We start from the raw sequence: 72,089 nt of genomic DNA, 5'->3' as shown, positions 1-72,089 counted from the left end.
CTGGGACATACAGCAAGGAAACTGGCATTATGGGGGAGATTTCGGCCGGCGCGGCTGCGACCGCGGCACCGGCACCAGGCGCTGCTGCGTCCAGCGCGACGGGGGCTGGCATCGCTTGGGCTGCGTCGCCCTGACCAGGGGCATTACCTCCTGCAGCGTCCATTTTTCTTCAAAAATCTGCGCGCTCCCTCTCCACTTCCGGGGTCAGTACGCTCTCCGAATTGTGGGGATTCTGGGGCGGCCACACCTCTTCGTGGGCGGTGCTCTTCTCCCTCGCGCGGGCTGCAGCGCGCGCTTTTGAAGATGGCAATATGGCGGCGGTTCAATTTTTGCGGTCGGACCTCTGAGGCGCACGGTCACCTGTCTGAACAGGTCTAGTCCAAATCCTGTTCGTGACGCCAGAAGTTGTGAAGCCCCGCTAGTATGTGTCGGTGCAGTACCTTCAGGGACTCCACGTGGATGGAACAGTCTGGTCACAGGTAGGGAACCTTCTTTTAGGATTGTCGTGACGCCACTCTCAGTATTGCGGTCAGCGGGGACCGCCACTGCAGATTAAGGGATGCCTGGGGCTGATGGTGGGTGCAGTCAGTATATTAGCCCCCTGAGAGTGAGGCAAGCCCCAGGCCCCGGTGTATGTGTGTGGGACCACAGGTCGCAGAATGACTCAAACACAGTCCAAGAAGTCTTTTAACGTGTTTACTCACTGTTTGGAGGTCACGGTGAGATGCCCGGGCGACACTGTGATAACCAGGTTGAACCAGGAATTCCAGGAGGCCGTTCTGAGGGTAGCTGTCCACTCGCCTTCCTTGCACTCTTTCTGTTTTAGGAGGATCCTTTGCTTGAAGCGTGGTAGGACCCCTCCAGGGAAGCTGTTACCACCCTGCTCCCCTCTCTCTGGCTCGTCTGCCGGCAGCGTGGCCTTGGTGGGATGGCTTCTGGCCCTGTCCCCTTATGGGCCTGGTGATTGCTGCTTGGCTCAAGCTCTGTGTAGTCGTGGTGAGGGCATGAAGTACCCCCCCCCCACCTGTAGGTTAAGCAGCTCTGGATGATCTGCTGCCTGTACTGGGGACCTAGTTCCCCTTGTGTGCTCGGATACCGGGATCTCCGTACTCAGCCACCCTTCTCTCTGGATGATTTTCAGGCCGACCCACGGTACTCCTTTCTCCCCCGCTTTCAGCTACTGCACTCCTCAGGACCTGTCTGACACGAGAGCTCCTCTGCTCCCTTCCACACACTTCAACTTCTTCCTCCAGACTTCCCTCCTTCCTCCCTCTCTCTGCCCTGCTTCCTAGCAACTAGCCCCAGAACACACCCCCAGCCGGGAATTGAAAGTTAACCCCTTCTGGCTACCCAAGGGTCCCCTCTGGTGATGTGGGAGGCCTGGTCACTATGTGTTTGTGTGTGCACCTCATCCTGGCCTTTGGAGATTACCTGGAAGCATTGTTCCCGCATGGGTGCAATACTCTGTGGTGCCTGACCAGGTCAGGGGCGCCACACCACACTTCAGGGTACCGTCTGCCAAGCCAGAACTACTGTTTATAAAAGCTGTCCACATCTCCGGCTCTACTACAATCAGGTGCCTGACTGCTGTCTGACCTCAGCTGTTCTCAGGTGTTGTTAACACACTTGGCTCTGCTAATCCGTTGTGTATATTTGTAAAATAGCTCTGCTGTCCCTATGTTCTGTATCCACACAATCAGATCAGCTACTCCAAGATGCCTTTCTATCAATTTAGATCTACTCTTGCTGAATGCTGTCCACATACTCGGCTATGCTACTCCAATGTGCTTTTCTACCAACTTAGCTTTGCTGATGCTAAATGCTGTCCACATACTCGGCTATACTACTCCAAGATGCTTTCCTACCAATTTAGCTCTGCTCTTGCTCAATGCTGTCCACATACTCGGCTATGCTACTCCAAGGTGCTTTCCTACCAATTTAGCTCTGCTCTTGCTCAATGCTGTCCACATACTCGGCCATGCTACTCCAAGATGCTTTCCTACCAATTTAGCTCTGCTAATGCTATATGGTATATGCTGTCCACATACTCGGCTATACTACTCCAAGGTGCTTTCCTACCAATTTAGCTCTTCTCTTGCTCAATGCTGTCCACATACTCGGCTATGCTACTCCAAAATGCTTTCCTACCAATTTAGCTCTGCTAATGCTATATGGTATATGCTGTCCACATACTCGGCTATACTACTCCAAGGTGCTTTCCTACCAATTTAGCTTTTCTCTTGCTAAATGCTGTCCACATACTCGGCTATGCTACTCCAAAATGCTTTTCTACCGATTTTGCTCTGCTCTTGCTAAATGCTGTCCACATACTCTGCTATGCTACTCCAAAATGCTTTTCTACCGATTTTGCTCTGCTCTTGCTAAATGCTGTCCACATACTCTGCTATGCTACTCCAAAATGCTTTTATACCGATTTTGCTCTGCTCTTGCTAAATGCTGTCCACATACTCGGCTATACTACTCCAAGGTGCTTTCCTACCAATTTAGCTCTGCTAATGCTAAATTGCTGTCCACATACTCGGCTATGCTACTCCAAGGTGCTTTTCTACCCGTTCAGCGCTGCAGTGGCTGAATGATGTCCGCATACTCGACTATGTTATTCCCAGATGCTTTTCTACTAATTCAGCTCTGCTGTTCCTGTGTGTCTTTCACACTCTCAGCTTTGCTTTGTTACATGTTAATCTATACAACTTTGCTATTCTAAAATGCCATCTGCATACTCATCTACATCAAGGTGCCGATCTACTGCATCTACTCAACTCTGCTGTTCCAAGGTGCCTGTTCACAATCTCAGGTCTACTCACCCTCACTGTTCGGAAGGATCGGGGAATCATAGAGAGGGAGGAGAAGACCTAGAGTACATTCCAGCCTCCTTGAACTGGAATCTAATTAGCAGAAAACTTCAAATGATGATTAAAGAAGAATCACAAACCGGATTTCTTTACCAAAGGCATCAATTTAATCAGCATTACAACACCATTTCAGCCATGTATTTACTTTACATTACAAAATCATGCTGCTGACAGGTTCTCTTTAACCCTCTTCACACCGACGGCTAAAGTGTGGCACCCTCAGACTAATCTGACAAGTGTTGAAGTAATTCTCATTCTTATTAAAGGTTTCTGGGATTCATTCTATGTCGCTGGTGAGAATTAAAAAAATACACAAGCATGTGATTTCCAAAGTTCTCTAAATGATTTTAATGAGAGTAATTTCTTTTATAGTCCTCAGAAATATATATATATAAACTATGGATAAATGTAGGCGTTCCTTACAGGATAGCAAATAGTAGACTAGATAACTGCATAATAAGTATAGACACTCCCAGCATCTACCCAGCTAAGCCACATCCCCTGAACAAGTCTTTGTTCCAAAAGTGAAATCCCACTGTCACAATTCCGTGGGCAGAACATTCTGTATTGTTCTGCCATGCTCTCCTATATGTTGCCTATGGTGCAGTGTTTTGCATGATGGATGCTCTGCTGTTTGTTCACAGCACTGGGCTTCACACTGGTCCTTGGAGGTGCTCTTGCAGATGCTTCTTGTTCCCGGGGATTGCTTTGCTTCTTTAGGCTAGCGCCACACATCCGTGCTGCCGGCACGTGTTTTTCATGTTTTACACGTACCGGCGGCACGGAGACACGTTAACCAATGCTACCCTATTGTAGCAGGCACACACACGTAAAACCCCACGGAACGTGTGTCCGTGTGTGTTTGTACGTGTGTGCGTTTTTCAAAGCGCTGACATGTCAGTGTTTTCTCCCGCAGCACGGGTGTCACACGGCCCGCACCCGTACCACACGGGTGTAGTGTGGATGCGGTCCCGTGTGACACGCGCCGGAGAAAACACACATGTCAGTGAAAAAAAACAAAACATTTACTCACCTTCTCCAGCCCTCCTGTCTCTGCCGCTGCTGCCTCTTGCTGCCGACCGCCGCTCATTATTCTCATTGAATATTCACTTCACTGCCTGGCAGCAGCAGCAGCGGGGAGACGGGAGGGCTGGAGACCGAGGATCAGCACCACGGACAGCAGCGCGGACATCAGGAAGGACCAGGTGAGTATGTTAATTACCGGTTCTACGTGTGCTATCGCGGATAGCACACGTAGAACACACGTGTCACGCACGTACCAGAGACACGTACTTACCTGCACGCAACACGCAGGGAAAATACGTGTCTCTCGGCACGTGCGTGAATTTCACGTGAGTGTGGCAGAAGCCTTAGGGAGCATGTTAGCTCAGGACGACGCCAGTCATACTTCCTGTTTACAGTTGTGCTGTTGGGTACCGTGGTGCTCAGTGTTCAGATCTTGGTCTCTTGACTTTGGACTGCTGTTTACCCATCTCTGCCTGTCCTCCGCTGTTTCTGTTGTGAGCTTCTGACCTCGGACTTCCTCCTGACCACGTCCCCGCCTGCTCCCTGTATTTTGCACGTACTCTCCTGGAACCCTGACCTTCGGCTTGTATCTCGACCTCATCCCTGTCTGCCTCCAATGTACTGTTGTGACCTCCTGGTTTATGATCTTAGCCTGTCTGACTATCGCTCCATTTACTGCATATTAGTAGTGTTTAGTGCCACCTTGTGACAGTTATCACACCTGCACCCTAACAATGTTTTGGCAGGCTTGAAGACATTAAACTGCTTCCTTACTTTAAGACCAGGTCCATGCCCACACCCAGATCTTAAGGCTATGTGCGCACGTTGCGTTCTGTCCCTGCAGAAATTTCTGCAGCGATTTGAACAGCACACGTGCGCTTCAAATCGCTGCAGAAACAGTGCGTACTGAAAAGCTGATTTCATGCGCTCTGAATGCAGCCCCTCCCATAGACAGAGCGGGGGCTACATGCAGAGCGCATGAAAGAAGTGACATGTCACTTCTTAGAACGCAGCGCTTCGGCAGTAGCCAAAGCGCTGCGTTCTAATACGCCACATGGGCATGGATTAGGCACAATCTTCATAGATTGTGCTGGGGACGCAGGACGCATGCAGTTACGCTGCGGTGCAGAACGCAGCGTAGCTGCATGAAAATACGCTACGTGGGCACATAGCCTTACAGAACAGTATATAGTCCCTTTTCAGTCCAATAACTCATCAAAATGCACAATTCCACCTGATATGGAGATGGAAATGGGCCACCCGTCCTCTTCTGACTCTACCAATGATATGTCTACCCTTGGAAGTAACATTTGCACGCAAATCCTGGTGTCTGAAGAGTCCAAAGAACCTTCTACAACATAAGGAGACACCAATATTGTAAATTGCACATGGTACATGGGTCCTGGTGCAGATTTTGCACTGAGACTTTGGAGACTTGTTTTGTTTTTAGTCATTTTGATCTAGAACATGTATGGTCTGGGATGGTGTGGATGAACTGTGGGAATCATTTTAATTGGAAACTTTCCACTTTTTATTTTTATAACTTTTATTTTGTATTTTGTTTTGTTTTATTTTTTAATAATTTGTATTAGGTCCTTTTCACTTTTCCATTTGTTGTACGTACAATGAAAACTCTCTGGGGTATCCATAACGTGCCAGAGCCAATTTAATATCTGTCCGGCGGTCCGGATCGCTATTGATTGCAGCACCACAAGTGGTAAATGAAGAGGACCCTCACCCATGTACCATCTGCCCACTTTTTGCCATAATTTATACGAAAAAGAAGTTGTCAGGTAGGCACAGTAATGTAGAGAACGGGTTAAGTTTCTCCAGCGAAAAATCCTTTCCATATTCTTCAAAAACAGTTGATGCGCTAATAGATTCCGGGGCTGTCACGAAGCTTTGTGCAAGAAGAATGTTCCCGCTACAACATCAGCACTTTATCCAGGAGGGAATTGTAGTCAAAAAGACGTGTAAATTCTCCGAACATCTAGAAATGGTTTATTTATTGCTGCTTGTCTGTAAAAAGCACCCGAGTCAGAGACAAAAAATGATGTACCTTTTACAATGTCAAGAAAATGGCAGAGACAAGAGCAAATATGAATATATATTTTTCAGGAAGCCATGCTCTAAAGACTTTACAGCTGAGGGGAATGAGGGGCTTCCAAGGAGAAGGTCTTCATGGCCGATCCCCATATTTTACTGAATTGTGGGAATGGAATTTTACTTACACTATAGTTCAAAAGTTTGGGGCCACCCAGATAATTTTGTCTTTTCCATGAAAAATCCTACTTTTATTTATCAAATGAGTTGCATAATGAATAGAGAATATCGTCCAGACAGTGACGAGGTTAGAAATAATGATTTTTACTTGAAATAATAATTTTCTCTTTAGGCTTCGCTTTCGGCACAGAATGCTCCTTTGCAGCAATAACAGCTTTGCAGAGCTTTGGCATTGTAGCTGTTAATTTGTGGGGGTAATCTGGAGATATTTCACCCCATGCTTCTCCCCTCCCACAAGTTGGACTGGCTTGATGGGCACTTTTTTGCACCATACGGTCAAGCTGCTCCCACAACAGCTCTATAGGGTTGAGGTCTGGTGACTGGGCCACTCCATTACAGATAGATACCAGCTGCCGGCTTCTTCCCTAAATAATTTATGCATAATTTAGAGGTCTGCTTTGGGTCATTGTCCTGTTGTAGGATGAAATTGGCTCCAATCATGCGCGGTCCACAGGGTATGGCATGGCGTTGCAAAATGGAGTGATAGCCTTTCTTATGCAAAATCCCTTTTACATTGTACATATCTCCCACTTTACCAGCACCAATGCAACCCCAGACCCTCACATTACCTCCACCATGCTTGACAGATGGCGTCAGGCACTCTTCCAGCATCTTTTCAGTAGTTCTGTGTCTCACAAATGTTCTTTTGTGTGATCCAAACACATCAAACTTCAATTTGTCTGTCCATAACAATTTTTTCCAATCTTCCTCTGTCCAATGTCTGTGTTCTTTTGCCCATATTAATCTTTTCCTTTTATTAGCCAGTCTCAGATATGGCTTTTCCTTTGCCCCTCTGCCCTGAAGGTCGGCATCCCGGAGTCAACTCTTCACTGTAAACAATGACACTGGTGTTTTGCGGGTACTATGTAATGAAGCTGCCAGTTGAGGACCTGTGAGGCGTCGATTTCTCACACTAGAGACTGTAATGTCCTTGTCTTGTTGCTCAGTTGTGCAGCGCGGCCTCCTCTTCTCTTTCTATTCTGGTTACAGCCTGTTTGTGCTCTCCTCTGAAGGGAGTAGTACACACCGTTGTAGGAAATCTTCAGTTTCTTGGCAATTTCTCTCATGGAATATTCTTCATTTCTAAGAACAAAAATAGACTGTCGAGTTTCACATGAAAGTTCTCTTTTTCTGCCCATGTTGGCAGTTTAATGGAACCAAAAAATGTAATGCTCCAGATTCTCAACTAGGTCAAAGGAAGGTCAGTTTTATAGCTTCTCTAATCCGCAAAACTGTTTTCAGCTGTGCTAATGGAGCACCCCACATGGCCTTAGGGGTTACTCGGCATCGGGCCAGTGAAGGGTCAGGGGGGATGGATGTCATGGGTGGCCTGCCCGGTTTCATGACCCCAAGGTGTCCACGGAAAGGAGATGAGATGGTGATGATTTGTCGTGACGCCACCTACGGTTTGTGGCCAGGGGTTAGCCGCTGCTGCTGTTGCTGTCATCCGGGGCAGATGGTAATAGCAGCAAAGATGCTTTCTGCTCCCCACAGATGGAGCGGGCCCTGGGGAGGATGATGAAGGAGAGGGGAGTAGTAATGGTGGTCGGCGCCGTAGCACTGGACGGCGGCGCTGGCAATCAAAAGGCTGTCACAGTCTCTGCGGTTCCAGGTGGTTTACTCACAGTTCTTTAGGTTGCCCGGAAGATACTGGTCTCCGCCATGCTGGGCCCCAGCCAATCCCAGTTAAGTCAGAGGTAGCCACCGGTATTTTGAAAGTGTCCTTTCCAAGAGTTGCCCCTATAGTGGTGAGGAACCCGGGCAGAGCATCCTACTCCAAGCCTTGGGCCCCGTGAAAGATAGAGAGTGGTGTCGTGTCGCCAGAACTAAAGTTCCGGCTTGACTTGACTGAAAGTCTGTGTGAAAGTTGCTCCTACTTCTACCCCAAGTGGTGCCTGCCCCCAAGGTAGTTGTCCTAGTGACCGGGAAATTCCCATGCTTCGTGATGGCCAACCCCCAGCCTACCCTAGTCCAGTCCTCAGTGAGAAGGCACCTAAACTGTATGTAAAGTGTAAATGTGGAAACACTGGTAATTAACCCCCTCCTTACCCGAAATGAATACTGCAGCTTAATTGAGCTGCAGTACCCTGTGGCGACTGAAGCCTCAGGGGTGCCACACTAACGTACTGGCAACAAGGATTTTCTGGCAAAGGAGCATTCTGTGCCGAAAGCAAAGTCTGAAGGAGAAAATTATTATTTCAAGTAAAAGTCATTATTTCTAACCTCGTCACTGTCTGGACGATATTCTCTATTCATTATGCAACTCATTTCATAAACAAAAGTATGATTTTTCATGGAAAAGACAAAATTGTCTGGGTGACCCCAAACTTTTGAACTGTAGGGTATATACAGTATAAACAAGTCAGGTATTGCCGTGATCATATTGTCTTGAAGAATCATTTTGACTGCACACTGAATGCAATTATTTCAAACGCCACAAAAATGAATGGTGGAATTCCATTTTTTATTCACCATTTCACCCCTATTAAGAATTTTCTTTGTGTTTTTCCCTACATTATATGACAAAATGAATGCTGTCAGTCAAAAAAAAAATGTAAAAAAGTAAACAAAAGAACAAACACTCATGTGAAAAAATAAAAAAGTTATGGCTTTTTTAACAGGAGTCGAGGAAAAAAATTAAAACGCAAAAATAAAAAAAAAAGTGTCATGAAGAAGTTAAAGCAAATTATTTTGTTTGTTTTTTTTTCCGCAGGTTCTCCGCAGATTGTTGATGGCATTGCGGCTTAAGGCCGCTTTACAAGCAACGAGATGTCATCGGGGTCACGGAATTCGTGACGCACATCCGGCCTCGTTAGCGACGTCGTTGCATGTGAAACGCACGAACGACCGTTAACAATCAAAATTACTCACCTAATCGTTGATCGTTGACGCGTCGTTCCTTTCCCGATTATCGTTGCTGTTGCAGGACTAGGTTGTTCGTCGCTCTTGCGGCAGCGCACATTGCTATGTGTGACACCGCAGGAACGAGGAACAACCTCGTACCTGCGGCCGCCCGCAACGAGGAAGGAAGGAGGTGGGTGGGATGTTCGTCCCGCTCATCTCCACCCCTCCGCTTCTATTGGGCGGCCGCTTAGTGACGCCGCTGTGACGCCGCACAAACCGCCCCCTTAGAAAGGAGGCGGTTCGCCGGCCACAGCGACGTCGCTAGGCAGGTAAGTCCGTGTGACGGGTGTAAGCGATGTTGTGCGCCACGGGCAGCGAATTGCCCGTGACGCACAACCGACGGGGGCGGATATGCTTGCTAGCGATATCGCTGCGTGTGAAGTGCCCTTTAGCGTTATTGACTTCCATGGGGCGGAGCTGCAATACCGCACACAACCTGGGAGTAGGTGTGGTGCTATTTTCGGATGAAGGCAGCCATCTTTTTACTAATCTTTTATGGTTTTCATTTTCTACCGCTGTGCAGAAAATTCCAAAGAGAATGAACTGACCGGCACAAAGGTTCAGCAGTCCAGGAGAGCGATCTGCTCCGTGTAGTGCTATTAATATGACAAAACATGTAACCGAAGATCATCACAGAGGCCTTTCTTCTCCACGTCTTATGAGGAGCCATGACATTCCTCGCTACCCTAAATATTATGACAGAAGGCATTCACTTTATCACAACCCATCGCATTCCTGCCTCTCCGAGGAACTCATCTGTGGAAATGGTTGTAGAAATGGTGTCTAGTTTGCCTTAAACACCACTTTAGAAATGGCTGTAATGGGCCGATTGCTGCTCCTTTTGTAATGAAGCTTTTAGTATATAAACCTGGTTAAGAGGCACATGATCTGGAAAATTGTTAGGGTCTATGCACACATTGAGTATTTAGATGCAGAAATTTCTCCGCCATTTCTTGGAAGAAAAAACGCAGCTGCAAAAACACTTGTGCCGCATTTTTGTAGCGTTTTTAGACACCAATGAATCTTATAGAGATATGAGATAGATAGAGAAATATACAGACATATAGGCATATAATTGCACACACCCCCCCCAAAAAAATAAATAAATATGAAAATTGCACCCTCCAGAGCTTATTGGACAGCTTTTTATCATTAAATAAATGAAAAAATTGCTGTGGGGTCCCCCTATTATAGATAACCAGCAAAGGTAAAGCAGACAGCTGAAGGCTGTTATTATCAGGCTGGGATGGTTGATGGTTATTGGGACCCTCCCTGCCTAAAACTGGCAGCCCCTAGCCACCCCAGAAGTGGCACATCTATTAGATGAGCCAATTCTGGAGCTTTACCCGGCTGCTTCCAATTGCCTTATTGTTGGTGTGGAGTAATACTTTTGGAGTTGACGTCATCTGTGAATAACAGCTGACATCAAGTCAAGGGGTTAGTAATGGAGAGGCGTCTATAAGACATACCCATTACTAACCCAGTAAGTAAAATGAAAAAACACACACATATATTTTATTTTAAAAAATACCCCCCACACTTACTCTGGTTCACCATTTTATAAAAAAAACAAACCATGTAGCTCTGTCATAGTCCAAGGATTCCGCCGTAATCTTTGGAATCCCATGTAGTCCAGAAATTGAAACCTGAAAAACATAACAAGAGAAAAATATAAGGAAGACACTCTCCCTCATTAACCAATTAATTAGAAATCCAAGTTTCCAGGTCCAACATAGTCCAGCAGTTTCCATAGTGTTCTGAAATTAACCGGAATCAAAGCCTATGGAAACTCAGAACGAGGCTCCGAACGAGGCTCCATAGACTTTGAGCAGCAGCCACTCCTGCTTCATCGCAGCATTAAAGCCTCCACTACTTGATCCGTTTAATAGACCTAAAGATGAAGAATATTGACAGAGCCCCGTCCTCACCAGACCTAAACCCTACTGAGAACTTGTGGCCCTTTATATATGTAGAGATTTCCGGTGAAGGAGAACAGTCCCCTCTCTGATCAGTGTCTGGGGCTGTGTTTGGTGCTGCCCAAAAAGTGATCGTCAGCAGATGGAGCAACTGACAGACTCCATGGACGAAGCGTATGGTGGTTACTGAAGAGAAAGGCGGCCATATTACTTTATATATCACTGCATTAGTTACGGGGATTTTGAAAGGAAATGTTAGAATTGTATTTTATACATTGAGCTGTTTGGTTTTATTCTCACTGTAACAGATGAAAATAAACAACTGAGTTTGAATATTTATGTTTTTCATTTAGTTATATAATAATTCTGCACAGAGGTATTCTCCTCAGAAACACAAAACTGCACTGTGAATTTATTAAATAGTCATATCTTGACTTACAAGTTTAACTTATTCTGTGACCGAGCTCTTAACTCATTTTGCTCTTATGTCAAATTACATTTTGCCATTAAAATTAATTGAAATGCTATTAATCCATTCCATCCCCTACTTATGGCTCCCCACCCTGGTATATGGCACTCATCCTGGTACTGCATATACGATGCCCCATCCTGGCACATGGCCCCCAGCCTGGCATACTGTATATGATCCTCATCATAGTACATTGTCCCCATCCTGGTATATTGTACTCATCTTGGTACTGTATATACGATCCCCCATCCTGGCACATAGCCCCATCCTGGTATACTGTATATGATGCTCATCCTGGTACATTGCCCACATCCTGGTATATACGATCCCCCATCCTCATAAATGGCCCCCATCCTGGTAAATACCCCCCCTCCTGATACTTGGCCCCCCCATCCTGGTACATATGATCCCTCATTCTGGTACATGGCACCCCATCTTAGTAAATATGATCCCCCATCCTGGTACATGGTGCCCCATCAGGGTACATATGATCCCCTATCCTGGTAAATATAATCCCCCATCATGGTACATATGATCCCACATCCTAGTACATGGGCCCCTATCATGGTACATATGATCCCCCCATCTTAGTACATGGCTCCCCAACCTGGTACATATGATCTCCCATCCTTGTACATGGCCTGCCCAACCTTGTTTCATGCCCCCCATCCTGGTAAATGGCCCCCATCCTGGTACATATGATCCCCCATAATCATACATATGATCCTCCATCCTGGTACATGGCCCCCCATCATGGTACATATGATCCCACATCATGTACATAATGTGGAGACACGGGGCTCAGTGGGTGCTCTCGTCCGCTGGTCCGACTGCCTTTAGAAAGACAGCATGGCTCAGGGCTCATCCCAACTGAACGCACGACCTCCTTAACCGTGGGCGGAACACTACTCAGACAACAGAGGGTGACGGAATCACAATATTAAGACTTTATTGGATCCCCAAACAATTAACGGCACATAGCACATAACCAGCAGAACACACAAATGTAACATGCAACAGAGTCTCACCCTTCCGCTGGCTCACCAGGGATTAGAATGTACGTGTCTCAGAGCTTCCAGGGCCGCTTACTCCAATCCAGCAGCACCCCGCTTTCGGCGGGCACCCACCGAGAAAGGAATAACGCGAGATTTAGGAAGCTGGCAGAGGACTGCAAAGTCTGTAGTCAGATGACTGGATTGTCCCAAGCTGGATTCCTTCCTTAGGTAGTCCTTGGTATCACAGCCGAATCCTTGCATTCAATGCTGAAGTCCATAAAGTGTTATAATCCAGGTTATGGCTTGCCAATCGGATCCGCAGGTCCTAGATTGGTAAGCATGTAGAAAGAGTCTCACTGGGCAATGGACAGTCCTCCTTCTTATACCCCTGAGCTCTCCATTCAGACCATTGAGGTCTTCGCGATTGGTAGAAAAGACTGGGCTCTTATTGGCTAGATTTCTAGTTATATTCAAATATCCAGAGACAAGGGTGAGACAGGTAAGTTACATCACATCTAGCAATTCACTTAGTAATACAATGGAAAGTTTGCATAATTGAGTTATCTGGGTGTCTGGCCTTCAGTGGCGAAAACAATTACATGAGTCAGCAAGAGTCTTGTAGAAACAATGAGGGATTATGCCCCATCTATAAACAAACTATCTTCATGTCTGGCTGAATTTTAAGAAATTTAACCCTTGCTAAGCATTGACAGGGTCCAGGTCTTCACACATATGATCCCTCATATCCTAAATGCTGATCAAGTTGATGCTCTCTCACACGCTGATCAGCTGCCTGCATGAGATGAGGAGTGAGTGGCGAAGTTGCGGTACGCTTATCCCCATCGCCTGACATCCGGGCTCCGTGACCTCGGGGATCCTGTGATGTCATGTCAATTTCCTGCTCACCTGACATCGCCGCAGCCGGCCCCAGTCTCCGTGAGTCACTGGGCTGTGGGCGGAGTTTCTCCGTTTGTCACAGTGCCTTACCTCCCTGCTGATTCCTCCTTTGCTTGCACAGCGCGCAAGCAGGAGGGATGCTGGGCTGTGATTAACAGTGAAACTTCGCCCACAGCCTAGTGACTCACGGAGACTGGCGCCGGCTGCGGCGATGTCAGGTGAGCAGGAAATTGACATGACATCACAGGATCCCCGAGGTCACGGAGCCCAGGGGTCAAGCAATGGGGCACTACTGGCAACACATGGTATTTGAGAGAACATTGTTTCTCAACATAATAGCCAATAATAAATATGGGTGAACCACTTCTTTAATCATAGGTCAGGGTGGAGAACAAGGATCAAAGGCAATGGAACAGCAGGCAGAACTTGCCAGATGGCACTTTTAACAGCCAGGACCAGGACAGTTGAGAAAAGCAGATCATGGAAGACCAGAAGACAGAGCAAGGTTGACACATACAGGAACTGAAGATGTACTGTCAATTGAGGATTTGCAGTGCTATGGTGTAGTAGTGTGAACACGCTTGCCAACATCATGAAACTCAGCTGCAGCATGGTGGCCAAGACCATACAGCAGTTTAACAAGACAGGATCCACTCAGACCAGGCCTCACCATGGTCGCCCACATAAGCTGAGTGCATGAGCTCAGCGTCATATCCAGAGGTCATCTTTTCAAAATAGACGTATCAGTGCTGCCAGCATTGCGCAGAGGTTACAGGGGTGGGAGGTCCGCCCAGGGCCAGATTAAGGTTGGTGGGGGCCCCTGGGCAGAAAATCTGGTGGGGGCCCCATAACGTTAACATTTTTAGCCATAACAGTAGAGCACGAACCGTAGCATTTAGATATAAATCCAATGAACATTTATCTTATCCTGTTCTGCCACATTCAGATTTACAGCACTACAATACAGACACAGTCCAGGATAAATCACAGCTGTCCACTTACACACAGAAAGTAGAGTTAAGGCTGCTTTACACATTTCGATCTCGTATGCGATCGCACACGCCCCCATCGTATGTGCGGAACAGGCAATTTGTTGCCCGTGTCGCACAAACGATTAACCCCCGTCACACGTACTTACCTTCCAAATGACCTCGCTGTGGGCGGCGAACATCCACTTCCTGAAGTGAAAGGGACGTCACACAGCGGCCGGCCAATAGAAGCGGAGGGGCGGAGATGAGCGGGACGTAAACATCCCACCCACCTCCTTCCTTCCGCATTGCCGGCGGGACGCAGGTAAGCTGCAGTTCATTGTTCCCGGGGTATCACACGGTGCGATGTGTGCTGCCTCAAGAACGATGAACAAAGACGTTCAATTTTTAGAAAATGAACGACGTGTATGCAATCAACGTTTTACCGCACAATCAGGGTGGCACGTAGCTGTCACACACTACAATATCACTAACGATGCCGGATGTGCGTCACTTACGACGTGACCCCCGCCGACACATCGTTAGATATATTGTAGCGTGTAAAGCCCGCTTTTGTCACATATTTTTTATTGATCCCAATGTTAAGGCAGCCAGGGCCAGCTCCAGGGTTTTGTGGCCTCCGGGTGAGTCTCAGTGGACCCCATCCACACACAGACACGCACACACACATACAGGCATGCGTATATACATATTTGAAGACAAATTCAGAAAAATACATATAAACAGACAAATATATGCACAGTTATATACACTGACATACATGCAGACACAGACGCATTAGGGCTCGTGCGCACGTTGCGTAATTACATGCATTTATGCTGCGTATAGCACTGCAGTGTAAATGCATGCGTCCTGCGTCCCCAGCACGATCTATGTAGATTGTGCATGATACATGCGCACGTAGCTTTTATGAACGCAGCGATTTGGGTGCTAAAATGTTGACCCAAATCCGTGCGTTCATAAAATGAGCATGTCAATTATTCCGTGCGCTATGGATGCAGCTCCCGCTCTGTCTATGGTGGGGGCAGCAGCCATAGCGCATGAAATCGGCTTTTTTTGTACAGAAAAACTGAATCCATTATGCAGTGTTTCTGCAGCGATTTGACGCGCACATGTGCTGTCAAATCGCTGCAGAATATTCAGCAGTTACGTGTGCATGAGCCTTTACAGGTATTAATATGGGAAAGTCGCCAGCAGCCTCACTCACCTCTCCTGCTTGTTTCCGTCCAGCTCCTTCAGGACATGTGGCTGTGTTTCACGATGGCTGTCACTAACACACATGACTGCACACTGACAGCACTGCTGTATATACATCACAGGAGGGGCTGGGGGCTACAATATATACATTACAGGAGGGGCAGGGGGCATAGACGTTACTGGAGTGGCAAACAGCTCTGGTGGTGTACTCATCACTGCGATGGGTGACATAGCGCTCTGGGGAACCCATATAGTTCTGGGGGGGGGCGCACAGACTGCTCTAATTCATATATACACACACAGTACTGCTTCTTACACACACATCTCTGACACACACACACACACACACACACACTACAATGCACCCCCCATCACCCCCTACACACACACACACACACACACACAATACAATGCACCCCCCATTACCCCTACACACACACGCACACACAATACAATGCACCCCCCATTACCCCTACACACACACACAATACAATGCACCCCCCATTACCCCTACACACACACACACACAACACAACCCCCATTACCCCTACACACTCACACACACACACACAATACACCCCCATTACCCCTACACACACACACACACACACACACACACAATACAATGCACCCCCCATTACCCCCCCACACACACACACACAATACAATGCACCCCCCATTACCCCTACACACACACGCACACACAATACAATGCACCCCCCATTACCCCTACACACACACACACACACACAAATACAATGCACCCCCCATTACCCCTACACACACACACACACACTACAATGCACCCCCCATTACCCCTACACACACACACACACACTACAATGCACCCCCCATTACCCCTACACATACAATGCACCCCCCATTACCCCTCCCCACACATAATACAATGCACCCCCCATTACCCCTCTCCTCACACACAATACAATGCACCCCCCATTACCCCTCTCCCCACACACAATACAATGCACCCCCCATTACCCCTACACACACACACAATACAATGCACCCCCCATTACCCCTACACACACACATACAATGCACCCCCCATTACCCCTCTCCTCACACACAATACAATGCACCCCCCATTACCCCTCTCCCCACACACAATACAATGCACCCCCCATTACCCCTACACACACACACAATACAATGCACCCCCCATTACCCCTACACACACACATACAATGCACCCCCCATTACCCCTCTCCTCACACACAATACAATGCACCCCCCCATTACCCCTACACACACACAAATACAATGCACCCCCCATTACCCCTACACACACACACACACACACACACACACAATACAATGCACCCCCCATTACCCCCCCCCCCCCACACACACACACACACACACACAATACAATGTACCCCCCATTACCCCTACACACACACAATACAATGCAACCCCCATTACCCCTCCCCACACACAATACAATGCACCCCCCATTACCCCTCCCCACACACACAATACAATGCACCCCCCATTACCCCTCCCCACACACACACAATACAATGCACCCCCATTACCCCTACACACACACACACACACACACACAAACAATACAATGCACCCCCCATTACCCCCACACACACACACACAATACAATGCACCCCCCATTACCCCTCCCCACACACAATACAATGCACCCCCCATTACCCCTCCCCACACACAATACAATGCACCCCCCATTACCCCTCCCCACATACAATACAATGCACCCCCCATTACCCCTCCCCACATACAATACAATGCACCCCCCATTACCCCTCCCCACACACAATACAATGCACCCCCCATTACCCCTCCCCCCACACAATACAATGCACCCCCCATTACCCCTCCCCCCACACACACACACACACCCCCATTACCCCTCCCCCCACACACACACACACACCCCCCCATTACCCCCTCCCCCCACACACACACACACACACACCCATTACCCCTCCCCCCCCACACACACACACACCCCCATTACCCCTCCCCCCCCACACACACACACACCCCCATTACCCCTCCCCCCCCACACACACACACACACACACACATTACCCCTCTCCCCACACACAATACAATGCACCCCCCATTACCCCCTCTCCCCACACACAATACAATGCACCCCCCATTACCCCTCTCCCCACACACAATACAATGCACCCCCATTACCCCTCTCCCCACACACAATACAATGCACCCCCCATTACCCCTCTCCCCCACACACAATACAATGCACCCATTACCCCTCTCCCCACACACAATACAATGCACCCATTACCCCTCTCCCCACACACACACAATACAATGCACCCCTCATGACCTCTCCCCCCCACACACAATACACCCTCCATTACCCCTCCCCCCCACACACAATACAGTGCACCCTCCATTACCCCTCCCTCCACACACAATACAATGCACCCTCCATTACCCCTCCCCCCACACACAATACAATGCACCCTCCATTACCCCTCCCCCCACACACAATACAACCCTCATCACCCCCTACACACACAAATTACACTGCTCCATCCCTACACACTCCTGCCTCCCCCCCCTCCCTCGGAATACAGTGCTCCTCCTCTGCCTGTCACAGAGCTGTGTTCCTTCACAAATGTTCCCCGTTGTGTCCTCAGCCCCTCCTCACTCATCCCCATTAATTACACCTGTCTCTTCAGCTCCTTCATGGAGCGCTCGCTTCCTCAAGTCCCCAGTGTGGCGCCGGCAGCACTGTGATGACGTCAGCAAGGTGCTGATCTCATCACGTTGCTGCACGTCGGGGGCGGGGCCGGGTCCCGGCGCGCTGTTCAAATGTATTTACGTCTGAAAGACGCAAATACATTTGAATAGGAACGGAAACAGGAAGCTGCGGTCATTGGCTCTGCTGCGCTCCTCTGCAGTGTACATGCCGGCACACAGCAGAGCCGGCGCACAGCAGAGCCGGCGCACAGCGCGCTGCCTCCTGCTCCTGCTAGTGTGCCTGGCATGTAAGGAGCGCAGCGGGGACAGCAGACAGCGGCCCACCACACCGTGCCCCTGCTTCTAGGTACGGCCGCAGCACATAGCAGGGAGCATTAGCACACCTCTGACCCCGGAAGTTCAAGCGGCCGCTGGTACTTCCGAGGTCAATCAGCGTCCTGTGCCCGCAGTTTGTTTTTGCGTCTTAAAGACGCAGATGCAAATAAATAGCGGTGCCCCCCCCCCCCCGAAAACACAGCTGATTTATTAGACTGTCTTTACGGAGGGGGAGAGGGTGTGAAAAAAAAAAATGCTGACAGGTGCCTAGTGCCAAGTATGGTGGGGGCCCCCTTAGAAGCTCTTTTGGTGGGGGCCCCTGGGCTCCAGCCCCGCCTGCCCCGCCTATAATCCGGCCCTGGGTCCGCCTGTCAGTGCTCAGACCATAAACTGCACACTGCAGAGATTACAGGGGTGGGGGGTCCGCCTGTCAGTGCTCAGACCATACGCCGCACACTGCAGAGGTTACAGGGGTGGAGGTCCGCCTGTCAGTGCTCAGACCATAAACTGCACACTGCAGAGATTACAGGGGTGGGGGGTCCGCCTGTCAGTGCTCAGACCATACACCACACACTGCAGAGGTTACAGGGGTGTGGGATCCGCCTGTCAGTGCTCAGACCATACACCAAACACTGTAGAAGTTACAGGGGTGGTGGGTCCGCCTGTCAGTGCTCAGACCATACACCACACACGGCACAGGTTACAGGGGTGGGGGGTTCACCTTTCAGTTCTTAGACCATACGCCGCACACTGCAGAGGTTGCAGGGGTGGGGGATCCGCCTCCCAGTGCTTAGACCATATGCCAAACACTGCAGAAGTCACAGGGGTGGGGGGTCCACCTGTCAGTGCTCAGACCACATGCCGCACATTGCATCACACTGCTTTGTATAGCTGTCATCCCAGAAGGAAGCCTCTTCTAAAGATGATGCTCCGGAAAGCTGCAAATAGTTTACTGAAGACAAGCAGACTAAGGACATTGATTACTGGAACAGTCCTGTAGTCTGATGAAACGTATTTGGTTCAGATGGTGTAAAGCGTGTGTGGCGGCAACCAGGTGAGGAGGACAAAGACAACTGTGCTCTGTCTACAGACAGGCATGGTGGTGGAGTGTCATGGCTTGGGGCTGCATGAGTGCTGCCGGCTGTGGGGAGCTACAGGTCATTGAGGGAACCATGAATGCTAGTGTGTCGCCCCAGGGCTATGGGGTACTCGGTCCCGGGCAATGTATTGCTGGGGAAATGTCATGGGTGGCCGTTGCCCGGTTCCGTGACCCTGGGGGTCGCTTTTAAAAGGGTAAATATTTACAGGGATGAAATAAAAGTTTTTGTCGTGACACTGTTGTAGGCAGAGGGGCCGCGCTCGCTACACTCGGGTCCGGGGCTGCTGCTGCTCAGTGGACCGGACCCGGGGGACTCGAGCAGCGCTCCTCACCCACGAGTGAAAAGGGGGTGGTTTGTTTGGGGAGATAGTTCGTGACGCCACCCACGGGTCGTGGTGATAATGGGCACCACCGCTGCTGGTGACGGGAATCCCGGGAGCGATGGCAGGGAGCAGCTAGGATGTTGGTTCCCCCTCCGTGGGTAGGGGTTGGTGATCCCGGGGCCCGGTGGTGGTACGGGGAGGCAGGGTAGCTGGGGTGCAGGGTTGCGGAGGCAGCGCGGCGCGGTGCCGGATGGCACTGTTGTACTCACTGAGGCACAGTTTCACAGAGTCTCTGGTAAACCAAACGGCTGGATGGACGGGTCCCGCAGCCGGCTGCAGTGTCTTTGCTCTCCCCGGACAGGTGATGGTGGCTGTCTTTCCCTGCACCTGTGTAGAATGTGTCAACTCTGATGGTTTCCCAACGGTAGTCCGCTCCCCGGCGTATTGGTACCGTAGGAGCCCTTTTGCCCGCAGGCGCTGGCCCTTGGATCCCTAGCCTGTGGCGGTGGCTGTATATCCTCACGGTGTGGACTGTTGCCTTCTAGCGGGACTTCGGTGTTAGGAAACCCCTGGGGTTCCGGTCACTCTCGGATTTGACCGTTGTCGGCGGCTCCTAGCCTGGTCGGGGTCTGATGGCCCTGCCTTTGTGCTCGGTGCAGATCTGCTCCCCGGCTCGGTACCGGCGGGCCACCGCCCGTCCCCGGTCTTACGGTTCCGCTGACCTGCGCCAACTCCTGCAGACGGCCACCACCGTCTGCCGACCTTCCTCACAGTGCCTGGGCTCCTACCCAGACACTAACAGTTTTTTCTCCTGTCACTTTCAACTCCAAAACTGAACTAACTGCTTTTTCCCGCCTCCAGGCCTGTGTACTCCTCGGTGGGTGGGGCCAACCGCCTGGCTCCGCCCCACCTGGTGTGGACATCAGACCCTGGAGGAGGCAACAAGGATTTTGTTTGACTGTTGTTAACTATCCAGGGGAGGGGGTGTGTGTGATGTTATGTTTGTGACTACCTGGCTAGTCCAGGGCGTCACAACACCACTTGCGGGTTGCGGCTATTTAGTGGAGCCGCCGCTGCACAGTTCTTACTACTGGGGCTGGTGTTGGTGGCATCCTGGGTGTTTGGCCCTCCGCAAGTAGGGCCAGGCCCCATGGGATAGATGATGTTGTTGGGTGTGGAAAGAAGGTAGACCACACAAGGGTTTGCAATGTAACTGGTTTCTTTTACTCACTCAGTTGTTGTGCTGGTAGCCTGAGGAGTGCTGGTCCTCACCACTGGTCCCCTTAGCTTAACTTGGTGGCTTCTTTCCCTGGCACCTTTCTCTGGTTGGTGGGTCCCCGTGTCTTGAAGCATCTGGGGATCCCCTGCTGGTTCCCGTTCGACCTTAGTCTGTATAACAGGTAGCTTGAACCCTGTGGGGTTGGTTTCTCTGTTCCTGTTCTCCAGTTCTCCCGTTGCTACTGTGTCCCGAACTTTACAGTCAGTGAGATCCTGGATGGTCCCCTCACTGTGCAGATTTTATCAGGTCTGCCTGGAGCATTTGCCTGACCTAGGATTCTGTACCCCGTTGGTGCTATGGTTCCGGGAGTACTCCACGGCAACCACACGCATGGGCCCTCAGGTCACCGTTACACTCTCCTGTCAGTGCGGTTATGTCCGTCTCCTCTCACTTCCACTTACTGACTACTCACTGTCTGACCCCTCCTCCCCTGGTCGTCGTCTAGAGGACTGGATCGGCTCCACCCTTAGGTAGCCATCCATTGGGTCCAACCCTAGTCTGTCACCAATCTTTGGGATGGGGAAAAACAAGGATTATATTGTGTTTTGCTGTTACCGGCACTGGTCTTCTGGGTACCTGGGGGTAGGCCCTGCATCTTTTACAGGATGCAGTGCCTTGTAGCTCCTGATGGCTTCAGGGGTGCTACACCACTATGTACTGTGACATATGTGGCGCCCCTGAGGCTTCCGTCGCCACAGGACATTGCACCCCATCCAGCGGTGTGATGCCCCATTCTGGGTGAGGAAAGGAGTGAACGCCGGTCCCCTGGTAAATCTACACAACACCCATTGTTAGGTAGGAGGACAAAGGAGATTGGGCAACGAAGTGCACATAAAAAGTTCAATTTTATTAGATAAAATCATGTGAAAAAACAACTAGTACAAAAGACATATAGTAAGACAAGTCGTACCAGGATGAGGAACAATAGAAAAAAGTGGTAAAAAATTAGGTGGGCAAATCAATGCCACACAGCCTGCCCATATACTGTACAGGAGTAAAAAGGCGTCACATTCCACAATTATATGGCGTGGTGATATAGCAATAGAGTGACAGCCTAATGGAGAAAAACGATAGCAGGCATAAAGTGGCGTGCAAAATATTTAGAGTCATAAGTATACAAGACTAATATTAAATTATATTGTCTCCATATAGGCACATCATAAAAACAATAACACCGCGTCACAGGGGCACTCAGGCAAGGACAAAAGGGAAATGCTATCCCAGTATAGGTATGCGCTGATGGATATGTCCCAGCATGAGTGACCCGGCTATCAAAATAACACAGGGAGCGTGAACAATACCTGAGGTGTAGCGGGGCAGGCTGTGGGGGCAGAGAGCCTCCTTGACAGCTGTTTCGCCTATGGCTTTATCGAAAGGATAGCATTTCCCTTTTGTCCTTGCCTGAGTGCCCCTGTGACGCGGTGTTATTGTTTTTATGATGTGCCTATATGGAGACAATATAATTTAATATTAGTCTTGTATACTTATGACTCTAAATATTTTGCACGCCACTTTATGCCTGCTATCGTTTTTCTCCATTAGGCTGTCACTCTATTGCTATATCACCACGCCATATAATTGTGGAATGTGACGCCTTTTTACTCCTGTACAGTATATGGGCAGGCTGTGTGGCATTGATTTGCCCACCTAATTTTTTACCACTTTTTTCTATTGTTCCTCATCCTGGTACGACTTGTCTTACTATATGTCTTTTGTACTAGTTGTTTTTTCACATGATTTTATCTAATAAAATTGAACTTTTTATGTGCACTTCGTTGCCCAATCTCCTTTGTCCTCCTATCATGCATGCTATTTGGAGTAGGCTCTTGCCATAGGGGGTCTCTATTTATGGCCTCCATGGTGTTATAAGTATGATGGCGAAATTGTTATACCCATTGTTAGGTACATACTGGGACCAGGGACAGTGGCAGTAACCCTCCCATGCTGCATGCTGGGAGGGGCCGTAAGACCCATCCCTGCTCCTATAGGGTACAGCTTAGCAACTGGGGAGGTGGGAGGAGCCACCAGAGAGCAGTCAGAGAAAGGAAGGTCAAGTTTGAGTAGAAGGAGAGAGAGTGGGGAAGGAGGAGGAGGTCTGCGGGAGGCAGGCAATGAGGAGAAGTAGAAGAGAAGCTCTAGTCAGACAGGAGCTGAGAAGAAGAAAGAGACGCTTCCTGGTGAAGACCCTGGGACTCAGAGGGTCCAGGTGACACCAAGCAGAGAAAAGAAGGGATTCCAGGGCCACGGATAGCTGTAGAGCTGTGGTGGCCTGCTCCACAGGAACATCGGTGGAGGGATCAAGCTGCAACAGGGGACGGTCCCTAGAAACCGGAGGAGTGCAAAATCATCTCCAAACAGTAAAAACCGAGGCCCAGGGAAAGTTGTAAACTCCCCGGGCCACAGCTCACCGCAGAACCTCTAGAAAAGGGATAATCAGCCGACAGGTGACTCCCCAGCCTGGAGGCTGTAGTGGAGCCGAGCAGGTTCATCCTAAAAGAGCTAGGCTTAGGAAGACAGCGGAAGACAGAGACACCTTAGAGAGAAGGGTACCGGTTTTCACTCCAAGAATCATCCAGAAACGGCGGAGGTCCCTGACAGTGTGTTCCAGTCGTCTGAGGGCACCAGTGTGCGCATACCAGGACGTGTGAGTAAAGAACTTGAAACTGCACCCTTGGAGTTGCCTCTGTTATTCCGTCTGCTTAGACTTTCACTACACCATAGACTCTCACAAGCACCAACAGTGTCCCCGGGGCATTGCTCCACCTGTGGGGAGCAGTACCATCATTACTGCCATATCATCACCCCGGAGGCCTTACACAGCAGCGGCGGCTTAATAGCCGCATACCACAGGTGGCGTCACGAACACAAACTTTATTCAAACCCCAAGTCACCAGCCATATTTAAACTGACACCCACCAGGGCCACGGAGTCGGGCCCCGCCACCACTGACTACCTCCGGACTAGTCCGGCCCGGCACCGGGTGTCCCATAGCCCTGGGGTGGGCGAGTCACATGCTGATTATGATCCCCTCCCTTCATATTTTAACATAACGACCCGAAACACCTCCAAGATGACCACTTCCTCGCTAAAGAAACTGAGGATGAGAAACTGGCAGTGGCACGATTGTTGTATGCAGCAAGGAAACTAATTGCCTTGTATTGGCTATCTGAAAAAGCACCGACACGTAAGGAATTTGTTGAAAAAGTGAATTATATTATTTATATGGAGAAAAATGTTTATATTAAAAGGGGAAGGAGAACTCAATATGAGAAGATCTGGAGGAAGGGGCTGGACTTTCCAGGATTAGCGTCATTTGATCTACTGAAAGATAGGATATTTTGACTATAGGTAGGAAAGAACGCAGTGGCTGAGAAATAAGGAGGGCAGGTCATTATGTGAATAAAGAGGGATGCAGAGAGTGGAGGGGTGAGACTGTCAACCGGAAGAGGGTGGGGGGAGGGGGGGGAGGGGAGGGGGTATGTGTGAGGACTACCCTCACAATTTGTTGTTATGTTTATGAAAGTTTTAAAATGCAATAAAAATGTATCTGATTTAAAAAAAAACCAAAAACTGAGGATAAAGAAGCTGGACCAGCCAAGCGTCTCCAGACCTAAACCCTATGGGCATCTGTGGAGCCTTCTCCAATGGAAGGTGGAGGAGTGCAAGGTCTGTAACATCCACCAGCTCCGTGATGTCGTCATAGAGGATGGAAGAGGATCCAGTGGCTCCTGTGAAGATCTAGTGACCTCCAGGCCCAAGAGAGGTAAGACTGTGCTGGAAATAGTGGTGGCCACACAAAATATTCACACATTGAGCACAATTTGTCCATTTTCACTTAGGGTTGTACTCACCATTTTTCTAGCGGTTTAGATAGTAATGGCCGTGTGTTGAGTTATAAAGAGGACACCAAATTTACTCTGTTATACAAGCAGCACACTCACACTGTACATTGCGTCACAGGGTCAGATCTTCAGTGCTGTCAAATGAAAATATATAGTAAAATATTTACAAAAATGTGCGGGGTGTACTCATTTTTGTGATATACTGTATTTCACATGACTATATTCTACCTACAGCTATTGTCTATGAATGATGCACAACTGAAACTGTCAGATACTGTGTATATCCTCGGCACCTGACTACATCTGCTAATCCCGCACTTGACTGGGTCAACATCCTCAGAAATGTAAAGAATCCACCTAGGTAAATAGAAATGTAAGGCAATATGGAGGGTTCGGGATAAGAGTTCTCCTATGTGTGACGGTAACTCCAGAAACATCTCCGGGGATATATCCATACAGTATGTGACAGCAGAGGTGTAAGCTGAAACTCCTGGGCCTCAAAGCAAAATATGTCCCAAGGCCTCCACCTTCCATGTGCCATGTACAATCCTGGTATCTTCTCATGTGGCAGTAGGGATGTTTGATCTCCTGAAGCCCCAGCCCCAGGAGAGTTTATGACTGGAGAATCCAATATATCAAGGCGTTATATGAAAAGCCCAGTGATTTGCAAAGAAAAGGTGTAATGCTTCATTTCACCTGCGGGGGTGCTGCAGATTTATTAAACACTTGCTGATGGGATTTACAGAAAATCTTTAGAAAATGAATGCAAGAGTCAGACACCCTTTAACCTCTTCAAGAATAATGCTTGTGGACACACGAAGGTCAGTGGGTGCTCTCGTCCGCTGGCTCGGCCGCCTTTAGAAAGACCGCATGGCCCAGGGCTCATCCCAACTGAACGCCCTGAACTCCGTACCCGTGGGCAGAACACTACTCCTACACAACACAGGGCGCGGGAACTACAATAATTAGACTTTATTGGATCCTCAACTGTCAAAGACGTGTAACGCAAAACCATGCAAATCACACGATGTAACAGGCAACAGAGTCTCACCCTTCCGCTGGCTCACCAGGGAGTAGACTATTCGTGCCTTCGAAGCTACCAGGGCCTCACACCCCAAACCAGCAGCACCCTGATTTTGGCAGACACCCACCAAGAGTAGGATAGTAACAAGCGTAGGAGGCTTCATGAACACAGCAAAGTCCGTAGACAGCTAACCGAATCGTCCCAACCTGGGTTTCTTACAGCCGAATCCTTGAATCCTCAGCGGTACTCCTGCACAATATAATCCATTTTCTAATCCCCTAATCAGCGTCGAAGTGCTAGGCTAGGCAAAAACTTCCAACTGGGACCAAAACCCCTATGTTGAAGCCATGTAGCAAAAGAACCCAGTGGTGATTCAAGCAGTCCTTTTTTTATATCTCCCGGGCACTCATCCCAGGGTATTGTTGTCTTGGTGGAATAAGGCTGTGCTCTTATTGGGTGGTATTCCAGTTCTCATAGTTAATTCTCCTGTAAAATTCTCCTCTGAGTGAGGTAGACAGAGAGGCTAAGAAGATTGACATTAAATTAGTAATACACAACCTTGGACAATGGAAGACTCTGATGAGTCCGGTGGAAAACAATGAAATAACAAACACAAGTTAACAAACCAAAGGAATCCATGTCTGGCCAAATGAAGAACATTAACCCCTGACAGACATTGAACAAGACTGTGTCTTCCCACTTTTGTCGCCATTTTTCTAGACATTTTTCGGAATCTGGGGCTCAATGATGGCTTATTTTTTGCATCTTGAGCTGACATTTTTAATTAATCCATTTTTGCGTAGATTCATGTTTTGATTGCCCGTTTTTGCATTTTATTGAAATTTTGCAGTGACCAAAACAAACATAATTCTCAAGTTATGTTGCATCACCCAGCGACTTCTGCTCCGATCGCCAGGCGACGCCGTGTTCCTGCCGTGGATGGTGCTGGTGATGGGAGAGGAGTCGATGCCAGCGGCACCGGTGGGCGCAGGCTCCGATCATCCACTGGGCTGGGTTATCTTGGGATCTGCAGTACCACTGGCTGACTGTGGGTGGCGTGTGTCTTCCAGCTGAAGTTGCCAGCGTTCAGCTACAGCCAATGGGAAGACAACACACCCTTCTTAGTTCCCCTCCTGTCTGCTGACCTCTGCCAGAGATAGTTCTGATTTCCTGGCTCCTGGTCCGCCCTATACTGTTTTGTGATTCCTGTGTGCTGACTTCTGCGTGTTTTCTGACTACCCTTCTGCCTAGTGTTTTTGTACCTCGCTGCCTGATCCGGATTTGACCTCTGCTACGTTTTCTGATTACGTCCTTGACTGCCGATTCTGTTCCTGTTCTGCTATTCCTGGTTTGTCCCTGCCTGACGACTACTCTCATCGGACTGCTGCCTTCCACAGGTAGTGATCTCCAGGGCCCTGTGTAATTCCAAATCCCTGTATAGGGGTTAAAGGGTTTCAGGGTTCTGGGGGTCCTGCTTGGTGAGTGGCTTCCCTCTGGTCTGTCCATTATATCCCACCTGAGTCTGTTGATCCAGGCAGGCGTTACAAGTTACCGATCAGATTAATTGATTTTATATTTTGATAGAGCGGACATTTCTGAACACGGCGATACCAAACATGTGTATATTTATTAATATTGTTTTATTTTCAATGAGTCAAAAGAAGGGTGATTTGAATTTTTATAAGTTTTTTTTAATCTTGTCATATTTTTTAAAACTTTTTTTCCACTTTTTATTCATTTTATTAGTCCCCCTAGGGGACTTTATGGCTGTGTTGTCCGATCGCTTCTACTGTTCAGAGCAGTGCTTCACCATCGCTCTGAACAGCAGAAATGCTGATCTCCTGTGAGTGCTGGCGCTCTGTCTACGCTCACAGGAAGTGAGTCATGAAAACACATTGGCGCCTCGTGATCACATCACAGGGCCGATGATGGTGGTGAGGAATAGTGAGGATCCTGCCGGCGTATATTAAATTCCGCTGTCAGAGATTGAAAGCGGGATTTAACTGGTTAACAGCCGAGGCTGTTTGAGGCACAGGTCGGCTGATCAGATGAGCCGACGTGCAGGAAAAGATGCGGGCTCAACATGTGAGCCCACTTTAAATGGGCACCCATGGTGTCACGCTTGCCAAGTGTGACGAGCATGGCATGTGCGTTCAGACCTACGGACATCTGATGCACAACAGAAAGACAAGAAAAAACAAAGGGGACACCAGAGACACAATAATGAGGGCCTATTGAGAGGGGTAGGTGGGACACCTAATATCCTCATCTCCAGCTGTCCCTACTCTCCTCAGCAGTCCCTATACAGTCTCCACAACTGTCGTCGAGTAGGAACCTGAGACCCCGAGAAGTCCTGTAGATGCCCTGGCTAGTGAAGGGCAGGTGAGGTTCACTAGACCCACTGCTGCACTAATAATACACAAGGAAAGGAAAGACAAACCAGGGAAACATCAATGAAAAAAGGATAAAGCTCAAGTTCAGGACAACACCTCAGCAGGACCTTCCACCAAGGGGGCCAGGGAACAATGAACTTGTATCTTCAGCAAGGATTGCTGGGAAATAGCAGCACTTAAACCTGAAGGGCCATGGCTACAAAGCAGCTATGGCTGAAACACTCAGCTGGGAACTGCTGGACAATGAAACTGTCATTAACTCATTAGGCACTGAAAGAAATGAGGGATTCCAACCCTGAATCCATCACTAGCCTCCAAAAATAGAGAGATGACCATGACACATGGCCTTTGACGTACCAGTACATCCAGGGTTGTGAAGGGGTTAAACAGTTTGTGATTCAATCTATCTAAATTACCCAAAAGAATCCCACTACTCTTTGGGGTTTTTTTTTTTACAAATCAGAAGATTAACATGAGCTTAGGTGTGGCTTGGGCTTCCCTATAATACCTTGCATCTATCACATCATATGGCATGACACAGTCGATCAGGAGAGACCATCAGAGCCTGTATAAAAGCTGAGGCTGGGAATGCAGCTACCGCTTTGTAGTGAATCTGGATAGAGAACGTTATAGCTCAGTCCTGAAGATAAGGAGAAGAAAACTGTAAAACACTGTCTAAACATTACAGAAACTGTGTCACAGTACAGCAGTGATAAGCGGCTACCATCTTTTTACCCATTGAGGTCACTTGGACATTATTAAGGTTGTGCTTGCTTGTCCAAGGAGACCCTAAAATTGAATTTGAAAAGGTTTTCTCGTCTTTAGTTCAGACAGATTTATGATTTGTAAAAACTTGAAATTAATTTCTAGATATATTAAAATGTGTTAAGACGCTGCGAACATCAAACATCCTGTGATACGCCAACAACGGTGGTGCAAACACAAAGAAAGGTCAATTTCAAAAATATTCCTGATGATGCGTGAACGCTAATGAATCTTCTCGTCTCCGTCAGTGTCCACAATGTTGCCTGAAATGAATTCTGTATCCAGAATAGAACGACTGCCGCCAAAACAAACAGAATAAGCTCAAACTAAAATATCCTGAGGCACAGCTAAAGTTTATTCACGCGTAATCCATATGACAATAGGTGGGTGACCTCTGCAAGGTAACTGATGAAGAAGTTCGGGGGAAACAGTGGCGTAGTGTGAGTTATAAGAAGTCAAGTATTTCAGCTTTGTGCGACCCCCTAACCCGTGGACCGTTAGCCCCCACCTTCACCAGCATTTATTTCCCTACCACTTGTATTATACCTTAAGAAAATACTGATGTCATTATAGTTTGCCTTTTGGCTTTGTAAGTTTGTTTGTTTTCTTAATTCTAATATAACATTTGAAAGATGCAAAGTTTTTTCCATTTTATTTTTAATAAAAAATATTAAATAAATAAATAATATAAAAATATTAAATAAAAATTAAATAAAAATATTTTATTATACTGTAGGTCCATCAAGTTCAACCTCACTCCACCTGTTATGCATTGTTTATTGCTAGATTATTTATGACACTAAACCTAATCTTTGCCCCAATTCTACTCCGATTCCTAACATTAAAGGCCCCGTCACACGCAGCGATATCGCTAGCGAGCGTACCCGCCCCGTTGTTTGTGCGTCACGGGCAAATCGCTGTCCGTGGCACAAAATATCGTTCGAAGCCGTCACATGGATTTACCTGCCTAGCCACGTCGCTGTGGCCGGCGAACCGCCTCCTTTCTAAGGGGGCGGTTTGTGCGGCGTCACTAAGCGGCCGCCCAATAAAAGCGGAGGGGAGGAGATGAGTGGCCTCAACATGCCGCCCACCTCCTTCCTTCCTCATTGCCGGCGGCCGCAGGTAAGCTGTAGTTCGTCGTTCCCGAGGTGTCACACGTAGCGATGTGTGCTGCCTCGGGAACGACGAACAACGTGCGACCTCAACAATCAACAATTTTGTTGAAAATAAACGTCGTGTCAACGATGGACGATTTGGTGAGTATTTTCCATCGTTAAAAGTCATTCGTTGGTGTCACAGGCAACAACGTCGCTAACGATGCCGGATGTGCATCACGAAATCCGTGACCGCGGCGATATATTGTTAGATATGTCGTTGTGTGTGACGGGCCTTAACCCTAGCCCTATGCATAACCCTCTTATAGCCCTAGCAGTTGCTCAGTCATAGTCATCTCAGCTGCTGTCTATACAGAGCGCAGCAGCCGGTGAAAACTGCTGTGATCTGCTTAGTATGTAGTGGGTGGGCAGACCCCCTACAAAGGGAGCATAGTTAACCCGGAAATGTTGTTAATAAAAATGTTTTATTTGTATGTGTATTGTGTTTGGGCACCCCCTAGTGGCCGGGTGGGACGGCTGTCACCACAGTGGAAGGAGGAGCCGGCAGAAACCAGGGGGAGGGAGGAGAAGTGTGTGTGTGAGAGGCAGTTGGATCCGGGACGTGAGAGAGTGAACACCAAGGGGCAGAGTGTGGGAGCTGAATCCATAGGGGGCGCCGGAGAGAACGGGAGTGAACGGAACCTCAGAGAGCGAAACAACCGGTGTGGGTCCGGTGTGTGTGTGTAGCCGAAGTGGGAGCCCGGCGAAGCAGATTAACCAGGGCACATCCCCACGGGAGGGTACGTTAGGACAGGTTGTCCCCCAGCTCCACGAAGTGTCATCTACAACTGCCGGATTGTGAAGGAGAGTGCAATAAAACAATGTCTTTTGTTTTCACTACATCCTGCCTGAAGACTGTTTGTACGACGTCCGACAATTGCACCACCACACTCTGCCCCACCAAGTCATCTCCCGATCTTGAGGTGACGGCGGAACCAGGGGTAAGCCTGATAGCAAGGGCCACGACTACAAGGCCGGAGGCACCCCTGGCACCCCGTTACATGTGGCGTAGTCGGCAGGATCCGGATCTTATGCAAGGGGACCCGCTCCAAGAAGAAGGAGGCCAAGTGGTGCCTAGGGCCCAAGATCCGGACTATTGGAGAAGATTTCCGATCCCATGGTGGGAAACAGAAGCAGTGCCTGCAGCGTTGGACCGGGCACAAGATGGCGGCAAGATGGCCGTCGTCTGTGAAGATGCAGAAAGCGCGCGAAAAGTTGGCGCCAAAAGAAGAGCCTGGGGCTGGCCGGTGCCGAAAAAGAAGTTCGGAGTACTCCGCCCAAAGAGGGGAGGTGCCGGTCCCAGGGCACGAAGGAAGACATGTGAAGTGGGCGGTGTTTTGAAGAAAAAGAAGAACCGCCGCGGAGGGGTCGATATGATGTGTGAGACTGGGGGTGGAGTATACCCAAGAGCGGGAAAAGTAGGCCCGCCTCCACTTCCTCCAGCTTCTCCACCGACCTCGCCGCCATTGCCAGAGCTACAGAGTGTTAACGAGATGGAGACCTCCAGGCAGCAACAAGAGATGGAGACCGCGATGGCACTCACCCACCTGGGCCGAGGACGTCCCAAGCAGTCTGCGGCTGCAGCTGCGGAAGTGTTACCTTTCGAGATACCGGCTGTACCAGGAGGACAAGGGCGCCCGACCAAAGTGACCTGGGTTACCACGTGGGACGCCGTGACCGGAGGGACCACAACAGAGGTCCGGGCGACATATACCACTCAGCTGCCATCGGGGAATCGGCCCCTGGGAATCCCATACCCAGACCTGGAGACACCCCCGCCCGTCGCGGTGGGACCGTCGACACCTGTTCCCGCACAAGCCCCGGAAGATTCACCTACCAAAAAGCTGGAAACGGAGAACTGGGGCTTCTTCTGGGACCCGGTGCAGCCGTCTCCCCTACCTCAAAGAAAGTCACCGTCCCCAGAACCGGACCCCGTACAGGAGAGACTGCTCGCTGAGACTGTGGCCCGGGAGATGATGGCCGGTCCCCGGGGTGAAGAGTTTGAGCTACAGTTCACCACGGGAATCGTGGTGAAGTTCAATCAGCAAGAGGGCTACGGCTTCATCCGAGAGGAGACAACCGGCGATGATTATTTCTACAATCGAGTGCATCTAGATGTCGAAGGCTTACCTCAGCGCCTACACACGCTATATCCGGGGGAAAAGGTCCGGTTCATACCAGAGGTGGGATGCCGAGGCCTCTTCGCAGTTAGCGTAACCCGAATGCCCACCTCACAAGAAGCTGCTCAATGGCAGCAAGAATTGGAGTGGGAGGAGCACCAATGCCGGCGGCGGGCGCAGCCAAGACCGGTACTGGCTGAATCCTCCCATCCAAGACGCACCTTAGCCGTAGCTCCGGAAGTGATGCCCGGACCGACCACTGACTCGGAGAAGGGAACCCCGGCGGTGCTGGCTATTAGCCAGAACATCAACACACATACGGTAATCGTCCTGGATGTACCTCAGCCGCCTCGGGTAGCGACCCCATCACCCCCGTCGGGGACTGAGGAGACCACGGCACCGAAGCCCGCCGTCGCCTATGAGCCGTTCCAGAGGCTGCGCCGACAGCCCGGACAGTCTTTGTCGGACTACGTCAGGGCTCAGAGAGCTGAATGGAAGCGGGCTTTGCACCCGGAGTAAAGCATCCCGACCGGCGTATTTGAAGACCGGTGTTGTTTGAAGTTACAGTTTAGCAACGTTCAAGTGATTGAGCCCGGAGAGAGTCTGCTGCCGGACTGAGCCAGGGGCTCCTCCGCGTCACTGAGAAGAAGAAGTTTTTGTGTTCCTGCCGTTTACCACCTAAAGACCGGGAGCGCTGCCAAGCCTCCGGGCACGACCAAGACCGGGAGCTTCCAGGAGGAACTCCGGGCGCTGGACTGGTGCACCCTCTTTTGGGCACCCTCCTGTGGACAGGTTCGCAGTTTATTGAACATGTTTTGCTTAGTTTTAAAAATGTGATTTTTAGATGGGAGCCTTGCCGGGAGGCTCGGGTTTTAAGAGGGGAGGTATGTAGTGGGTGGGCAGACCCCCTATAAAGGGAGCATAGTTAACCTGGAAATGTTGTTAATAAAAATGTTTTATTTGTATGTGTATTGTGTTTGGGCACCCCCTAGTGGCCGGGTGGGACGGCTGTCACCACAGTGGAAGGAGGAGCCGGCAGAAACCAGGGGGAGGGAGGAGAAGTGTGTATGTGAGAGGCAGTTGGATCCGGGACGTGAGAGAGTGAACACCAAGGGGCAGAGTGTGGGAGCTGAATCCATAGGGGGCGCCGGAGAGAACGGGAGTGAACGGAACCTCAGAGGGCAAAGCAACCGGTGTGGGTCCGGTGTGTGTGTAGCCGAAGTGGGAGCCTGGCGAAGCAGATTAACCAGGGAACATCCCCACGGGAGGGTACGTTAGGACAGGTTGTCCCCCAGCTCCACGAAGTGTCATCTACAACTGCCGGATTGTGAAGGAGAGTGCAATAAAACAATGTCTTTTGTTTTCACTACATCCTGCCTGAAGACTGTTTGTACTACATCCGACAATTGCACCACCACACTCTGCCCCACCAAGTCATCTCCCGATCTTGAGGTGACGGCGGAACCAGGGGTAAGCCTGATAGCAAGGGCCACGACTACAAGGCCGGAGGCACCCCTGGCACCCCGTTACATAGCATATCAGGATAAGGCTGCACATCAAACTTAGATAATGGTATAATGCCTCAAGCATATGGAAAAATATTGGAATATACAATGAAAAATGCTACTTGCTAATTTGAACATGTGAATAATGAATTGCATACCTGCCATGAACATTAGGAAAAAGGAGATATTTAGCAATCGCATTGATCAATGTAACTGAGCCCCAAGACCTCGTCAAGGTATATCTCTATATTGGGGTCCCTAGCTCTGTGACCCTAACTGTGTGTCATCTCATTGCAATTAAAAACTGCTGTGGGTGGAGAGGGGTAACCAAGGACTTTCTTATATAGGAGATGGAAAAAACATGGCCGAAAGGGGTGGAGCTGTGTTCACATTCAGAAAAAAACTTTAATTGCAATGAGATGACACACAGTTAGGGTCACAGAGCTAGGGACCCCAATATAGAGATATACCTTGACGAGGTCTTGGGGCTCAGTTACATTGATCAATGCGATTGCTAAATATCTCCTTTTTCCTAATGTTCATGGCAGGTATGCAATTCATTATTCACATGTTCAAATTAGCAAGTAGCATTTTTCATTGTATATTCCAATATTTTTCCATATGCTTGAGGCATTATACCATTATCTAAGTTTGATGTGCAGCCTTATCCTGATATAGTATGTATTTTTTGGCTTGCACTCATAATATATATTAGTGCTCACTTCAGTTATCCTATTCAGTGATCTGCTTAGTGACTGGCATTGACTTACTAAACCATACCACTGTAATGCCACCACTGGCATACCTGCTCTGTACCGCTTCCTCCTCCTGGCAGAGACACCAGTAAACTCACACTTCCAGCTGCTCAGTGGTGGCATGCTCCCTGCCTGTTCCCGGGGCATGCGCACACCACACAGGTCTCCTGGGAGCGTGCTTAGGGCGTGCATGTGTCCCTACTCTTAAAGGGCCAGGGTGCTTTAACCTGGAAGGGCCTCTAGGTACTTAAGGCATCCTCCTGCTATGGGAGGTGCTTGGTAACATGGTTTATTGCTAGAGACTGAGAGTGTCATGATTCACTTATGGCTCCGCTCTATGCTGAGCCATTTTGTCCTAGGTGTTTTCTTGTCTGTATTCTCCGGGTTCAGGCTCGGTGGGACGGGCCTAATTGGTCGTGCCTCATTATGGCTGATCACTCTGCCTTATCTTGGAGTTCACCCAGAATGCCACCAGTAATAGTTCCTGCTCTGCAGTGTACACGTCTGGTTTTCATGAGTTGTTCTGATATTGTCCCTCTACCTTGCATCCCATTCTGACTTCCATCCCTCCTGTATTGTCTGTACTCCCTGTCTCCCTGACCCTCAACCTGCTTTGTGAGCCCAGCCTCACTCTCTCCTCTGTACTTTGTGTCCTCTCGGCTTCCGAATCCAGCTTATCTCTGACCACAGCTCTGCTCCCCTTCTGTACCTGATGCTACTTCCTGGCTTACCGACCACCGGCTTGCTTGTGACCTCGGCATGTCTTGTTCCTCTGTACTGACATGACCTCCCGGCTTCTGACACTCGGCTTGATCGACTTCTCTGCAGACCATCCCCGCCTTTGTACTGGTGACCCCTAACAGGCATGCGCCTCAGTAGACCTAGGAACACTACACCATTCCAGTGTACCTGCAATCCCTGGTGGTGAGCGTTACATAGAGAATACAATCCATTTTACTCTTATATAAACCATCTTGTCTTATAACTGAATGATGTCATAGGGCTCAGCTAACACTGATGGGTGGGGGAGTTTCAGATTTCTACACACACCCCTGGGCTCTTATTGGTGCAAAGCTCTGAGGAGTTGTTTCTTTGTTTGGGGTACTATATAAACTGGTCACATGATGTAAAAAGGCAGAAACTTTCAGTACACCACAAAGCATGTGTGCTGCAATGATTTCCCAAGTGCTTGTAAACAAATCTTATTAATTTGGAGTTCCAATGGCACAGAAGGAGAGTATTTTGCTCACAAGCCATACTGCTAGCTGTCAGGTCCCGTCCTGTTCCCTGCATTTTGTGTCCATATCTGTGCTTGCTAACCTGTACCTGTATTCTAGTACCTGTCTGAACCTGCTCCACCTGTTAGTACCTGCCGTGCCTGCTGTAGCTGCCATACTTGCCATACCAGCTCTACCTGCTACACCTGTCGTATCAGTCGTACCCTTTGCACCAGCCTGAAAAGGCCATCCAGTCTGGACCTGTCTGCACCAGGGACTGTTCCTGCACCTATGCCCGTACCTGTATCCCCGCTGCTACAGAGAGGCACCTGGTGGCAACCTTCCAGCAGAAGCCTATCCTCACTATCACACTCAGCCCTCGAGGTTGAACCGGTCCTGTGCCCCAGTTGGTCCACTCCCGCTCGCACCCGAGGGTATAACATACTGGTCGCACCCAGCAGGCACTGCCTTCACTTTGCCCCCATGGGGCAGTTGAGCTGGAAAATTCTCTACGCTTAGTAGTACCTCCCGGGGTTTTGGATAGTTGTGGTTAGGAGAAATTTTCACCCCCTATAGAATTCGATTCCCAGCGCCTTCCCCGGGCGACACCTCTGTGGTGAAGGAACGCTCATCGCTGTCTATGAATTGAGACCCCTGTTCACGCACAGATTCTGATACATATTAATGGGAAGATTAGATTTGTGCTACATTGTTTCTCAAAGCTACTCACATAGTCACACACCCTATCATGGTTCATTCATGTGATAGTGTCGGAGTGCGTGCATCATTGGGCTGCGGAGGAACCGTTTCCTTCTCACATTATCCTTATGTCCCTGTATCGCTGTTGTACTGTACACTAATCATAAATAATGGCACAAGCATTAAACACCTAAGCCATTTTATAGCTCCCTTTAGTCACACCCAACATTACAGATATTTATCAACACTTTAAAAGTAGGTGCAACAATATAGACAATAGATTATCTACTTGATATCACAAGGTGTTCCTCTTAGCACCCAAAAATATTGTCTTTCCATTGTCAAAACAATTTTGTGATTTTGATTGGTTGCTATAAGGTTCCTATTACAACTCTTCAGTCTGCTATCCCAAGGTAGCTATTGAGGTTTATCTACCTCTGCCTTTTTAGTAGAATAACATCTAATTGTTTTTTGCAAAGATCATTATTTTTTCATGCTCTTTTTTTAATATATCGTGCACATCATTGTGCTTGGTGATGCATGGCTCGGCATTGTGCTTGGTGATGTACGGCTCGGCTTTGTGCTTGGTGATGTATGGCTCAGCATTGTGCTTGGTGATATACGGCTCGGCTTTGTGCTTGGTGATATACGGCTCAGCATTTTGCTTGGTGATGTACGGCTCGGCATTGTGCTTGGTGATGTACGGCTCGGCATTGTGCTTGGTGATGTATGGCTCGGCATTGTGCTTGGTGATGTACGGCTCGGCATTGTGCTTGGTGATGTATGGCTCGGCATTGTGCTTGGTGATGTATTGCTCAGCATTGTACTTGGTGATGTATGGCTCGGCATTGTGCTTGGTGATGTATTGCTCAGCATTGTGCTTAGGGATGTATGGCTCAGCATTGTGCTTGGTGATGTACAGCTCGGCATTGTGCTTAGGGATGTATGGCTCAGCATTGTGCTTGGTGATGTATGGCTCGGCATTGTGCTTGGTGATATACGGCTCAGCATTGTGCTTGGTGATGTACGGGTCAGCATTGTGCTTGGTGATGTATTGCTCAGCATTGTGCTTGGTGATGTACGGCTCGGCATTGTGCTTGGTGATGTATTGCTCAGCATTGTGCTTGGTGATGTACGGCTCGGCATTGTGCTTGGTGATGTATGGCTCGGCATTGTGCTTGGTGATGTACGGGTCAGCATTGTGCTTGGTGATGTATTGCTCAGCATTGTGCTTGGTGATGTACGGGTCAGCATTGTGCTTGGTGATGTATTGCTCAGCATTGTGCTTGGTGATGTACGGCTCGGCATTGTGCTTGGTGATGTACGGGTCAGCATTGTGCTTGGTGATGTACGGCTCGGCATTGTGCTTGGTGATGTATGGCTCGGCATTGTGCTTGGTGATGTATGGCTCAGCATTGTGCTTGGTGATGTACGGCTCAGCATTGTGCTTGGTGATGTACGGCTCAGCATTGTGCTTGGTGATGTATGGCTCAGCATTGTGCTTGGTGATGTATGGCTCGGCATTGTGCTTGGTGATGTATGGCTCGGCATTGTGCTTGGTGATGTATGGCTCAGCATTGTGCTTGGTGATGTATGGCTCGGCATTGTGCTTGGTGATGTATAGCAGATCTAGACTGTAAATGACCCCAGGACTCACTGACATATAGCTTAGGTCTGCATTGAACCTGTAGATATAAATTGATAGGAGATTTTTAATCAAGACTAAGGGGTACTTTGCACGTTGCGACATTGCTACTGCGATATCGTCAGGGGTCAAATCGAAAGTGATGCACATCCAGCGCCGGTAATGACGTCGCAACGTATAAAGTCTAGATGCGCCAATAATCGATTCCAAAAGCGTCGTAAATCGGCGATCTGTGTAGTGTCGGTCATTTTCATAATGTCGCTATAATAGGAGATACGATGTTATTCCTCGTTCCTGCGGCAGCACACATCGCTGTGTATGAAGCCGCAGGAGCGAGGAACATCTCCTTACCTGCCTCCACCAGCTATGCGGAAGGAAGGAGGTCGGCGGGATGTTACATCCCACTCACCTCCGCCCCTCCGCTTCTATTGGCCGCCTGCCGTGTGACGTCGCTGTGACGCCGTATGACCCGTCCCCTTAGGAAGGAGGCAGGTCACCGGCCAGAGCGACGTCGCAGGGCAGGTGAGTGCGTGTGAAGCTGCCGTAGTGATAATGTTTGCTACGGCAGCTATCACACGATATCGCATGTGCGACGGGGGCGGGGACTATCGCGCTCGGCATCGCAAGCATCGGCTAGTGAAAGTACCCCTTAGTATAAAGTTGGTTCCTTTTTATATTAGATACATTGAAGCAATAATAAAATATACTTTGTGACAACAATGGAGGGCTTTCCTCTTACGTGGCTTTCCTCTCCGGCTAGCTCTCCGTTACATCTTGCACGTTCCTGCACTTTTATGGTGAACGTGTCCATGTCGGTGCAATTATTTATCCACGTGTACTTTATATATACAGGCGGCTTTGGATAAACTGATGTTTTTTCTGCAGGCACCTGGAAGCGGTAAGGTGACGCCCGTGTTATTCAGTACACACAGCGCTGGCACCGGGTGCTTGGCACAGATGGTAAATGAACTAGTCGCACGCTCTTTTATTATTCTCTGTATTGCAAATGTCATATGCACAAATCAAAGCCTCTTTGTAGAGTTTTCTCTCTTGTCTGTCCTTCTATATGTTATGTCTTTGCATCAATGAAACAGATATGTGCAGCAAATAAATAAATCAAAATATTCCCCTACAAATGTAAAAGCCACAATTTTGGTACTGTAGAGTTGAGTGTGACTATCCAATAATCCCTCATAGGCACTGCGTAACCACCCACCAACATTCTTCCTGTCACTAACCTGTGTCTGATCCCTAAGCTTCCCTAACTTTCCTATACAAGTCCTTTCCTTCTTCGCCGTCACGTCCCTAGTCCCTTACTGTCCCTGCACTCACCATATAGTGACAAGGCCGGTGAGTACACTAGACGTCAACACTACAGTAATGACACACAGGGGAAGGAGGAAAGACAGGGAGACATAGACAAAAAGAAATATCAACAAACTTCCCAGCTGCAGCCAGACACCAAGGCTGCAGACTACATGGCTCCGAAAAGTAGTTCCAGCAGCGGAAACCCAGCATCTTCTAGAGAATTTCCTCCCACTAAAGTGGTCAGAAAGAAAAAGAATTCTATTACCGTCGTCAGATGATAGATCGTGTGACTATTTAAAGGAGGTGGGAGTGGTCACAAACCAGCTGCAGCTGAGGAGAATTAACCAGGAGCTGCTAGCAAGGAAAATGACATTAACTCTTGCTGTATCAAAACAAAGCAAATAACTTTAAAAATCCAGAGTCTCAAAAAGCAATGTCCCAAATCTGTCACAATTCTCCTAATGACGGGAGACCCTTGTGACAGCTATGACATCTCTCCAGACCTAAAATTCAGAATTAAGATAACAAGAGCACTGAAGGGTAGCATAATCATGGTCCTATAAGTGACCACATAATCAAAAACGAATCATAAACAACTTTTTGCAAAAATATAGAAAATGTTTATTACATGATCAAAGTACAAGAAGTGATATACAAAGACAAGGATTAAAGGATCAATAATTTATCAGGTCTTTAAGGAGAATCACGGATGAAAAAAATCACATGGGGCCACCACACCACATATGGCAAGGATGTAAATAAATGGACATGTGCAAATAGTTATATAAATAAATCCAATATGGCTGCAAATAGATTACTGAAGTATGAAGGCATTCAAAACCATACACATGTCTAAATCATCATTTAAACATATATTGAGGTGTAGCCATAGGCTTAAATAGGGACTCCATAGGGAAATTCTCATATAACGTAAACTCTAAATAGACACGATATTAATTTCCTAAGTCCATGAGCCAGACCAACACAATTATTCACTCACCCATAGTGGTTAACAGTGCCCAAGAAAAATGTGCCCCAACGCGCACGTTTCAATCTCTTCTTCGGGGGGCTGTAGTGTCGTATTCTGCCCTAACTTATGTCATGCTTAAATTCTGAATTAGTAGAGTGGTTAAAACCTCATCCTTTACCTGTCCTGGTGTCTCAGCTACCTGGCCGCTCCTCCACTGACTCAATTCCTCTATCTTCAATGTGACTCCAGTCTTCTTTTCCATCTTCAGGCTTCTTCACTCTTCATAGCCACTTTGTCATCCAGGTAAATACTGTGCTCCTTGTCTTTTCCCAATTGAACTGAAATTCATAGAACATGGTGCCCTTTTGATAACTATCCCTGTCTGCCATAGTACTTGAGGTCACACTAGCCACACGCACTTACGTAGTGATGTAAGGGGGTGGATTGCGATTTGCAACCCCAGCAGACATAATCTCATTGTTGTATCATTGTATATTCATTTATGTGGTCATAGTAAGTTGCTTAGATTCTCCCATGTGTCTTAGGGTGCCATGCTACCAGCCACCACTAGGTGGTACTGCTCCTGGGCTCTCTAGCTAGAAGGGGAGGCTTAGGTCTTAGGCACAGGCCTGTGTGATGTACAGGTGATGCAATAGGGCCCTGGCGCCAGAAGAGGCAGGGCAAAGCAAACCAGAATATAGTAATGGGTGGAGAGGCCGACGAGAGCAGAATGACCGGGGACCTCCCTGAATTGCCTGCACTGGAGTTGGTGTGCTGTTCCTCGGAGGAGGAAGAAGCAGAGGAGGAAGTCCAGCCGCCGGTCCGAGTAAGTTTCAGTCGACCCCCTTACAGTGATATACCTTAAATACTTAACAATTCTCATTGACAACACCAGGTCAGAAGCTTCCTAACACCCTCTAGCAATTCCCCTTAAATCTTTAGCCACCCCCAGCCTGGGATCCCTACCTTACCCCAAGTGCCAGGTAACTTAATCCTACCATAAGACACAAATATCGTGGTGTCCCTGGAGGGACGTCGACTTACTCACCAACCCGGTCAGGTTGAGTTCTCCCCTGCACTCTACCGGTCATACACATGTCCTTCTGTCCTCTCTATGCCCCAAGGCCTGTGCATGCGGAACAGGCTCCCCTTGATCACGCCTGGTATGCGCACCGGTCCTCCTCTCAAAGGGCCGGCTCACTATTTTCAGGAAATGCCTTTTAAATTTTGCTGATATTCACTATGTATTTCAGGCACCCTCCCATTAGGGGAGGTGTCTACGCAATGCTCCTCGTTAGTCATTGTCTCAGTCTGCTAGTTAGCTAATTGTCAGGTCTTGTTCCTCCTGTGTCCATCACCTGTGCCTGCCTTCCCATACCTGTCTGTGCCTGCCATGCCCACCATTCCTGTCTACACCAGCCTGCCTCAGTCACCCTGCCTATATCTGAGGCCATCACCTGTCCTGGGGGTCAGCTGCCACAGTCCCGGTCACTGCCCTGGGAGTGGTACATGGCGTCTTTAGTTAAGCCCCTCCCACTAAGGGGTAAGCCTTGGTCCCCCATGTGGTCCAGTGGGTCCACTAATAATCTAATAAGTTTGCTGCCTCTACACCGGCCACGAGAGTTACAGGGGGTAAAAATATATGATAAAGACAAACACTGAACTGTGTTGGGAAGGTGGACTCACTAGGTAACCTTCTTCCACATCTAAGGGAAGTGACCCACCTTTCACAGCTGCAGAATATTTGGCATCCTTGTCCACCAACTGGACCAGAGGACCCAACTGAGGACATGCATCCACCAAAAGCCTTGTAACCTGCTTTTCTTGCTGAAAAAAACACCTGAAAAACACTACCCACCTGCAAGAAATGGATATCCTGACTATAAATTCCATCCCAGCTGCTATCTCTGGAAATCCCTTTAAATAATCAGTACTAGAAGGTTCTTGAATGGCTCATCAGATTTCTTACATGTTCCAAAGCTGTGAATTGGGTCTCCTGGCAAATGGCAGGGCTTCTAAACTGCCAACAAGCCCTGGGATAGATATCGGGGAGAAGCTTGACTGGAGAACAGTCCATCATGACCTGATTTATATGTGATTTTAAGTCTGTTTGTAAGTAGTATAGAGAAAAAATGTGATTACAAAGGTCCCATGGAGCGTCCCCATTACAGTCCTCATCCCTCCACTTTCATGACAAATTCAATTTCTTACAAATCGATCTCTATTGTTCAGCTCACAGAGCATTGTCTGCTTCTCAGCTCAGAACAGATTTAGCTATGGACAGGGTTACTGCTTGTGTGTCACGATGTGACTGCACCTGTCACTCCAGGTCCAAGAATAAACCCGGCGTGCAGTGTATCACAGAGGGAACACCAAGGTAACAATACAATAGAGATCCCTGGAGCTAGGGAGAGGGGAGCAGAATCCCTGCACTCGCTAACGTCCTTAGACATGTCCTTCCCCCATACACCGTCACCTACCTAGGCCCTTGCTGGTCCAGAATTCACCCTGACTAGTAAAGGCCAGCAAGATAGCTAGTCTTGCCACTGCAATAAAGACAACATTAGTGTCACAACGGTCTCTCTGCGTTATGAGACTAGTGGCAGATGAAGGACTTGAGTCATTTCCATGCTAGACTCTCAATGTTAAATGTTGTTTTCTTTCCTTTGGGGAGGAGAGTGTTAATGGCAGTATTCCTGCCAACAAGTTGTCCCTCTATCATCTCAAGTGTTTCTCTTTTGGGACCACTCCCAATCCCTTTATATACCCTCTGCTACCAGCAGAAGGTGCCGGTTCTCTTTGCATTTGGATGCTGGTCCTAAAGGTGGAAGGCGCTGTTGAAACCCTTTGTTGAAGTTGCAGTGGTGGCTGCAGTTCTTGTGTTTACTTCAGTAGTCTATTGTAGTGTTGTCCCCCTGTCTGTCTTCCTTCCACAGTGTGATGTTTAGTGCAGCGGTGGGGCTAGCGTCCCTTACCTGCCCACTCCCTAGCAAAGGACTATTGTAGGGTCTTTTCAGGGCTTCAGGTTCCTGCTCAGCGACAGGGGAGGAACCTGTATAGGGACTGGCTAGGACTGCTGGGTACAGTGGTAGATAAGTGAAGGAGGTGTCCATCTTCCCTCTCACTGGCGCTAGGGCTCATCGTTGTTAAAGTGTTCCCGGTGTACCCTTTGTTTCTCGTGGTGTTACTCCTGTTACTGTGTGTTTTGGCTCATGTTAGACTTTACCTGATCCGTGTCGTGACAACAAGGTAGGAAAGACAAACAAATAAAACTACATCAGGAACTTCTCAGCTAAAACTATAGCAGCACCTCAACTTTCTCCAAGGACAAGCTTCTTCCAAGTGACCAGCATAGGTATGAGCTATAGCCGGCATAGGAAGGAGTGAGAAGTTGATACTTATAGCAGAAGGGAGTGGCTGCAACTGAGATTACAACTACTTGTTAGATCACTGCAGGATAGAAATTAACCTGAACCCCTTCAGTACCGGATGGAATTAAATACGCTCCAACTCAGGGTAAACAAGAAGTGAGCACTAAAGCGGATCTGCGACCAACAACATACTGTGACCTTCTGATCCCAGATGCCCTTGAGATCACATCAGGTTGTGACACACATTACATTGTGACTGCAAACAGGCGTGTTGTCATTCACTGATGGCAAGAAGAGATCTTGAAAATGGTTAAGAAGTGAAACAAAGGATAAAATATTGTTACTGTATTTAGAAAATAATGAAATACTCCTTTCATTTTAAGGCATTACCGAGAATATTTTTACAAGTTCACCGAAGGTAACGATGAGGTAGAAAGAAAACAAGAAGAGCGACCACCTATAGAGCGCAGTTGTGATTTACTACCACCGCAGTGACTCAATCCTCTTATGCAATCTGCATGTTTGGTCTCGCTATAGTGATAATAAAGACCAGAAATGCCACCTCGTCTGGTCAGCCCAGCTCCGGTGAACCCTACAAAATGTTTCTCATTCCTTATTGTGTCCTTAAATCACAAAGTTGCTGGGGAAAGCAACTTTAAAAGAAATAAAAAAAAACAACAAATAGCCTAAAACTATGTTCTAGAATTCAACGAGTAAGGAATACATTTCATGGTCGTCAGCACTTCCCATACATCAGAATATTATATAGTAATGTGTCATCCAGAAGAAGAAAGACATACATTTCTTTTTTTTCCTCTAGTTCAGCAAATATTTGTTGAAAAGTGACACAATATTTATAATATAAGAACACAAAAAATGTAATCAATTGCATAAAAAGAACAAAACACGGCATTTTGTCTTTTTTCCTTGATCCTACTTTGTCTCATATTACAATTATTAAAATTGAAAAAACGTATTGTCATGCGATGTTCGGCTCTGCACACTCCTGCTGGCACGGCGTTGTCAGAATCTGTTCACACCACATAGGCGGGCTTTGCACACTACGACATCGCAGGTGCGACGTCGGTGGGGTCAAATTGAAAATGACGTACTTCCGGCATCGCATGCGACATCGTAGTGTGTAAAGGCTCGATGATACGATTAACGAGCGCAAAAGAGTCGTAATCGTATCATCGGTGCAGCATCGGCGTAATCCATAATTACGCTGACGCGACGGTCCGATGTTGTTCCTCGTTCCTGCGGCAGCACCCATCGCTATGTGTGAAGCCGCAGGAGCGAGGAATATCTCCTACCGGCGTCACTGCGGCTTCCGTAGGATATGCGGAAGGAAGGAGGTGGTCGGGATGTTTACCTCCCGCTCATCTCCGCCCCACCGCTCCTATTGGCCGCCTGCCGTGTGACGTCGCAGTGACGCCATACGACCCGCCCCCTTAATAAGGAGGCGGGTCGCCGGCCAGAGCGACGGTCGCAGGACAGGTGAGTCCATGTGAAGCTGCCGTAGCGATAATGTTCGCTACGGCAGTTATCACAAGGATATCGCCGCTGCGACGGGGGCGGGGACTATCGTGCTCGGCATCGCAGCATCGGCCTGCGATGTCGCAGTGTGCAAAGTGCCCCATAGTCTGACAAGCAACCGGAGGCTTCTGGATTGTTCAGCCAGAGTCGGGCGTCGGCTGGTTCACGTTCATTGGTCTTCAGCTCTGCAGGAGTTAATTCCTGCAGACAGGTGAGCAGGACCTAAGAGCTCAGATTGCTAATTGCTACGTGCTGCTGTCTCCTCCCTATTTAAAGCACGGCTTTCTTTCTATATATGCCAATGATAGCTTCAGCATAAGCTCCAGCGATCCCGGTCTTGGTGGTTTTCCGGTTTATGGTGATCTGTCAGACGCCACAGGATATTAGACCACTTTTCAGGGGTAATATCAGGAGGCGGTTAACCTGCCGGTGCCTTCACAAAACACACATATACAACAGTAAAGTGCTTACTCACAAGGGGTTGGACTAGGGAAGACAGGATAGTTAACTATCACGAAGCATGGGACTTCCCCAGTCGCTAGGACAACCACTGGGGGTGGGCACCACATGGGGTAGAAGTAGGCGCAACCAACACACTTGAGACAGAACCTTCCCGGGTACAGCTTGGGATAACATCTAGCACTGACGACAGGAGTTAGTGTTTCTCTCTCTTTGTGGGCCCGTGGCTTGGAGCAGGAGGCTCGGCCCGGGTTCCGGATAGCAACCGAGGGACACTTCACTAACAGACTTTCACAGATAACGTCAGTGACCGCCGACTATTCGGGATCGTCTGGAACCCATCGTGGCAGAGAATGGTACTCTGGGGCAGCGCCTGAACAACCTGTGAGTAAAAAGACCTGCAACCGCAGCCCCTGTTTCTGCCTCTACTTTAACAGGCGCCGGCGCCCAGTGCTGCAGCGCCAATGGAGTCTACCACCACCCCTGTCCTCCATCATCCTCCCTGGGGTAATCCCGCTCTGTCTGTGGGGAGCGACACCATCCTGCATGTGTCGCGGGCGGAGGAGGGGACGCTGCGCTCTCCCACTGCTCGGGTCCGGCCGCCGGTGCTGCGGCTGCTGCTGCTCGGTGGTGGCTCGAGCGGTGGGCCGGATCCCGGGGACTCGAGCGGCGCTCCTCGCCCGTGAGTGAAAAGGGGATTGATTGTGGGGATTTATTGTCCGTGATGCCACCCACGGTTGTGGTGATTGTGGTGACACCACCGCAGCTTTGTTGTTAGTTCTCCCCTCCGTGGGTAGGGGTTGGTAATTCCGGGGCCCGGTGATGGGGTAGGGATAGATGGCAAACGGGTTACGGGACCTGGTGAGGTGCAGGGTCGCAGGGGCAGCGCTGTGCCGCACGGCACGGTGGTACTCACTCAGCCCAATCATGAAGACACAGTTCTCGGTAAAACACTCGGCTTGTCCAGGGCGCCACATGAGCGTTCCCTTGTTGTGCGTTATTTTGTTCCCTTTTTTGTTGTTCTCCAGTTCACATATTGGCTCTCCTCTGTGTTTTGAGTGCTGTGTGTACAAGTTTCCGTTCTCCATTGTCCATGTTGTTTTGTGGGGTATTGTCTTTGGTGTGGGAGAGGGGACGTAATATCAGGACTCGGACAGGAGTTAGGGTCACGCTGGGGGCTCAAACCTGGCTACTATCAAGCCTACCTCCAAGATAAGATACAGCGCAGCGTTTTAAGTCTTAGGGCCAGCCTAGGGGCCTCTGTCCTGTCATAACATACCCCGTGACATGTATAAATTTATCTTCCCTGTAGGTATCTGGAGCTTAGCCATGTCCCTCTTTTCCTCCTTAGTGTACTGTGTGCAACAGAAAGAGAACTGACTGCAGCAGAAGCCTTCAGCTCTGCCTGAAGAAGAGTACAAAGATTGTTAAGCCTCGCCCACTCAGTTCTCTGCAGGATTTCTACGAATCAGGAACATGGAGAAAATCCTGCAGACTGAGAAACAGTAGAGGCAGTAGTGTCCCTTCCTTTAAGACGCAGATAATTTTTTTATTTCTTTTTTCTTCGCCTTCTACCAAGAGCTATACCTTTTTTTAGTTTTCAATTCACATAGCCGTATGACGCCTTGTTGAATGCGGGACAAGTTGTAATTTTTCATAATACCGTAAAATGTAGTAAAAGGAAGGAAAAAAAATCCAAATGGGATGAAAAAAGTGAAAAAAACAGTTCCAACTTTTGTTTTATATATACATAAAATATTTTCATTTTTTTAGGCAATTTTTACCTACTGAACTTGGCGGCATTTGAAGTCGGCACAGGAGGCGACTTTAAACAAAACGTCGAGACTACTGTATAAAGTGAGCCACAAACAAGGAAAATAAACGGCCTTTCTTGGCAGGAAAACAAGATACAAATTCCATACATGGCACTTCAGTTTTAGTCCCAAGCATGGAGACCATCCCACACCCCGGGGTGGTGATAAGTGAGCAGCCAGTCCCACCTATCTCTCTGACTGCTCGTAAACCCGGCCCTTGTAAGCTCTATTAGCTCTCTCAGTACTATATGTACTGGAGCTAACTTCCAGGCTCAAATCACAGAGGATAACCACCTCTGTGATACATATCTCACCTCCATGATGTGTCCAGCTGCCGTCTTACACTGCATTTCTGATGTATTTTTTCCCCATTAATATGAATGATAGAAAAAAGCTTAAAAAACACTGAAATAACTGAGGCTGCAGATTTGAAAAAAATATAACTCTCTGAAAGTTCAAAGCCAAGAGGAAAAAAATAAGCATAAAGGCTACTTTACACACTGCGATATCGGTCCCGATATCGCTAGTGTGCGTACCCGCCCCCATCTGTTGCGCGACACGGGCATATCGCTGCCCGTGGCGCACAACATCGCCCAGAGCCGTCACACATACTTACCTGTCCGGCGACGTCGCTGTGACCGGCGAACCGCCTCCTTTCTAAGGGGGCGGTCCGTGCGGCGTCACAGCGACGTCACTGAACCGCCGCCCAATCGCAGCGGAGGGGCGGAGATGAGCGGGACGTAACATCCCGCCCACCTCCTTCCGCATAGCGGCCGGGAGGCAGGTAGGGAGACGTTCCTCGCTCCTGCGGCGTCACACGCAGCGATGTGTGACGCCGCAGGAACGAGGAACAACCTCGTTACTGCTGAAGTAACGATAATTGGGAATGGACCCCCGTGTCGCCGATTAGCGATTTTTCACTGTTTTGCAACGATGCAAAATCGCTAATCGATGTCACACGCAACGGCATCGCTAATGCGGCCGGATGTGCGTCACGAATTCCGTGACCCCAACGACTCCGCATTAGCGATGTCGTAGCGTGTAAAGCCCGCTTATGGCTATGTACACACATGGCATTTTTTAGCACATTTTTTCATGCACATTTTTCTTGCAGATTTTAATCAATACTGAAGGGAGAAATGTATCCCAGCAAAGTCTATGACAATCCTGACTTGCTGTGGACACGCTGCTTCTTTTTTACTTGCAGAATTGGTTGCTGAAATAAGAAGCAGCGTGTCAATTGTTTCTGCTGGGTTTTTTGTGCGTTTCTATAATCCCCTGCAATGCTTTATCACTATAAGGGATTATATTGCAGCACTTTGCTAACACACCATGCATACAACATGGTGTGTGAGGCTCTCCATAGCTCAGTAACCCGGGGTCTTAATGGTGACGACCCTGGGATACTATGGCATTGATCTGTTTCCTAGTGATCGCATTAAAGGGACCTGATCGCCAGGGAGAGGTAAGCTATTAATTTCCCTGCCTCTTAGGCCCCCTTCAGACGCACGTGCCTCCGGTACGTGCTAGGTCCGTTTCCGCATGTACCGGAGACACGGGCACACGTATACCCATTAAAATCAATGGGTATATGTGCACGCACGTGTTCAGCCATTGACCCGTGCCTCCGTGTGGAGGAGATGTGAGCCCGTGTGCTCCATACGGAGGCATGTCCGTTTTTCTCCGGCAGCACGGGTGTCACGCGGCCCGCACACGTACCACACGGATGTAGTGTGGATTCGGGCCCACGTGACACGCGCTGGAGAAACACACGTGTCATTTTAAAAATAAAAAAAACACATACTCACCTCCACCAGCTTTGCAGTCTCTGCCGGGGCTGTCACCTGCATCCGACCCCCAGTGAATTTGAACAACGCATCTTCTTCACTCGGGGCCGGAAGCAGCGTCAGCGGGGCATGGCCTGTGCCGGACACTGTCATTCAGCACCACAGACAGCTCCGGAATAATCAGGTAAGGCGGGACTATCCGTTCTCCGTGTGTTATTATGTATAACACACGGAGAACACGCATGTGCCACAAACACGGCATACGGGGAGCAAACCACCCCTTTAATACGTACGTGAAAAAAACGGTTCATTTTTTTCACGTGCGTGTGAAGGGGGCCTAAAATGCTTCAACCACATTGATTGTAGCATTCAGGGGGTTAAACTGCCTGGGGCGGGCACCCCTTCGGGCAGTGAGAGCCGGGTCTCAGCTGTAACATCAGCCAGGGAGCGCGGGGGTACAGCTCCTGAACCCCTACGATTGCCATGACTAAAAAATGCAGGAAAAACCCATTTCTAACGGGGTGCCAGGGGTGCCTCAGGGGTTGTAGTCGTGGCCCCTTTGCATGCCAGGCTAACCCCCGGCTCCGCCGTCACTATTGGGACAGGGGATTGTTCTGTGGGGCAGAGTGTGGTGGAAAAGGGCATGCTATCAGCCGCAGCAAGACTCTTCAGGCAGGGATCAGATAAACCAACCGACAAACTATGGAACTTGTCCGGCTCTTCTAACAATGCCGGTGCTCGACACGAACAGGTCCATTACCTCCGGTCATTACGGGTCACTCGGGGTGGTAAGCGCGCTGCCACTCGGCCCGCTGAGCCCTCACATAATCGGAAAGGGACTGACCTGGCAAGCGGCGTAGCCTCCGGAACAGTTCGTAGTTGACTGGTGGTCCTGGCGCCTCTGCCTCCGGTTTTTCCTCTTCAACCCCCGACGGGGGTGATGGGGTCGCTGAACGGGACGGCTGGGGACTACCCACGACGATCACCGGGTGTGTGACCAAGCTCTGGTGGATCGCTAACACCGCCGGTGTCCCTTTTTCTGGGTCAGCACTCCGTCCGGTCATGACTTCTGGCGACACCGCCAGAGTGTTTCTCGGCCGGGAAATCTCAGCCAGCACCGGTCTCTGTTGGGTACGTCTCCGGTATTGGCACTCTTCCCACGTTACTTTTGTAGGCCGCTCCGGACCTCCTGGCACAGCCGGTAGCTTAATCGTAAGTGTTTCTTCAGCTGCAGTCTGTTTCGGGCGCCCTCTGCCCAGGCTGGTTGCCACCAATGCGCCCACTGCAGCTCGCTGTTTTCTCTGGGTCTCCATCTTGCTCGGAGTCAGTCTCTGAGTTAGCGTTTCTTGCAGCCCTTCTTGTAATGGCGCCGGGGACAGTGGAGATGCTGGAGAAGGTGGAGGCGGGCCTTCTTTTCCCGCTCTTGTATACACTCCACCCCCAGTCTCGCACATCACATCGACCCAGCATAGGCGGCCCTTCTTTTTCTCTGTACCGCCGGCCGCTTCACACGTCTTCAACAACATCCTGGGGCCAGCACCTCCCCTCTTTGGGCGGCGTACTCCGTACTTCTTTTTCTTCACCGGCCAGCCCCAGGTTTTTCTTTTGGCGCCAATTTTTCGCGCACTCACTGTGTTCGTGAAGACGGCGGCCATCTTACCGCCGTCTTGTGCCTGGTCCAACGCCTTAGGCACCACTTGTTCTTCCCAATATGGTACCGGGACCCTTCGCCAATAGTCCGGATCCTGCCGACTACGCCACATGTAACGGGGTGCCAGGGGTGCCTCAGGGGTTGTAGTCGAGGCCCCTTTGCATGCCAGACTAACCCCCAGCTCCGCCGTCACTATTGGGACAGGGGATTGTTCTGTGGGGCAGAGTGTGGTGGAAAAGGGCATGCTATCAGCCGCAGGAAGACTCTTCAGGCAGGGATCAGATAAACCAACCGACATCTTTATTGCACAGACTTTCACAGACAGCTCAATGCACGGATTTTTGTAGCGCACGGTCACAATTCCTGTCCGGGGAAATCTTTCCTGGTTGTCTTCTCTAGTGGGGATGTGCCCGGCTACTCCACTTCACCTAGGCTCCCACTCCGGCTATCACAGACTGGACCCACACCAACTCTGCTTCACCCTTGAGGACACTTCTCTCCTTCCCTTCGTTCTTCCTTTCCACTCAGCTCCACACTCTACCCCTGGCTGTTCCTTCTCCCCCGTCCCGGAATCAACTAACTTCCACACACACACACCACTCCCTTTTTCCTAAGCTGCCAGCTCCTCCTCCCTCCTGTACAGTTTCTATGGGGACAGCCGTCCCACCCGGCCACTAGGGGAACCCAGCTATACAGTGCGATTACAATAACACATCAACATAAAACATCAACAGCTTTGTCTACCCCAGCGGGGGTATCTTCAGGGGGAAACACTGCACCTCCTTGTAAGGGGTCTGCCCACCCCTTACACATTCAAAAATGCACAAACGTAGTAAAATATAAGCGTTGTTTCAACTGCTTTCTTCCTGCCAAAACATGCTTCTTGTGTGCAGAAAAGGAGCACGGAAAAAAGCAACGTGTGCACATAGCCGAAATCTCATTCACTTTTCTGGTGATGAAAAACACTGAGTTTTTACCCCTGAAAAGAGTGCAGAAAAACGCAGTGCGTTAACAAGACCTAAGGCCAAAAACATTATTTTTCTGTTGATGTTGCTGAATATAAACGTGTTTTTTGTACGGCTGTAGTGTATATTGACACCAGTTTAGGGTATATACATCTTTTTCTTCACAGATCAGACTTGTATGGGCCTGCTAATTCCAAATATGGTTTTTTTCTTCGTCAATTATTCCGTTTTTATCATGGTTTTTTACTAGTATTAGATATTTACATTTTTTTTTACTTTATTTTTAGTCATGTACCTTTAATTGCTCATATTTGCACCTATCTAGCTGTAGCTGCTATCAGTGACGGGTGCCTGCTGTGTTATACGGCCTGCACCCACCTTTTTCTTTAGCATACTCTGAGCCCGATTCATTCACTTGATCCATGACGGAATAATAGTACCTCATGGGACAGGAAGGGGTTAAAGGGTAATGTAGAATTAGATAACACAGATATTTAAAAAAATATCAGAATTTTTTTTTAGGTGTCGCAGTTCCTGATTATTGAATGTTCTCAGTGAGAGGAACATCGGTTCCTGATGTAACATATTTTTACTTTTAGCAGCGAGTTCTGAGGTGATTTCCCTCACTGGTAATGAGACCATTTTTTTTTTCAGCTGGTAATGTTTACGTCCTGAAAATGTAAGGCCCTTGTTGCCCAGAGTAACCAATCCGAGATCGGCTTTCATTTTTTAAACAGCTCTGGCAAAATGAAAGCTGCACTTTGATTGGTTGCTATGGGCAACAAAGTAAATCTATAAAATGCTGTCATAGAGGAGCCATAGTCTTCATATTCATGTTATACACAGCTGTTATACAGCAGCTATAGAAGTCTATGGGCTCACAAATGGTCATCTAATATATAAATCTGAGTGTATGTTTGTGTGTATGAATGTGTATGTGTGTCCAGTAAGACCAAAAGTTTGGACACACCTTCTCATTCAATGAGTTTTTTTATTTTCATGACTCTGAAAATTGTAGATTCACATTGAAGGCATCAAAACTATGAAGTAACACATGTGGAATGAAATACTTAACAAAAAAGTGTGAAACAATTGAAAATATGTCTTATCTTCTAGGTTCTTCACAGTAGCCACCTTTTGCTTTGATTACTGCTTTGCACACTTTTGGCATTCTCTTGATGAGCTTCAAGAGGTAGTCACCGGAAATAGTTCTCACTTCACAGGTGTGCCCTGTCAGGTTTAATAAGTGGGATTTCTTGCCTTATAAATGGGGTTGGGACCATCAGTTGTGTTGTGCAGAAGTCTGGTGGATATACAGCTGATAGTCCTACTGAATAGACTGTTAAAATTTGTATTATGGCAAGAAAAAAGCAGCTAAGTAAAGAAAAACGAGTGGCCATCATTACTTTAAGTAATCAAGGTCGATCAGTCCAAAAAATTGGGAAAACTTTGAAAGTGTCCCCAAGTACAGTGGCAAAAACCATCAAACGCTACAAAGAAACTGGCTCACATGAGGACCGCCCCAGGAAAGTAAGACCAACAGTCACCTCTGCTGTGGAGGATAAGTTTATCCTAGTCACCAGCCTCAGAAATTGCAGGTTAACAGCAGCTCAGATTAGAGACCAAGTCAATGCCCCACAGTTCTAGCAGCAGACACATCTCTAGAACAACTGTTAAGAGAAGACTTTGTGCAGCATGCTTTCATGGTACAATAGCTGCTAGGAAACCACTGCTAAGGACAGGCAACAAGCAGAAGAGACTTGTTTGGGCTAAAGAACACAAGGAATGGACATTTGCAAAGTGGAAATCTGTGCTTTGGTCTGATGAGTCTAAATTTGAGATCTTTGGATCCAACCATCGTGTCTTTGTACGACGCAGAAAAGGTGAACGGATGGACTCAACATGCCTGGTTCCCACCGTGAAGCATGGAGGAGGAGATGTGATGGTGTGGGGGGGCTTTGCTGGTGACACTGTTGGGGGTTTATTAAAAATTGAAGGCATACTGAACCAGCATGGCTACCACAGCATCTTGCAGTGGCATGATTTTCCATCCAGTTTGCGTTTAGTTGGACCATCATTTATTTTTCAACAGGAAAATTACCTCCAGGCTGTGTAAGACTATGTGCACACGTTACATATTTGCGTGCATTTACGCTGCGTATTGCACTGCAGCGTAACTGCATGCGTCCTGCGTCCCCAGCACAATCTATGAAGATTGTGCATAATCCATGCGCATGTTGCATTTTAGTATGCAGCGTTTCGGCTGCTGCCAAGACGCTGCGTTCTAAAAAGCAACATGTCACTTCTTTTGTGCTTTTTGGTTGCATTTTCCACCCACTATGTCTGTCAATGTCGGTCTCTCTCTCTGTCTGTCGGTCTCTCTGTCTCCCTATTGGTCGGTCTCTCTCTGTCGATCTATCCCTCTCCCCCCCTTTCTCATACTCACCGATTACTGACCGATCACCGGACTGTCACACTGCGGCGGCTTCTCCAGCTTTTGAAAATGCTGGTCGCTCATTATTCCATCTCGTATTCACTACTTCCCCCGCCCACCAGCGCCTATGATTGGTTGCATTCAGACGCACCCCCATGCTGAGTGACAGCTGTGTCAATGCAACCAATCACAGCCGCCGGTGGGTGGGTCTATGTAGTACAGTAAATTAAATTTAAAAAAACGGCGTGCAATACCCCCCAATTTTGATACCAGCCAAGATAAAGCCACATGGCTGAAGGCTGGTATTCTCAGGATGGGGAGCCCCACGTTATGGGGAGCCCACCAGCCTAAAAATATCAGCCAGCAGCCGCCCGGGATTGCCGCATCAATTAGATGCTACAGTCTCGGGACTCTACCCGGCTCATCCAGAATTGCCCTGGTGCGGTAACAATCTGGGTAATAAGGAGTTAATGGCAGCCCATAGCTGCCACTAAGTCCTACATTAATCATTGCAGGCGTCTATGAAACACCCCCAATGATTAACCAGTAAGTGAAAGTAAATAAACACATACACCAAAAAAAATCCTTTATTTGAAATAAAAGACAAAAAAACACCCTCTTTTACCACTTTATTAAAATCCCCAAACACCCCTCCAGGTCAGGCGTAATCCTCACGAGGTCCCACGACGCATCCAGCTCTGCTACATGAAACTGACAGGAGCAGCCGTAGAACACTGCCACTCCTGTCAGCTGCAAGGAGAAACTGAAGGGAGCCGCTCTGTCAGCGGAGACGTCACTCAGGTTACCCGCGGCCACAGGTCTCGGGTGGAGGACTCAAGCTGGCCGCGGGTAACCTGAGTGACGGCACCGCTGATCGTGCGGCTCACTTCAGTCACTCAGGGGATTTGCGGTCACCGGTGAGTCCTTCACCTGTGATCGCAAATCAAGCCGCGGCACACAGACAGAGCCGCGCGATCACAAGGAAGTCGGGTGAAGTTCATTCTGATCGCGCGGCTCTGTCTCGCAGCCAGCCATGCTCTTTTTGACAGTGCGGTCCCACTCGGCTCTACTGCAAGTCTATGGGGATGCTGCAGAGCTGAGTGTGTCCGCACTGTCAAAAATGTGCGTTCTGGATGCTTTTCCCACTGGTAGAGAAAGCATCCAGAACGCATGAATTCAGCAGGAATTCTGCAGTAAACAATGCATCTCAGAACGCAGCTTTTCGGCTGCGTTCTGAGACGCACATGCAGTCACTTACACGCTGCGGAATAGAACGCAATGTGTGCACATACCCTAAGGGCTATTTGACTAAGAAGGAGAGTGACTGGGTGGTACGCCAGATGACCTGGCCTCCACATTTACCAGACCTGAACCCAATCGAGATGGTTTAGAGTGAGCTGGACCTCAGAGTGAAGGCAAAAGGGCTAACAAGTGCTAAGCATCTCTGGGAACTCCTTCAAGACTGTTGGAAGACCATTTCCGGTGACTACCTCTTGAAGCTCATCAAGAGAATGCCAAGAGTGTGCAAAGCAGTAATCAAAGCAAAAGGTGGCTACTGTGAAGAACCTAAAATATAAGACATATTTTCAGTTGTTTCACACTTTTTTGTTAAGTATTTCATTCCGCATGTGTTAATTCATAGTTTTGATGCCTTCAATGTGAATCTACCATTTTCAGAGTCATGAAAATTAAGAAAACTCTTTGAATGAGATGTTTCCAAACTTTTGGTCTGTACTGTATGTGTGTGTGTGTGTGTGTGTGTGTGTGTGTGTGTGTCCGCTAAAGGAGTCTGCACCGTCACATTTACAATCACAGCACAAACGCCTCATGTGACTCAGGGAACATCATAGACTAGGTTTTGAGGGGAAAATTTAACCCCGCACTTTGCAGTTATTCACCAACAAAACAGCTTACATTAAAGTGAATGGAGCTGGGAGCTACAGGTCATTAATAAAAGCTGTGATTGGTTGCTATAGGCAACAAAGGACATTGTTAGTATAAGAAGCTTATGTGTGAGGTAATAAGATGTCGGTGGAGAGACGGATAGAGAGAGACAGACAGAGAGAGAGAGAGAGACAAAGAAATAAAGAGAGAGGCTCTGGAGGACGATGCGCATTTCCTGCTGCACTGTAACAAATACTCAGCAGTGAGGGCCTCCCACTTCCAGAAACTTACCACTCATACCCCAGACTTTCCAGCCATGGACGAGGAGAGGAAACTCCGCATCCTACTGAGGGAAGAGGAATCAATGGTGGAGATCGCCGCCCAATATGTCACCACATCATAAGCTGAGAAGAACTAAAGACCTCCAAATGGACCATCATTCCCCAAATTGTGCCCCAAACACCCCATCCCCACAACCCTAACCCACTCCCCTGTGACACTTCTTTTTCTTGCTGTGCAACACTAATTGTATTTTGGTCCTGCCAATAAAGCCGATTTGATTTGATTTGACAGACAGAAAGAGAGACAGAGAGAGGAGACAGACAAACAGAGAGAAACAGACAGGGAGATAGAGAGACACAGAGAGAGAGAGAGAGACACAGAGCGATGGATAGAGAGAGAGACAGAGTGAGAGACAGGCAAACAGGGAGAGACAGACAGAGACAAAGAAAAAGAGAGACAGAGAAAGACAGAGAGAAACTGAGAGAGACACAGACAGAGAAGCAGACAAAGAGAAACAGAGAGAAACAGACAGAGAGAGACAGAGAGACAGAGAGAGACACAGAGAGAGACAGAGATGGAGATGTACCACCCCCGTGTCAGCGGCCGAGCCGCTCGGATCCGGAACCGGGGTGGCTCGAGGGGTCTCCGGACCTGGGAGGGGGTCGCGCGGACACTCGAAGTTAAACAGGGGAGAGATATGTACAGGGGATTTAGAAATTCATGACGCCACCCACGGTACGTGGTGAGATGGAGTACCACCGCTGCTGTTGGGAGCGCCCGGTGGCGGTGGTATGGCAGCAAAGGTGTTTAACCCCTCCGTGGGTAGGGGGTTTTTGCCCCGGGGCCCGGTGATGGTAGTGAAGGGGTGCCATTGGGAAAGGAAAGGGTTTCTGCGTACTCACTCATTCCAAGAATACTGACACTGACAGCTTGTAAACCAGAATTCTGAGCACCGCTGCAGCGAGGAGGGAGCACGCTTGGATCCGTGCCCTTGATGTTGCTTGTTATCCTGTGGCCTTTCCGTGGCACCTTGTTCACTGTGTGGACCCTCTAGTGTGGAACTATTCGGGTCCCGCTCACCCGTATGGCTAACGGAGTGAGCTTGCTCTCAGGTTTCACGCTTGGGATTTGGTGGGCTGTGTCTTTGGGAAAAGTCCTATCCCCTCGTTGCACTAGTACCCCGATTTTGGAGCAGGTTAGGGATGAATCTTGAAGACTTCACCCCTGTCGGGTAAATTACCAGGACGTGTGAAGCTACTTCCCGGCCTAAGGTCCACGTACCCCGTCGTGCCCTGGCCCCTGCCCGGAGATGGCTCAAGGCAGCCGGCTGCCCTACTCGGCAGATCCATGCCCCTTGACACGATCCCGTGCGACCGGGGTTCCAGCTCCTACCAGGCCCAGACCAACGTCTGCCACCTAGTAGTCTCAAGGAGCCCTGCTCCCAAAACGGTGACCTCTCACTTTGAGAGTCACCACTCCACACACCTCTCCTCCTCACTGCTCGTTCACTTTCTCTCTCTTTCTCTGCTCCTCACACTTCTCACTCTTTCCCTACCAACCCCCCAAGTGGGCGGCCTTATTCCCTTCAGGCCCCCCAATGGTGTGTCTGGTGGGTGTGGTGCAAAGTGTTCCTAGGGTTTTTACTGGCTCTGTTCTTAGCAACACCAACGGACAGGGATCCGTAACCAAGGAGGATGTGGATACTGTGCAGAAGGGCAGGTTGCACAATACCCTGTGACGACCTGCTAGGCCAGGGCGTGACAGAGACAGTGCTTTGTGGCTGCCATTGTTGCTGTGTCTACAGGGTGATTGATATGTCTTGGAGCCATGGGGGTTTTGCCTCGAAGCATGAGCGCTCCCCTACTTTCGCGCTGTCACTGTAGCGGTGGTCTCTATCAGGCCCCAAAAAGCGCTTTACCGTATTTGTACGTGTCTCTTTAATAGTTAATTAAGTTTGCAATCGCCGTAATTGTACTGACCTGGAGAATCCTATTACCAGGTCATTTCTACGGCGCAATGAACGCCGAAAAAGCAAAATAATTGGATTGTTCATTTTTTCACCCCCTTTTTTCTTGTTTTTCCAGTACATTATATGGTAAAATGAACAGTGCCATTCAAAATTACAACTCGTTCCCTGCAGAAGGGGAGCAAAAAAACGAAATTGCAATCAAGGAACATTGGAACGAGTTAAAGGGATCATATCCCTTTAAAGAAAAGGTGAAGTGCACCATATACAGTATTTCACCATTGAAGTGTTTGTATTGTCTACATTTCTATATGCCTTTCCTCTCAATTACTCATGCATACATATATATAGTGAATGGTGGTATTATTGACATTTGCGCAACCAACCCCTTTAGGGCTTTTTTTGTGTTGAAATGTGAATAGTTTTGCATCTCGGGTTTCCTTTTATCTAATGGTTTCCCGTGAAGACATTCTTCCACTGCAACTGAAAAATACTCTGGGTTGCACAAATCATTTTGCAATTCCCAATTGCAAAATATATATAATCTATTACTTTATTCCTAATAATTTCCAAGGTATACTCAAAGGACCAATTGAGTCCACATCAGAACAAAAAATAATTATGCTCAGTTCGGATATGGATATTAATTAATGCATCTTAAGGTACCAAATGGATTAAAAAATGAAGCAGATATTCAAAAGTACAAAGCCTTTGACCGTTTTGTGTTAATAACTCCTATGCAGGTCCATGTGTCTCCATGGTAATAGACTACAAACAAGCTATGTGTAGTCTGATCTTGTTGCCATGTGTCACGCTCCCCGAGTCCCGTCGCCGCGTGTCACTCACCGCTCCGGTCTTCGGTTCTCCTGCCCGCGCTGGTCCCTCTCACTCCCCCTCCTGTGCGTCTCCTGTGCCATCCGTTCGCCGGTCTCAGCGTCCTCCTGCGCCTCCTGATCCTCTGCCTGGCTCCCCTGCACCTCCTGCATCTTTCCCGCCGCTTCCTGCTCTGGCCTCCGGCACTCGGGCCTCGCGCATGCGCATTAGGGCGCGCTCGCTCACCTCCTCTTAAAGGGCCAGCGTCCCAGGAACAGGATATGGCTGATACAGGTACAGGGTATATAAGACTTCCTCTTCCAGGTGCGCGTTGCCTGTTAAACTTGTTCCCATAGCTAGGTGCTTAGGTTCCTTTGTGCTTTGTCTCCCTATTAACACTGTCTCGTCCGCAGAGTCCATCCGTTGGTCCTGACTATTGGTTCTCCAGGAGATGTCCCGGTGACCGTCTGCTGAGGATCCCGTCATCTTCCGTCAGCCTGTACCCGTCACCGATCCCCAACTCTACCTGGTACATCGGCCAGCATGTCTCGTTGGACCCGGACCCTGTCTGCTGTTCCTACCCGGTACCTGAACCCGATCCCAGTCATCCGTCCTGCCTACGGTGCGCTTGGACTCAGAGACATTCCCTGCAGATCCCTGAAGGACTTGTACCCCTAGTGCTCCGGCTACCGTGCAGAAAGGCCCTCTGGCGGGGTGACCGGACAGTCCCTGTATAGGGGTTAGCTCCGGGTTGCCTCTCTGGGGGGTCCGGTGCACGGCCCAGTGAATCCACATCCAGGACGTTACACCATTTGAAACCCTCTTCCATCTGCCTCCTCACACATTGTGCAGGGTTATTAAAATATTTAGAATATGTGATCGGATGACTAAAAAATAAAATTAAAAAATATTTAATTAACAAAACATTAACATTCAAATAAAAAGTAATAAAAAAGAAAAATAAACATATTCAAAATTGTTGCATTTGTACAACCCCATCTATCAATATGTACAATGATTTAACCCATAAAATAGGATCAAAACGCCAGAGTTGCTATCTTATGCTTCACATCTCCAAAAAATGCAATAAAAGCAATCAAACTATCCCATGTACCCAACATAGTAACAATAAAAACAATACCGTTATCAACAGTAAAAGTAAGTCTTGGATCTCAATAAATAAAATAAAACAATGCATTGCTTTCACACCTCAAATAATACAAAGAAAACAGGTTCATAATCCTTTAGAAACAACAATACTAATAATGTTTTACCTCAGGAAGATTCAGAAATTAATATTTTGTGGAATAACCATGATTTTTAATCCCAGCTTTCATGCGTCTTGGCTGCTTCCCACCAGTCTGTCACAGTGCTTTTGGGTGACCTTATGCCACTCCTGGCGCGAAAATATAAGCAGTTCTTCTTTGTTTGATGGATTGTGACTATCCATCGTCCTCTTGATTATATTCCAGAGGTTTTCAATGGGGTTCAGGTCTGGAGATTGGGCTGGCTATGACAGGGTTTTGATGTGGTGGTCCTTCATACAGACATTGATTGACCTAGCTGTGTGGCATGGCGCATTGTCCTGCTGGAGAAACCAGTCCTCAGATTTGGGGAACATTGCCTGAGGAGAAGGAAGCAACTGTTTTTCCAGGATAACCTTGTATGTGGCTTGATTCATATGTCCTTTGCAAAGTTAAGTTCTCCTATGTGACATTAAAACCGGGCCATATTTTTTCAGGATTTTTACATGGACCCTTTCGCCACTCTAACTATTGAGTTGCATACTCTATCTATAGACATATCTGCCGCCTGAGTTTTTGCATCAGCAACAGCAGTCCTCAGGTCTATTGTTCTTGGCAGCTAACCAGGCTGATCAGAACCTAAAAGGGCTTTCCCTGGTAGGTTTTTGAGGGACATTGTAAGTTTGTGGTTTTCTATGAGGCTTGCAAACTTTATTTCAAGCTTTCTCCATGTTATTCCAAGGGTAGAGATTATTATATCCCTACTTCAATGTGGTCTTCAATTCTGGGCCTTTTCACTTACTACCGACTCATTGTCACTGCGGTTGGTAAATATTTTTTTTGCGGCTCTAGGTCTCGACTATGCTGACCCTGATTGTGTCTCTCTAACTGAGTCAAATCTATGCAAAGTCCAGCAGGAGGACCGGCCTGCTGAGGAGTTTTGTTTTGAGTTCCACAGGTGGCCTACTGACAACAAGTGGAATGACCCTGCTTTAAGAAGCCATTTTGCCAGGGTTAATCAGAAAGGGTAAGGATGCTCTGGTATTATATGAAAATCCTGAGTCTATAGAGATCGCTATGATGTCTCAAGGATAGACCGGTGTTGACTACGATTCCAGTCTCTTAGATGCCTGCTATTACTAATATAGGGCTTAGTAGCAGCTGTGAGCTGTTTTTACCCCGATTGCCCCCGCATCAGGGCAATCGGGAAGAGCCAGGTAAAATTCCGGGATTATCACAACTAATGGATGTGACAATCCTGGTGGCTTCAGGCTGCTATTTTCAGGCTGGAGGGGTCAATAAGCATGGGTCTCCCCAGCCTGAGAATAACAGCCAACAGCTGTCGGGCTGAGCATCAAAATTGGGGGGGGGAACTACACACCATTTTTTAAAATAGGTTTTTTAAATAGGTGAAGAAAAAAAATCCGTATGTGGTTCCTCTTATTTTGATACATAGCCAAGACAAGCACAAGGCTGGGGGCTGTAGCCGTATGCTTTATCTATGCTGGGTATTATAATACAGGGGAACTCTATGCCATTTTTCTTCTTTATTTATTGTTAGTCTACTCTACAGTGACCCGCAGACAGTGTCTGTGATTGCAAGCAGTCAGACACTCTGTCACACAGGCTAGTGGCGCTGTCTGACTGCAACCAATCACAGATGCCAGGATTGCCTTTGGGTGGTGGAAGCAGTGAATATGTATGAAGCTAATGAGCAGGCCCGGAAGAAGAGTGAGAGGCCGGAGCTGCGCCAGAGACCCAGTAAGTATAGCGCACTTGCTGTATTTTTCATTTTTCCTTTATTATTTTCATTTCCCGAGTTGTTGGATCTGGATCATTAGCCGGAGTTCCCTGAGAACTCCGGGCCATGGTTGGCACCCAAATACTTTTGAAACTGCGCGGATCCAGACTTTTACAGTCTGGGTCCGCCCATCACTATTGGTGACTGCTAAAGTCTCATCTGATAGTCATGAGTCATCTTACCACACAGATCACTAAGGCCTTGAAAATAACACGGTCACATATAAACCCCATTCATTACTAACCACTACTCTATGTGCTCTCTTGCCTCCTAATTCATTACCAGTTCCTGTGTCCCTTTTTCATTTATTACCAGTCACTGTCCTGTGTCTTCTCCCCACACATCATTATAACTCTCTGTCCTGTGTACTCTCTCCCACCACCCAATTTATTATAAGCCCCTGTACAGTGTCACCCCTCCCAATTTATTATAAAGCCCTGTATAACATTCTCTTATATCCACCCATTCATTATAAGTCCCTGTACAGCATCCTCTCCCATCCCCAATTCATTATAAATCCCTGTACAGCATTTTCCCCCATCCCCAATTCATTATAAGTCCCTGTACAGTATTTTCTCCCAACCCTAATTCATTATAAAGCCATGTATAGCATCATATCCTATCCACCAAATCAGTATAACGCCCTGTGCAGTATCCTTTCCTATCCCTAATTCATTACAAGTCCCTGTACAGCATCCTCTCTCATTTCTAATTCATTATAAATATCTGTACAGCTTCCTCTCCCATTTCCAATTCATTATAAGTCCCTTTATAACATCCTCTCTCATCCCTAATTCATTATAAGTCCCTGTACAGCATCCTCATCCATTCCCAATTCATTATAAGTCCCTATACAGCATCCTCTCTCATCCCCAATTCATTATAAGTCCCAGTACAGCATCCTCTCCCATCCCCAATTCATTATAAGTCCCTGTATAATATCCTCTCCCATCCACAATTCATTATAAGTCCCTGTATAATATCCTTTCCCATCCACAATTCATTATAAGTCCCTATACAGCATCCTCTCCCTCTTTCTTCCCATCGCACTCTCCCCCACTGTGTTTACAAAAAGAGAATCACTAACCCCTCCAGACGATCTCCCGCAGCATTGCTTTGTTCCTCTTTTGGCCTTATAATTTCTAAATGATATTGAATTAGAGAATTATACTGCCAGGTCATTTTTACCACCATAAAAACCAAAAACCCAAAACAATGGCGAGATTGAACTTTTTGTATCATTTCAGCGCACTTGAGAATTTTCTCCTGTTTTCCAGTACTTTATATTATTAAAGTGAACCAAGCCATTCAAAACTACAACTCATCTTGCAAAAAAGTAAGTTTTCATATGGCCACATGGACAAAATAATAAAAAAAAGGGAATGAATAAATAAATGTCAAAAAATGAAAATCGTCTGCTGTAAGACTAATTGGAAATTTGATTTTTTTTTAATTTTGGAATTATAGAATCAGTAAGAATTTGCATAAGTATACACATCTGCAGACATACAGACATATTTGAAATAGATAAAGTAATGGCAGGTTTATAAGAAGGTGTTGAGTGTAACTTTAAATATCCGTGCATTAAATGCATGAAAAACATTAGGCATGACGTGAGGACTTGAATCATTTATTCCAAAATATCAAATGACTGTATCTGATAATAGCAGATGACTGTCATCTGCTGGAATGTTATCATCAGTCCCATTAGTATATCTGTGCTGTATGTAATTGATGATACTGCGGTGACATACATCCAATGCATGATAAATGCATGTGTTGCAGAGGGGGATGAGATCCGGACCAGACTTGTGCATTCTGCAATCCCTCCAAAGGACCTTGTGGAAAATTTGCCGTTGTGTTGGAATCGCTGCGTGATAAAGACTTGCATTTGTGATTATGAAGGAAATAATAGAGATGAGCAAATATTTCATATTTTGAAATTCAAATTTGCAAACTTCGACAAATTGTTCCCGAAAAGTAAATTTGCCAAGCAGGGTCGGCGTCAGCACCCGGCAAACCCAGTCAAATGCCGGGGCCCTGGGCTGCTGGGGGGGGGCCCACTCGTGGTGACAGGAGTGGCGTAACGCTAGTCAGGAGGGATCGGTGTCCGCGCTGTCACCGGTCTCCCCCCGCCGAGGATCACACTTTCAATTGTATCGGCATCGCAGTTGCCGAGTGCCGATACAATTGAGAGCAATGATGAGATGGTGCGGTGTGCTCCCTCTCATCATTCTCCCCGCTGTGTCTGGAGTGTCGGCGTTCTGACTGCTAAACAGTGGAGCGCGGTGTAGTCATCACTGCGCGCCTGCTGAGAGGTCAGAGCGAGTGACAGCAGAGGAGACCGGAGCAGCAGGAGCACGAGGAGAAGTGAGTATGTATTTCATAACTGTGGCCAGACGACCATGGGGCTGCATTAAATGATATGGTGGCTGTATACTATATGAGATGCCTAATGCTATCTGGCTCTGCTCTGTGCTATATAGGTGCTGTGTACTACATGAGGATGCCTAATGATATCTGGGTCTGCATTGTGCTATATGCGGGCTGTATACTACATGAGGGTGCCTAATGCTATCTGGGTCTGCATTGTGTTATATGCGGGCTGTATACCACATGAGGATGCCTAATGCTATCTGGGTCTGCATTGTGCAATATGCGGGCTGTACACTACATGAAGGTGCCTAATGGTATGTGGGTCTGCATTGTGCTATATGGGGGCTGCTTAATGTTATATGGGGGTTGCATAGTGCCATATGAGGGCTGCATAGTGCCATATGGGGGCTGCATAGTGCCATATGGGGGCTGCATAGTGCCATATGGGGGCTGCATAATGCTACATGAGGGCTACATAATACTATATGGTGGAATATGGGGGCTGCATACTACTATACCCCCAGAGTTGTATATCTCCTCCACCATGGTGCTGTATACCCCCTCAGAGCTGTATGTCCCCCCACCCCAGTGCTGTATGTCCCCCCACCTCAGAGCTGTTTGTCCCCCCACCTCAGAGCTGTTTGTCCCCCCACCTCAGAGCCACTACCCCCCTCTAGAGCTGTATGCTCCCCATTGCTGTATACCCATACAAAAGTCTCCAAAAGACGTGTAGTAACATTGATCTTCTATAGTCCCATGGATCAGGCAGCTGACGGCTCTATCCTATCTGTCCCCCTATTAATTGAAACTCTGATTACTCTATTTCCTAGATCAAAGGGTAAGAGATAATGGAGGTAATCTGCACAGTCGATGGTTTGTCCAGTCGATTAAGAAACAGGTGGGTATCAAAACACGTTAACTGTCATGTGATGTTCGACTTTGCACTCATCTGCGGGCACCATGTTGTCGGACTCTGTTTTCACCACAGAGCTGGACAAGCAACCTGAGGCTTCTGTATTGCTCAGCCAGAGCCGGGCGTCGGCTGGTTCAGGTTCACTCGTCTTCAGCTCTGCAGGAGTTAATTCCTGCAGACTGGTGCGCAGGACCTAAGAGCTCAGGTTATTAATTGCCTCATGCAGCTATGTCTTCCCTATTTAAAACACGGCTTTCTTCCTGTATGTGCCGTTGATAGTGCCGCGGGCGGAGGAGGGGACGCTGCGCTCACCCACTGCTCGGGTCCGGCTGCTGCTCGCTCGGTCGGTGGCTCGGATCCCGGGGACTCGAGCGGCGCTCCTCGCCCGTGAGTGAAAGGGGGTGGTTTGGTTTAGGGATATTGTCCGTGACACGGTTGTGGTGAGGTTGTGACACCACCGCTGCTCTGGATGGGGGTCCCGGGAGCGATGACAGGGAGCAGCTTGGATGTTGTTTTCTCCCCTCCGTGGGTAGGGGGTTGGTTGTCCCGGGGCCCGGTGAGGGTGGGATAGCAGGCGGGTTACGGGGCCTGGTGAGGTGCAGGGTCGTGGGGGCAGCGCGGTGCCGCACGGCACGGTGGTACTCACTCAGCCAGTAATTTACACGGAGTCTCTGGTCAAACAAATGGCTGGATGGACGGGTCCCACAGGCGGCTGCTGGGTTTTTCCCCTGACCCCAAGTTGGTAGTGTAAGTCCTTTCCTGCACCTTCGTGTACGCTCTTCCTGCGCTCCGGTTTCCAGCTGGCTCCCCGGTTCAGTACCGGTGGGCCACCGCCCAGCCCCGGCTACCTACGGTTCCACCAAGACTGTCTTCCCGACTCCCGCAGACGGCCACTACCATCTGCCTGACTGGCTACACGAGGGCCCTAGGCTCCAACCTAGGCCCCTGTCTGCGTCTGCCTCTCTGCAGACCTCCTCTCTCTTCCTCTGCCTGGACTTGTCTCAGCTGGTTTTTGCCTCAGGCCAGCTAGACTCCTCGGTGGGCGTGCCTATCTGCTTAACTCCGCCCACCTGGTGTGTCTGTCTGAACCCGAGGGAAGAAATCAGGTCTCACTGGGGATGACTGCTGTGAACTGCTGGGGTTGGGGGTGTGTGTGTGTGTGTTGTTACCTGTGGCCCCTGGCTTGTCCAGGGCGCCACAATAGCGTCAGCGATTCCCGGTCTTGGTGATTTTACTGTTTATGGTGATCCATGCTGCCCTTTTGAGTGGTGTAAGTGTTGCCCTGTTGTGCGTTACTACTTCCCCTTTTGCTTTTCCCCGAGTACACATACTGCCTCTCCTTTGTATTTTGAGTGCTGTGTGTATGAGTTTCCGTTCTCCCTTGTCCGTGTTGTTTTGTGGAGTGTTGTATGTGTGTTTTCCAGCCCACCCCAAGGGTGCGGGAGAGGGAAGTAAGATCAGGGCTTTTACAGGAGTTAGGGTCATGATGAGGGCTCAGACCTGGATACCATCAAACCTACCTCCAAGACAAGGGACAGTGCAGGTACTCTACTCTGAGGACCAGCCTAGAGTCACTTGTCCCATCATTACATAATGTATTACACACCGTGACAGTAACTTCAATAAACCACATGTTTGTCATGCCAGAGCGTACAGAAGCTCGGCGTGCAGCGCAACACAAAAGTGACAATGACAATGATATAGATGGAAGGCCATGGAGATAGGGAGAGGGGACACCACCCGCAACTCACCTGAGTCTGTACCCTAAGCTCCCTAACGTCCCTATACTGGTCCTTCCCCCCATCGCATTCACATGTCTAGGCCCTTCCTTGCCCTGAACTCACCCTAGTAGTGAGAAGGCCGGCGAGAGCACTAGTTTTACCACTGAACTAATACAACACAAGGTAAGGGAGACAGAGAGCAGGAAGAAGACACACAAAGGAAAAGACTCCAAGTTCCTTCAATCCAGCAAAACACAGCAGCTGCAATAGTCATGATTCCTCAGCTTTGTTCCAGAGACTGGCTTCCAACATGGTCAGCAATAGAATGAGAATATATAACCAGCATCAGATGTTAAGGCACGTGACTATTTATAGCGATGGGGAGGGGTCAGAAAAAAAGCTGTACCAGAGATTAAGGCTACAAAGAACAGCCAGACAGGAAAGAGTCACAACCTATTCAGGTGAGCACATCTCCCTTCATATCTATTTTCCACACAGTTAAGACCCTAATGCGCTTTTTGGTCTTTCTAGTCCCATTGTATCATACTCTATTTTCCTCACACATTAATCGTCTACACTTCTGCGCTGTCACACACTATCCTTACAGTTTGTTCAGTGTTTTTTTTCATCCTATCTTTATGGCTAAGCTGTGAGCTGTGCCATCATTTCACTATCCAGATTCACCACAAATTGGCTGCTGAATTCCCTGCCTCAACTTTTATACTGGCTCCAATAGTACCTCCTGATTGACTCTACTATACCTTTTGATCCAATAGCCACAAGACATTATGGGAAAACCCAGTCATGTACATGTGAGCAATCAATCTGAGATGTAATGTCCACTGTCTAAATCAGCAAAGGCAAAATCTACATCATAGTGTGTAGATTTTGTTGTAGATTTAAAGGGAATCAGTCACATGAAAAAATGCTATTAACCTGCAGATACAGGGATAATCTGCAGGTTAATAGCATTATGAACCTGTCCAACGGCTGCACATTAAACTCCGCTGCCGGAAGTAACTTTACTTTAATTCCTCCAGTTTCAGTCACTGGGTGGCGAGGGTTCAGTCACCTTTTCTCATGAGTGTGTCCCACTCTACCAAGTCTGGGACCAGAAGGTCACAACATCTAAAGGGCACTTTACACGCAGCTGGTGAAAGCACCCGCCCCCATCGGTTGTACGTCACGGGCAAATCGCTGCCCGTGGCGCACAACATCGCTTACACCCGTCACACTACTTACCTGCCTAGCGATGTCGCTGTGGCCGGCGAACCGCCTCCTTTCTAAGGGGGCGGTTCGTGCGGTGTCACTGCGGCGTCACTAAGCGGCCACCCAATAGTAGCGGAGGGGCGGAGATGAGCGGGACGAACATCCGCCCACCTCCTTCCTTCCTCATTGGCGGCGGCCGCAGGTAAGGTGAAGTTCCTTGTTCCTGCGGTGTCATACATAGCGATGTGTGCTGCCACAGGAACGATGAACAACATCGTACCTGCTGCAGCAACGATAGTCTGGAAAGTAACGACGCGTCAACGATCAACGATCAGGTAAGAAATTTTGATCAAAACGGTCGTTCCTGCGTTTCACACGCAATGACGTCGCTAACGAGGCCGGATATGCGTCACGAATTCCATGACCCCAACGACATCTCGTTAGCAATGTCGTTGCGTGTAAAGCAGCCCTTATTGTTCGCAGGTCTACAACTGGTATTTGAATGCATCTACTTTCTTTTATTCCTGCAGGGGTTAAGAACTTGTTCCTATCTGGCTGTCCTTTGTAGCCTTGATCTCAGGTGCAGCTCTTTTGTGACCACTTCCCTTTGCTATAAAAAGTGACGTGTCTTACCATCCAATGCCGGTTATAGAATCTCATCATTCTTATGCTGACCACTAAGGAAGGAGACAGTCTCTGAAAGAAGCTGAGGTGTCGTGACTATTGCAGCGGTGGTGTTTTGCTGCATTGAAGAAACTTGTAGTGCTTAACATTTTCTCTCCCTTACCTTGTGTTGTATTATTGAAGTGGGGGGACTAGTGCTCTTGCCGACCTTTTCACTAGCCAGGTTGAGTTCAAGGCAAGCGAGGGCCTAGGCACATGAAGGCAACAGGGTGAAGAAACTGTATACAGAATTTAGGGAGCTTAGGATCTATACTCAGATGAGTTGTAGGAGATATCCCCTCTCCCTTCTCCCTTTCGCCAGACCCTTCCTTTTATACCATCGCCATTGTCACTTTTGTGTTGCAATGCACGCTGAGCATCTGTACACTCAGGTGTGACAATGCTAAGTGTATGGAGAGCGGCAGCTGTAACCACTGCCCTCACACTGACTGACAGCCACTCAGCTTTACAGCCAGCTGTCAGTCAGTGTGGGGCAGTTATAGTCACCGCTCTCCATACACAGAGCAATGACTGAACCTGCTTTGGAGCCACCTGCATGACTGAAACTGGAACGCTGCAGGTAGCATTAAGTTAATTTCCCCGCCAGCAAAAGGGTTCAATGTAGAGGCACCGAGCAGGTCCAGAATGCAATTAACCTGCAGATTAACCCCATATCTGCACGTTAATAGCATTTTTCCATGTGACAGGTTCCCTTTATTGCAGAAACGCTGCAGATGTCCAGCATATTTTAAGGCCCCATACACATTAGACAAACATTGTAAAAACCTGCCAATATAACAGGGTTCAGCCAACAGTCTTGTAACAGATAATCAGCAGCTGGACTGAAGAAGAGCTTTGCTGGGTCCTAAAGGGGAAGAGATGAAAACCCCTTATGAAAGCTACCTAGTACAATGAATACAGGAATAATAGAAAGTCAGGGAGCATTTTGCGCAGCCAGACACTGTGACCTTCTTGCCAGAAATAACATGACTGTCCATCACCCGTGACACACACGTGACAGTTGGCTTATCCACAGCATGGCCGAGCGTGATGGTGTGTGGGGCAACTGGTCAAAGCTCTAGTCTCGGCTAGTAAGCATTGGCTGTTACTCTGCTATAGTATAAAGGGTGCTTTAAACGAGACGAGATATCGTATGATGCATCGTCGGGGTCACAGTTTTCGTGACGCACATCCGGCATCGTTCACGACGTCTCGTGTAACACCTCCGAGAGACGCAGTATCGCTCACAAATCGTGAGTCGTGTACTCGTCGCTCAGTTTCAAAATATTGTTTATTTAAAATGGCGCCGGTTGTTCATCGTACCCGGGGCAGCACACATCGCTCCATGTGACACCACGGGAACGATGAACTCAGCTTACCTGTGTCCCACGGCACCCGCCGGCTATGCGGAAGCAAGGAGGTGGGCGGGATGTTTACGTCCCGCTCATCTCCGCCCCTCCGCTTCTATTGGCCGGCGGCTGTGTGACGACACTATGACGCGGCACGTCCCTCCCCCTTCAGGAAGAGGATGTTCGACGCCCACAGCGACATCGCTCAGCAGGTAAGTACGTGTGATGGGGGTTTCATGACTTTGTGCGACACGAGCAGCGATTTGCCCGTGACGCACAAACGACGGGGGGCGGGTACGATCGATCGTGAAATCGCATAATCGGTCGTCTCTTGTGAAGCAGGCATGTCTATGGGGAGCCTTAGGCCTGGCTCACACATCCCACATTCATGGACCAGATTTCCTAGACCATTGCACTGTTCTCCTGACCCAAACTATAGATATATATGTGGCGCCCCTGAGGACTTAGTCACCACAGGGTACTGCATCCGATTTAGGATGCTGTACTGATCCAGGTAAGAAGAGGTTAATCAGGCTCGCTCAGCCTGTGAGAAGCTGGACTACCTGAGCTGCATCAACATCAGCCCCAGAGGAGAGCCACATCTCACAGCAGCGGCCGAATCACAGGTGGCGCTGCAAAGCATCCCTCATGCAACGCTGCTCCTGGGTGAAGAAAAGTCTCAGGGAGGGTCAATCTGTGACACGCTTCCCAGGGACCCTTCGCCCTCCTTCCATCCCCCTCTACACCGGACACCTTGCACCTGTTGTCTTTACATGTAGTCGACGGGGCCACAGAGCTGGGTCAGGCCAGTCACAGCAACCCCACGAAACCACTGGCCCAGTGATGAGTAACCCCTGAGGCCCCGTGGGGCGCTACATATAAGAGGCTGTTGATTTCAGCTCAGGAACCCGGCGGTTAAACAAAAAAAAAAAAAATGGCCATAAGCTTGACTAACCAATAGGGGCATGGGAACAAAGAGCGGCTAAGGCCCTGGAAACATGCTCAATGCATTTCGGCAAAACTTACTCCATGTATCTAAAACTAAACGGCACAACTTAATATTCTCCCCCCTCGGGTCTGTGAAGCTCCTCGTTACCAGACACAGAATCCTCTGTAATCAGAATGGCACGAAAGAAAAACCTGCTCGACTCGTTTTCTC

Source organism: Anomaloglossus baeobatrachus, chromosome 1, assembly GCF_048569485.1.
Source record: "Anomaloglossus baeobatrachus isolate aAnoBae1 chromosome 1, aAnoBae1.hap1, whole genome shotgun sequence".
Taxonomy (NCBI): domain Eukaryota; kingdom Metazoa; phylum Chordata; class Amphibia; order Anura; family Aromobatidae; genus Anomaloglossus; species Anomaloglossus baeobatrachus.
The sequence above is the reverse complement of the archived record's forward strand: the minus strand, read 5'-3'. Positions refer to the sequence as shown.